This window comes from Mixophyes fleayi, chromosome 9 (assembly GCF_038048845.1).
Source record: "Mixophyes fleayi isolate aMixFle1 chromosome 9, aMixFle1.hap1, whole genome shotgun sequence".
NCBI lineage: Eukaryota > Metazoa > Chordata > Amphibia > Anura > Limnodynastidae > Mixophyes > Mixophyes fleayi.
In genome coordinates, this window is record NC_134410.1 from 36,270,830 (window position 1) to 36,324,832 (window position 54,003).

At 40.1% G+C, this 54,003-nt stretch overlaps 2 protein-coding genes across 3 annotated transcripts; both read left to right on the forward strand.

Moving 5' to 3' along the window:
- The first annotated feature begins 688 nt into the window (after positions 1 to 688).
- BRS3 (bombesin receptor subtype 3) lies at positions 689 to 7,374 on the forward strand. The gene is made up of 3 exons (XM_075186003.1): positions 689 to 1,131; positions 2,593 to 2,944; positions 6,270 to 7,374. Exons 1-3 carry the CDS (start codon positions 701 to 703, stop codon positions 6,675 to 6,677), a joined length of 1,191 nt encoding a protein of 396 aa, XP_075042104.1. The 5' UTR covers positions 689 to 700; the 3' UTR covers positions 6,678 to 7,374.
- A 7,852-nt stretch (positions 7,375 to 15,226) lies between these two features.
- On the forward strand, positions 15,227 to 47,807 carry HTATSF1 (HIV-1 Tat specific factor 1). Of its 2 annotated transcripts, XM_075187286.1 has the most exons (9): positions 15,227 to 15,494; positions 19,764 to 19,965; positions 34,541 to 34,588; positions 34,691 to 34,845; positions 36,577 to 36,740; positions 38,491 to 38,590; positions 42,251 to 42,340; positions 44,111 to 44,248; positions 45,751 to 47,807. In XM_075187286.1, the coding sequence occupies exons 1-9, from the start codon at positions 15,345 to 15,347 to the stop codon at positions 46,039 to 46,041; spliced, it is 1,338 nt and encodes a 445-aa protein (XP_075043387.1). In that variant the 5' UTR covers positions 15,227 to 15,344; the 3' UTR covers positions 46,042 to 47,807. The 2 variants fall into 2 exon arrangements, with proteins under 2 accessions (XP_075043387.1, XP_075043388.1); XM_075187287.1 differs by lacking the exon at positions 34,541 to 34,588.
- The last annotated feature ends 6,196 nt before the right edge of the window (positions 47,808 to 54,003 follow it).

A 54,003-nucleotide genomic window follows, 5' to 3' on the forward strand; every position in this document is an offset into this window, starting at 1 on the left:
CATGTAGTTGTAGGTGGTGGGAACCAGGCCTTGACCTATGCTTTTTAAAATATTGCCCGCACCTACATTTTTTGGACTTTTAGAGACAGTAATCATTTGTGTACATCTGTCTAATTTCAACCCAAGTGAAGATGCAAGTGCTAGAATCCATGCTCGGTAAATCTCCTTAAAATTATTTTAAAAATAAATCCATTTCTAGAATATTGTCCCTTTGTCCTGCTGTCATGGTTAACCCTCATACTGCATAAAGCAATCGAGCATATGCTTATATCAATCACACAACGTCAAACCACATTATATTTTTCAAGCTAGCAGTTACAATTTCTAATATAACCTGATGAGGTATCAAGTTAAATGCAGTTAGTATCTTTGCCATCATCAATAGGAAATGCTGATTTAACTGGCAATAATAAGAACAGTACCCGTTTCCCAGGATTCCTGAGTGGAAATTCTGTACTAATTTACAGCAACTCCCACACTTCTCACAGCTGAATTGTGAGCACTATTACAACCACTCCTTAAAACTGATGGGTGCTGAAGACATTTCTTGGTTCAGAGGGAGAATGTGCATATTTTAATGCATCAAGTGAAAGAGAGATACTAAATGTGTGCATTAGTGTCTATAGTTATGCAGCTCATCCAGTCCACATTGCACAGGAGGAAAATTTAAAAAAAAGATTCAGTGTAATCGGGGAAAAATATGCCTGCAAATTTTCCGTCACTTAACCAGACATTGTCATCTGCCACAAATGGCACGGCTCGTCTGATATATTGGAATGGAAGTGGCACTTTTTACCGAGAAGATAGTGATGATTTATCCCCTGGCTTAGAAGTACTGGCAATAATTTCTGTCACATATGCTCTTATCATTTCAATTGGTCTCCTTGGGAACACAATACTTATCAAAGTATTTTTCAAGATCAAGTCGATGCAGACAGTTCCTAATATTTTCATCACCAGCCTTGCTTTCGGAGACTTGCTTCTCCTCTTGACATGTGTGCCAGTGGATGCCTCTCGGTATATGGTGGACACGTGGATTTTCGGAAGGATTGGCTGCAAGGTCATATCTTTCATACAGCTCACTTCTGTCGGAGTATCAGTATTTACTTTGACTGTCCTTAGCGCTGACAGGTAAGAAATTGTTACCTTTTCTTATTGTCATTATTATTTATTTTAAATAATCCCAGATTCTGAACACTGTGTAATAATCAATTGATTTTAATTATGTATCTGAAACCTTGAATCATTGTCATTGAGATATTTTATATTAATGCTGGACAGTAAACATTCTGTAGGTGTTTGGCCATGTGATCACCTAGTAAAATGTAGGATATATAAATGCATTAATATAAGGTTATAATATATTTGATAGTGTATTTTTGCACTACACGACATATAATGGTGGTGTTCTAAGAATCATGGTTACTACAGTATGCCCTACAGTAGGTCTATTCTTTGTGACTACTAGTGGGCAGTGACATTATGTAATAAGCTGATGATGTCACAAGGGTTACAAGAGTTCCAAAAACAGTTCAGTAATTAGAGAGTAGCACATTAAACTTGAATTATACAAAGGGCAAATAGACTATAGAGTTATGTTGAAGCCAGATGACAATAATAATAATAAAATAATAATAATAATAATCTATACAGGTAGACATTCCTGGACAAAATACATTATAAGAAAATATTATTAAAGCTTGTTTTATTATGTGAAGAGAACACACAAAACAAAAAACCTGTGAAAGACAGGGTTAATTTACATAATATGTTTATAGAAAACCAGAAACTTGGGTTTAATTCAACGGGGATCCTTAATGTAAAATGCATTAAAAATGAAAAATAATGTGTAACATTAACTGCATGTTGATAAAAAAAATTCACAGATTAATATAATTAAAAATACAGTAAATTTAATGACATCTGTTTATCTATGTTGCCATCTGGTTGTCTAGATATTTATAAAATGTGACTATTTTATGACAAAAAAAAATGATATAAAATATTTGTCTATGTATTATATTACATTTTTTTTATATAGCTAGATGAAATGCAAATAGTAGTTTAAATTAATGTCAACTAGTAAATTTAATTTAAAAATAAATATTACTATTTTAAACACATTTTTTATTATTGATTTAAATGCAAAGGTTAAAAATCTATAATAAAAATCAAAGTAGAAATTAAAATAAATGTTTAAACAGACATTACAATGTATGACATGCATTTTTCTCACTGAAATTGTATGACAGTTTAATAATTACAGTAATCAGGATGCTTCTAAAGTGTGAAAAATAAAGTATAAGATTAAGTATAAGCTATAAATATAATTGTGCATGTTTTAATTGTCTTCAAGTTCAGCAATAAACGTCATAAAGAAATGCAATTCATCTGTATACTTTTCAGATACTGTCATTCATATTAAATAAAGTTTTGTAAAAGGATTCTTCATGGAAAAAAAAAGGCTTTACAGCATACATGGCTATTCATATACTTAGAATGATAAAAATAATGACTGTGCTACTACAGAGAACTGCTGAATGGAAACAGCATTTATCATATCACATTTTCTTTTCTTTAATATTTGTGCAGATATAGAGCTATTGTGAAGCCCTTGGAACTGCAGACCTCAGATGCAGTTTTGAAGACCTGCGGAAAAGCAGTTTGTGTCTGGATAATTTCCATGTTGCTGGCAGCTCCAGAAGCCGTGTTCTCAGATTTGTATGAATTCAGCAGCCCTGACAAAAATACATCTTTTAAAGCCTGCGCCCCTTACGCAGTCTCTGAAAAAATACTACAGGAGGCTCATTCTCTCATGTGTTTCCTGGTGTTCTACATCGTACCTCTGTCCATTATTTCTGCATATTATTTCCTTATTGCGAAAACACTGTACAAAAGCACATTTAACATGCCGGCTGAAGAACACACTCATGCCCGGAAACAGGTTAGTTACCTGAATAATCCAAATAGAAATATGCGTAAATTTTGATCCCACCCCAAAAAACAAAAAAACACTTCTGATTATGTTTTGATAACAGCCTCATAGGCTTAATTGAGCCCATCCTACACCTTGAAATGTATGCTTGGAGGTGGAACCAGAATGTTAAGCTGGCATGTTCTGGGATGTGTCATTTATTTCCCATAAACAACAACTGTGGCTCGTTTAATTGGTTTATTCACAACTTGTGACCACTGTGTCTATGCCTACAGACATCAGATATTAGTCTGACAAGTGTTTTTTAATTAAAAATAATTACAGCCACTGTATTCCTATTGCATCTTTGAATCCTTTAGTCGATGGTTTCCTACTTAGGGGCATATTCAATTAGGTCCGGAGAACGCTGTTACGCAGTGGCTGCGCATTACATAAACTAATACAGTAACGCAACAATGCGGATTTCCCTTCGCAACCCTATGGGGACCGTTCCGGAGCTTAACTGCGATCTCCAGACCTAATTGAATATGCCCCTTAAAATGCACTAAATAATTATATTTCAAATAATCCACCCAGTTTTTACCAGAACATCAAAGCCTTTATATCATTTATTTTTATTATTCTTGATTTGTAAGGTGCCACAGTTTTCCACAGTGGCAGACAGTGGGGAAAACAGAAACTACAGAAAACACTTTTGCTCGTGAGAGCTTGTAATCTAGTGGAAAAAAGGGCAGAGCTGATACAAGAGGAGAGAGTGGATTCAGAGAGGTGATTGAGACACCAGCTTGAGTAGTATAAGTGGGAATAGGGTCGTATATAGGTGGGTTTTCAGAGAGTGTTTAAACACATGAAGGCTGGGTAGAGTCCGATCTAGCGTAGTAGGAAATTCCATAGGTAGGTAGTGGCACAGTAGAAGTTTTTATAGGCAGAAGTGAGAGGCGGTTATCAGAGAGGGTGTAAGGTGCAGGCAGAGGTATACCTGCAAGGGTGTGAGGAAGAATATTTTGAGAGCTTTGCAAGTGAGGTTGAATAATTTGAATTGGATTCTGGGGGATAAGAAGAGCCAGTGTAGGGATTTGCAAACTAGTGAAGAGGAAGTGGAGCAGTGAGAAAGGTAAGCCTTGCCATGGCATTTAAGAGCGATTGAAGTAAAGGAAAATAGGTGAAAGGAACACCAAGTAGAAGGTTGCAGTAGTTGAGGTTGTATCTTGGGTAAGAAAAGGGAATAAGAGCTTTAGTAGCATCTTGGGCAAGAAAACGGACTATTATAGTAATATTGTTCAAAGGTGGAGATGACAGGACTATAAGAGAGACTGGGTGTGAGAAGTAAAACAGAGGGCAGAGTAAAGAGTGACTCCAGGGTAGTGTTGAGGTGGTACCGGAGTTTGAATGAGAATGGGTGAACAATGACAAAAGCAGTGACCAAGAGCAAAGCTTTGTGGGATATCAACAGGTAATGAAAGAGAGGATGTGTCAGCGTTTGTAACACTGAAGGAGCAGTTAGATAGGTAGTGGAGTGAATGGAGTGAAGGGCGAGTATAGAGAGGTGACCTTTAGGCTTTGCTATAAGTAGATTGTTGATCACTTTTTGGAGTGTAGTCTCAGTGAAAGAGTTGAGAAGGGAGTGACAGGAGAGAAAGTGAGTTAGGTGGTAGACTGCTGAAGTTCTTTGGAGGCCTAGAGTAGATTACAAATAGGGCAGTAGTTGGAGAGGCTGGATCACAAGATTTCTTGGATTGGTTTCTTTGGCATTGGTGAGATAACCGCATGTTTAAAGAAAGATGGGAATGTGCCAGAGGAAATGAGACAAAGACGTAAGCTAGAGTCATCATGCAGTGTGGGAGAGGGAGTAGAAAAGGAACAGGATTGAGGGGGCAGGTCGTGGGGCGAGACGATGATTGCAGATACATTGTGGGTGATTGAAATGAGGGTTTATTAAGAGTGAAGGGAAAGTTGGGTGGGGCGTGTACGGTCTGGCATGAGGAGGTATTCTGTCAAATTATGTTTGTTTTGTCTTGGGCTACTAGGGAGAGAGAAGGAATGTGGGACAGGTATACACAGAGTTGTTGGGGGTACAATGACTGGCTGGATATTAGATAAGTGACGTAGGTTTGCTTGGCAAGTGAAAAGCCAGTCTTGTAAGGTGTAAAGGATAAGTTTCTAATGAAGGAACTCTGCATTGGAATGAGATTTATTCCTCATTTATACATTTTATTCTCATGCTTATGTCATTTCTGTATTGAGGATTCATCATTTATTTTAATTGGTATTGGTTTTAATAAATTTGTTTTTTGCTATATTAAGCCAGCAGCCTTTTTGTAAGTTAATTCTGTCATATTCATGTAATTACCTGATTTTAATTTAATTTTATGTTTGCTACTTGCTGCTTTTTTTGTTTGATGCAGTGTGGTTGTCAACTGTGAGGTGTGACACCCTCTTGATATAGTGAGTAGACGTGTAACAATTGAGGATACAGATATAATTTAAGTTATAGAAGCACCTAGGAAAAATGTCATACACACAGACGTGCTCACCAAGCACCTCCTTATATTGCCATTGTGAGGATTGTCCCCTCCCTTTAGATTGTTCGCTCCTTTGAGCAGGGCTCTCCTCCCTTCTGTTTCCATCACTTTTAACTGCGCTCTCCAGCTACTCAGTTCACCTCCTCTCGGTCCCTCTGCCCTCTGTCTCCTCTCGCTTCTCTCCGCTCCCCTCAGTGACTCTCAACCTGTCATCCGTGCCCACCCTCTTGGGCCATAGTTACCTGCCTATACTCACTTTTCCCCTCCCTCCCTCTCTTTCATGCTGTGCCTGAGCCCCCAGAGTTATAGTGCTTACTGTTACTTGTACTGTGCTGTTTCACCTTGTACTGTGCCATTGTTTGTCCTTGTACGGCGCTACGGATACTTTGTGGCGCCCTATAAATAAAAATTAATAATAATAATAATAATAAAAATAATTAATTGAATAAGGAGATGAAAAACATGGGCAGAAGGGGTCTGGTCTTGTTGGAAAGCAGAGTGGTTGCGTAAATCAGGAGCATGGTCTAACTTGTCCCAAAACTTACATCTAGAAATATTGGAAAGTATGCTAATGTAATTTAGTATATTGGTGCTCCAAATTATTGAAATATCCCTTATCCAGACACACACACACACACACACACACAGACAAACACTAACACACCGTTTGACTTAGGTTTTCCATGATTCCATTAAGTCAAATTGAAGAGGGCCCTTTGTAGGGAAACTGTACAGCTGTGTGAATGCTTTATAAATATTTTATGTCTTACAACATTAAACAGTAAAATCACTTTTATTTTTATCTTTTCTAGATTGAGTCCCGCAAAAGAGTTGCAAAAACAGTCTTGGTGCTCGTTGCTCTCTTTGCCTTCTGTTGGCTGCCTAATCACATCCTCTACCTGTATCGATCCTTCACATACCACTCAGCCGTGAACTCCTCTGTTCTCCATCTTTCTGCCACCATTTTTGCCCGCATACTGGCTTTTGCCAATTCTTGTGTCAACCCGTTTGCTCTGTGCTGGCTCAGCAGAAGTTTTAGGCAGCATTTTAAAAAGCAGGTGTACTGCTGCAAGACCCATCCACCACCAACCCAACCAAGCCCAACTCACAGCAGTACTACAACTGGAATTACGGCTATAAAAGGAAATATCCAGATGTCGGAAATTAGCGTTGGCTTGTTAGGTGCCTATGATATGAAGAGAGAAAGTGACAGTGTTTAAATAAAGATTACAATGTTAAAGTACTTTTAAAGAAGAACTGCATGATATTTGTTTTGTCCCTAACCAGTTTCTCTCCAAGTAGTAGAACCACAGACAATTCAGCTGCCATGATTGTCCAGTCTGAAGAAGTTCAAAGGGAAACAACTCTGTGCAGGGCTGGTGGCTAGAGGCAGATATGGCGAACTGTGGCCCAAACCAGGAGGATCTTTGGACCGGAATGCAGAGAAGATATCACCCATTTCAAGCTACTAGGGGGGAGTTAGAAACAATTTGCCATGGAGTTCTCCTTTAAATAAAAGTGCACAAATTACTATATTAAAAACAAAAAACATTGCCCCTTATTTGGATAAAAACACAAGTATGTGATCTCTAATCCAGAAACTCATTATCCAGAACCTTCTCAAATCCAAAAAGGCAAAATTAGAAAAACATTGCTCTGTGGTTTTTCACACACATCGATTTTTGTGCCGTGAATATATGTGTTTCTGTACTGCGCGTGCTCATCGCTTCCCTATCTGTAATTGTGCGTATTGTAGAATTGCATCCCCTTATGCCAAGGGAGGCGGAATAGGGGCGGTCAGTTGTAAGTTGAGTACAGTGAAGGAGTGCTCACATAAGTGTTGCATGCACCCTGGATATGTAACATAATTAGATGCCCTAGATAAACCTCTTAGGTGGCATATCTCCTGCAGGTACTGGTGGTGACCATCAGCAACAGTATCTAACCGTTTCTGATTAGCTGATTGCATATTGATATCCAGCTGATACCACTTAATTCAACAGTATAACAGCTATATCGAGTTACAGCTGTCTATACGCATTACTTATTTGTCATTTCCATTTTGACTACTGCAGGAAAGAACATTTTTAAAAGAGAAAACAATGGATGTGGAAGTGTTTATTTAATTATGTTTGATATGGAGAATGCAACATTATTATTATTATTATTATTATTATTATTATTATTATTATTATTTATTATTAAAGCAACAATCCCATGAATAAACCAGGTGTGTTTGTAATATAAATCACTGTAGCAAACTACAAGAGTAATCTTTATATATACCATTTTATCTTGGTTTGTTTCTTCAGAGTACTATTAATGAATTCTGCACAGTGTCATTTAATACCATGGCAACCACAGTCATATGGCGCATGATGCAATGTGCATAGAAGCTTTAGAATGCCCCTCTAAGCTATTACTATTTAAACCAGTGGCAGACTGGCCAGGGTGTCAACTTGTCCGATGGCAAATGGGCCCTGTGGTCCCCTGATGAAGTGGACCCCCTTAAACATTACACAATATGTAAAAAAATGTTAATGACCTTTTAGCAGCTTAAAATTATAATAGAGGTTCCAATATTATTACTGTATGCAACTAAAATTTACGCTGTATTGCTATTTTAATACTATCAATTTTCAAGGATACTTTATATTTAAGAATATAATAAATAACTCGTCTTTGAAAAAATAATCCTGATTCGGGTTATGTGAGGCATTTTCTGTTATGTGATACATACGTTATATAGGTTCGCATCTTTACTATTGCGACTGCACAATGAAGCTTAACTCTGAATCCCACCCAGCCTGGGATTGTGACGTACAGTCAGAGTCAACTTTGTTTAGAGCTATTGCATACATTCCAAAGACAGCAAATATTTATATTCGGTATGTGCTTAAAGGTGTTACCTGTGAGCGACTATTTTCAGTTATGCCAAGTAATGATGGTATAGGCCTATTGACTGAAACATTACACCATCTTAACATTGAACCCAGAAAATATTTATTTGATAGTACAGATGGAGCTGCAAGCTACCACGACGAGTATAATGGTTTACAAAGTAAAATTACCAACGTGGCTGATCAACATGTTCATATATGGTGCTATGCCCATGTCTTGAATTTGTTGATAACTGAAACAACAAAATGTTGCGTGCCTGCAGTCAGGCCCGGCGCTCCCATTAGGAAAGGTTAGGCACTTGCCTAGGGCGCCGGGCTCTGGAGGGCGCCTGGAGAACTGGAAATTAATTTTAAAACTGTGCGGCGACTGCTGACCATACCTGTCACGGCCGCCGCACAGCATGCAGATGCACGGAGGAGAGGCTATTGCTCACCACCGCCGCCTCTCTACTCCGTCTCCTCCCCTCCACTCACTAGTGTCAGTGAGTGGAGGGGAGGAGATGGAGCAGAGAGGCGGCGGTGGTGAGACAAGGTAAGAAAAGACAGGGTGAGGGGGGAGGAGGGAGGAGGGCGACGATTTTTGCGGGGGGGGACGGACGGACGGAGAGGGCGCCGATTTTGCCTAGGGCACCATGGACCCTAGCACCGGCCCTGCCTGCAGTTTCTTTTTCCAAGTTGCTCCAGAATTTAGCAATTTTTTGAAAACATCATACAAGAGAATTGCTGTGTGTATAGAAGGACAAGAAAAAATTAAACAATTAAAGCTAATTGGTGAGACAAGATGGTCAGAAAAATCCAATGCAGCAACAACTGTATTTGGACGTCTCAATGATGCCGCTGTCAGTACTTTTGTAAATGTATTAACATGCTTATCAATGATACAAGATTCAGAAAAGTTTGACTCAAAAACAAAACAAGAAGCAAATGTTTTACTTCAAAGTCGTCTAAAGTTTGAAACAATATTTACAGCATTTAGTTACTTGTATATATTTGAAACTACAGCCCTATTATCAGGATGTTTACAGAGAAGTGGTTTAGATATGTTTACTGCATGGAGTTTAGTAGATTCAGCTACAATAAAGTTGAAGGAACAGACAAGAACATTTGATAATGTTCACAGCAAGCCATTGGAATTTATAAATAAATGTAACGACAAGATTTCAAAGTTGAATATGGATCAAAATCAAACATTGGACAATGACACTTTGGAAACAACATTGCCAGTTAAGAGGCAGAGGAAGAACAACACTTCAAGCAGATGAGCTTCTAGATGATAAAGGAAATTCTCTAGCTGATTTTCGAGTACATGTGTAATAATGGATCGCATTTTCCAGGAACGCCAGTCTGAACAGCAGATAGCGGTAACCAAGGGAAACCAAAGCACACAGTGAACCACACGGGGCAAAACTGGTGAGATGCGCGATACAGGACCTGTAAGACGTCTGTTTCTCAGACTGAAGACTCTGATGTACTTCTTGTGCAGATGTGCATTTGCGCTGTTTTTTTTTTGAGAAAGCTATTTTATTCTGTCCATTTTTGAACCCAGAATTAGGACACTGGAGTAATGGCTGCTGAAAATGGGGCTTTGCAGTCATATGTGAATAATAAATAATAAGTCAGTCATTTCAACCAGTAATAGTCATTTGCAACATTAGCAATAGCTTAAATATTTTTTAATCAATTTAATGGTACCTTAATAAAAAAAAAGTAGTAATTCCTTCACAAACCAAGACATTTCTTAGTGATTCAAAACTTTTGCCTGTTAGTGTATATTTTTTGGTTTAATAAATTAGATTATGTTGTTCAATACTATTCCATCACCCTCTGTACCTCTTGGCCTGCTTCCCTAGCCCTATTTTCTCAAGCTTTGGCCTAATTCTTGCTGATTTTTACCATCACTTTCACTCATTGTCCCAGTAATACTTTGATTTGCACTACCATGTTACCTGTGTCTGTGTATATATATTTTTGTTCATTTTTTGTTCTTTCTGTATCATGTTGTGTCATGGCTCAATGTTTTCTGTATGTCATGTACAGCGCTGCGGACCCTTTGTGACGTCTTATAAATTAAAGATAATAAAAAATAATAATAATTGTTCCTGGCAGAAATTCAATAAAACAATTTTCTAATTGAAAAAAAAACAGTCTCAAACCATCTTATTCTTCATCCATATTAGTTGGAAAGGGATTGTACAGTGTATATTAATGCCAAAATACAGTGGTTCTTTGAAAACAATATTTTCCTATATTTATTCCAGACAATTCTATATACATGAAACAAATTTTCAGTATAGTTATAAACAGCATCACTTGCTTATCAATTTTTTACTTAAGCAGTTACATCAAACTAAAACGCAGATAAGACTGGGCTTGGTATACATAGTTACTTATCATAGTCAGCCAGTAGAAAAACAACTTGTAAACAAGAACTTGGATCAGAAAAACTCAATGTATATAGATTGTACAAAGGCTCTTAGCTTAGTGTATTTTCTAAAAACCAGTACACTAGCTATTCTAGACCACTACGTTTTCAAGATCTTTTCAGGGGAGTCAAACAGCTCACATATGTGACTCAGTGAGTAAAACATTCCTCTAAATTCACTAACCAAAATAAATACTGCAAACTTATTCATACGTGAAAAAAGAAATACCAATTTTAGGAACATTTGAAAAACCATTGCTTTAGTCTAGTGTTACAAATAAAGGTGCCAAACTTTACATTGGCAGAAAAAGGAACGAGAAGGTCCCACTGAAAACACTGGTTTATGATAAAGAAAAAGTCAGAAAGTTACAACAGATGTAACCAGAACTAACTTGTCATTCATTCATAAATGCAATTCCTATTAAATTAAAAAAAAACGGAGAACAGATCCTGGCTGGATGCCATTAACTAAGGGGTACAAAGAGGATGGGATCCACCTGGAAAAGGAGTAACCACCACCAGACTATGCCAGGCTGGGCTGGTCACACTATAACAAGGAAACCTGCAATGTGGTATCATAACATGTGCTACCCCCAAACAGGGCAGTACCTGTGGTTGATGGGTGGCTGGCTAATGAGTTACATGGGGTAAAAGATTAAGTACTTTTGTGGAACTACCAGACTCAGCAAGCTCTAGCAGCCAGGGCATATTAGATCATGTAGATCCACAAACAAATCTAATAGAAAATAAAACTTGACTTTAAAAGCATTTAAAGTAAAATAAAAGTGCCCTCAAGTCCTCATTTATTATTTTATTAAACAAATCCAAAGAGGATCTTCTTTCTGAAGTAGTCCATAGGGAATCTTCATCCATGATGGAATCCAAAGGAAGATAAATTAAAAAACCATGAGACCAACACAACTGGTCTTTAAGGAACTCTGCCACTAGATTACATAGAATGAATGGATCTACGTGTAGTAAATGCAGCATTATGTTTTGTGTATGATGTATCTTTGATTCTGATACATTTATATGACAGCATCTACGATAGTGTAGTAGAATATTATAGTGTGTTCTCTACCTGAGTGTACTGTAATGTCATGTGTATGATGCATTTTCCATACCTACTTGACCTGAAAGCTAAATGAAATTGAACATAACGGAGTCAGAGAAGCCTTATGCATCTACTGCTGCCGTGTTATTTACTGCATAGGATGCATCCATATGCCAGCATCTACAACACAGTATAATACAATATAATATGTTGTCTACCTGAAATAATTTTTAAGCATGCAATGCATTTTCCATATCTACTGTATCTAACAGTGTATAGTTATATCTACAAAATATATAACTGGGTATTAAAAATATTTTAATGTGAAATGAAAAAAACTTAATGATGAATCTAATATGAGATTAGGGTTGTAAAGTTTTCATTGGTTAATTTAATAAAAGTTTTAGAAAAAAAAAAAGCATAAAGCATTCTATGGGATTTAGATCTAGAATCATTGCTGGACATTTCTGAACAGTCGAGCACCTTGTCTTACCATTCCTGTGTGCATTTTGAAGTGTGTTGGGGGTCACTGTTCTGCTGGAACAGCCATGACCTTCATGGCTGTTCCATGACAGAGATCAAACTTTCGGACACTGGGTTCAACCTTGTGCTTCAAAATGGCCTAGTAGTCTGAGATTTCATGATGCAATGCACACGTTCATGGCACTCAGTGGCAGATGCAGCACAGTAACCCTAAAACATCGGTAAACCTCTTCCATGTTTGACTGCAGGGAAGGAGTACTTTTATTGTTTTCTGTAAACATAGGGATGATGTACTTTACCGAAAAGCTAATTTAGTCTCATCTGTCGACAAAAAAAGGAGAAGGAATTTCGCTTGTTTGGGTCTGTTATGGCAAACTTCAGTCTTATGTATTTCTTTCAGCAGTGAGACATTCCTGGGCCTCCTACCATCATCAGCTATTTATTTATATAGCACCACTAATCCCGCAACGCTGTACAGAGACCTCACTCACATCAGTCCCTACCCCATTGGAGCTTAAAGTGTGAATTCCCTAACATACACACACACAGACCGAGAGAGACTAAGGTCAATTTTTAAGAGCAGCCAATTAACCTACTAGTATTGTTTTGGAGTATGGGAAGAAACCGGAGCACACAGAGGAAACCCACACAAACACGGGAAGAACATACAAACTTCACACAGATAAGGCCCTGGGTGGTAATCGAACTCAAGACCCCAGTGCTGTGAGGCAGAAGTGCTAACCACTAAACCATTATGCTGACCATATCATCAATCTTCATTGAGTTGGTTACAGTTGGTGCAGCTTGACACTTCATACCTGGTGTTTGAAGGTCAGTTTGAATCTGTTTGGCACTTGATTGAGGTGCTATTAACATCTCTGCACTACAATCTTTAATCCAAGTTTTCTCTTGCAGAAACGTCCAGGAGTTTGGCTACAGTACAGTGGGCCTTAAACTTCCTAATAACGTAATGTACTGTGGAAGCAAAACATTAAGGTCTCTGGAGAGTGATTTGTAACCTTGAGATTATGCATGTTTGGTTACAATCTTCTCTCTGATGACCTCAGACAATTTCCTGGCTTTCTTTCTTTTCTCCATGCTCATTACGGTACACACAGTGGCACAAAACAGAAGAATGATTATTTTTCTTTATTCAAGCTTGTTCAGGTCCAAAGCGAATCACCTGTTCAAAATCAAAGTATTTAGAAATTCTCCCAATAAATTTGTCCGTCCGGCCCATTTAAGGATTTCTGGGTGGTATAAGCTAGGACTTAGTAATTCTTTCTGCTTTTCGTGCAAACAAATACATATATAAATAGCAAAATATTTTTTAATTGACAATATTCTTGGCAAGCACTGTTGATTGTGCAACATTTAGGCATGAATTGCAAATCTGGGTGATACTTAGAATTACTGTTGGAACCCTTTCCCAATGTCTTGGGCCAACAATTGGCAGGTAATTCAGTCATTAGTTTATTCAAATACTAATGCAATGGTGGCTTTTGTGTTGTCAAATTAAATGAAATGGAGGAAGATTTCCTACATTAATTTGGATAGTTAGAAACCTTTTAATGCATACTGGGTCTGCTTTTTGCGACTGTGCTTTTGTTACGTGTATGATGCACTTTCCCTATACAGTATGACTGACAATGTACCACAGTATTATATTACTCCCTTTTTAAGCATTAATATATTAAAAATAATAGATTTTGCATTAAACTATAATATTTCATAATAGATACCAAAAACAATAAACTAACAAATGTAAAAAAAAAATGAAAAACGGTAAGCCAGATGGTCGCAAGTACTCTCTGAATCAAGCAGGTTATTATCTTACTCCTTTTTAAGAACAGTACTGTCCCAATTCTTTCAGTAGAGAATGACCTGTGAAATAAACTGTCATCTCACCGGCTCCTTATATATATAAAACGTGAAATGGTAATAGCATAATTGTGTTTAAAATAGTAGCAACCAGAGTAAAGCAAATATGCAAACTCAAAGCTCCATAGATTGCACTAGGACAGGGAATGGAAGAAGGCAGTGATTGGAATACTGCTAGTTAGTAACAACAATGTAACTAGTTCATTCAGTGGAGAATCTGCTATGGAAAGACAATATGCTCACCCATTGGCATGGGAAGAATGAAGAATCACATTGCTCACATAGACAGACTGTATAGGTGAGTGTCCTGACACCCTTCCAGCCTTGGAATGAAAATCTAAGTTGGATTTAGCTGTTTTATAAAATGGTAAATGAGGGCTAGGGTAGTTTTTATTTTGATTAAAATGCTTTCGATCTTGGAATTTGTGTTTTATCTTCTATTGGGTACATTTATTGAACTACATGTTCAAGCAGAAGACAGGCTGCCAGATCATGATGGTGCTTGCAGTTCCACAGGTTTCCACATTCTCTTGCAGGCATAGGCATACTGGCACTTGTAGTTCTACAAATGCCCCCTTGCACAAGAAATCAATGGCTGCCAGGGCTTGCTGGAATTTGTAATTGATTTATTAAGCAGCAGCTTTGTGTGTGGTTTGCAAACCGCCTCATATCCGGTGCACCTTACATGACCAAACTGCTCCTATTGCTTTCTACAGCTTGTTTCCCGAAGTGCAGGTGGCAACTTCACTTGAAACTAGTGTCTTCGTTCCTGCACACAGAATTGTTCCCCTCCGTTATCAAGCGTCTGTCAATGATGGTCTTCAACAAAATGGCCGCTTCGAAAGACGTCAATGTAGCAGACACCATTTGTAGGAAAACATCAACATAAGGAGCGCGTTTCTGTATCTGCGCAAGCGCGAAGCCCCCAAGCCGGCACCCATACAAATGCAAGTTCTACGGGTCCTAGGATGGCACATGCGCACTCGGATGGAATGACTCTGCGCTTGCTCCGGAATAACGCGTGCGCTTCAGCGACGTTGTAGTGCGCATGTGCAGGGGCAATCTGGAAAGTACGGTGGCTGCACTCTGAAGTATCCCCGTTCAGGATTGTGTCAGTTCCGCGGATCCCTCGGGGACCAGCCGGGACATGGATAGTAACGAAGCCTTTTATGAGCAGCTGCGACTCCAACAACTGTATGGGAACCCGGAGCACGGGCAGGCCCCCCCCACCTTTAAGGACCCCTCTGATGGCACCGAATATGAATGGGACCTGGAGAAGAAGGCCTGGTTCCCCAAGGTGATGTTCTAGCAGTATAGTAACATCGGGCCTCATACATGCACAGCTTAGACAATGGGAAAAATAGAAATAATCTATAATGTAGTGACTGCATTGTATCATGCTTCCTAGTAGTCTTCTGCATAGGCTATTGCTTATGCATTCCCATTTTTGTGATTTTTTTTGCCTTGAGATTTGCCTGGCACTTGTATAGGAAATTATACCTTCTCCTCCACATGGTGCAGGGTGGCAGAGGTGATCCCTGCTTGTACCCTTCTGAACTACAGTTCCAGGAATGATTTGGCCCTCGGTAACTGCCTGTCTTTATCTCCTGTATTCGGTTACATTGCAGTTTAGCCATACACAACCGGCCAGAGTTGGATTAGCTTTGAGATCTATTGCAGCCCTTGTGACAGCTGTATGCCTTAGCCATTTGCCTGATCATAATTATATATACCACCTGCCTGTTATATTTCCCAGTTTATCCTTGCTTGCTTAAAATTATATTTTTGACAACAGTACACTTATTTTCTATGCTTGTCTCCAAAAACCCTCCTAAACATTGATGGGAGGTACCTACAATTTAGACTTAATGGTGGAAATGTTTTACAGTAAAACGCTGTGTAACATAAAAAAAAGTAATCTTACTGTTAGCATAAAATACCTTTGTATGCAAGGCAAAAAAGACATTTCTAGTAGAAATTGATAGATATGTTATATATTTCATGATAAGCTGTAAAACATTTGTCTGACAATTTACCACTTGCAGTAAAAACTTGATGGTAAAAAGTTGTCTATCATGGTGGTTGTTTTGTAGGTTGCTTCAGAATATTGATTGCAATTCTTTTTACTATGGAGTGGTAGCACAAGCTCTTCAAGCAGACAGAGGCAAATTAGTGGGTGAACTATGAATGGGGTGCCTGCAAGGTCGCTCAAAAATTGTAGAATTGGTTTCCATAATCATTGCAGGACAGCATGAAGAGGAATGACTGACCATGTCTGCCTGAAAGTAATAGAGCTTTAGGAAGAAGGAATGCATCCTCCCACTCATTATCTAGTTCCCCCACATCCTGCTCCCATTTACCTGTACACTCGTAGGGCTATGTATAAGAGCATAACAAACAGGCATTTGTAAAGGGCAACATTTGCTTCTTTTGACTCTAAGCAAGTTAAATGCATGTTTTTAAACAACAATCTGTGTGAAACATTCCCCCCTCCCCCCACATCAATTGCTAAAAAGTAAGGATAATTTATTGTAGGCAAATGCCAAAAAGTGGTTTTTATCCCATGTCTGCTCCGCTATTCTACAACTGTTACAACGGGATTATCCCATAGGGGCGTGACAGTGGAGTAGAAAGGAGTAGATATTCCAATTGTATGTGCCCTAGCCCCTCGGACTGTCAGCCCTCCTAACACTGCCAGGGGGAGGGAAGAACTCCATTAGGAACTGTAGCTGCTCCTATAGCAGTAAGCCTACAATGACCGTGCTGTAGTTGCAATTCTAGAAAGTATACCTAATTAAGGAAAACCAAAGGGTGCATAACAGCTAAGTTTACAGAAGGAGGTGCACTACCTAACCCATGCACACCAGCACCACACAAACAGTGACGGGGGGGGGGGGGGTAATATAGGTTAGCTAGTAACCTGCTCACCTTATTTTGATGCTCAAAGATATTTTGTTGAAAGGTTAACATATGCTTTTCTGTTTGTTTTTTGAAACAGTAGAATATAGTCCACTTCAATGTTCTGCCAAATTGGCGTAGTCTTATTTGTATTGAAATATCTCTTAAAAATGTTAAGAGCTGTCATTTTACTCTACAGAAAAAAATTTAGTGCGTCCGTCCACTGGCTAAGTGCAATGTACGGTATGTCATCATACACTTGTGAGCAGCTGTAAATTAGCTCCATGGTTATATGTATGGAGAAAAGTTTGGAAAGGGGAACACTGGTAGAAAGAACAAGTAACATTTCCCTAATTAAACCCACCCTGTATCACCCACTACAACGTGAAATATCTTGCTGCTGTAAACAAACCAGTTACTATAACAGTGAAGTCTAACACAGTAGAGTATTTGAGTTATTACATTTCCATAGCAAAGATTTGAGGTATTCAGTTCCAGCATAATGAATACATTTGGGCATAATCCAGTATAATGAGTTTCTGCAGAAAAAGACATCCAAATGGGTAGATAGTCGCTAGCATCTTCTGGGGCTGAGAAAAATCTAGCCTTTCACACCAATACGTACGTAGGTTAGCAACATATAGGGATGAATAATCTATATCCATACCATGGAGCTGCCGTCCCACCTCTGCACAGAGTCTATTCTGATTGAAAGTCTGGCAAATGGTCTCATAGTTAATTTGATCTTTACCTCTAGCCAGTCACAGGATAGTAATTCATCAGCATTTATTAATTTAGCGCCAGCAAAGTCCGTAGCACACTCTATCCGTTTATTTAATGAACTTTGCAGGTAATGGCTGGAGTTGGGAGGGGGGGGGGGCACGAGCCGTTGGGGCCATTGTAGTGATGCAGTGGTTACGTTAAATGACAGAAGAGAAGAAGGTCATTCTGTGTAAGTGCCCATTTTTCAAGAAATAGTTCCACCACTGCTCCCTCTACTAGCACAGGAAAGCCCACAGAATGGAGGTTGTTGCTGCACAATCTGTTTTGTAGATCCTCGGCTCTACTCAGCCAGATTTTAGATTTTTGCTGAATACATAAGACAGAGCCTAAGTAGTACTAGTGCCCATTTCTGGGATGCACTTCTCCACATCAGCAGTGTAGTCTTGTAGCCTGTAGAGGTCGTGCTCTGTTTTACTAGCCAGTGCAATTTGCCAAGTAACTACTGCCTTTATCACATCTGCTAACTGCAACTGCTGCAGCAAGTACAGCATCCACTACAGGATCAAGTGGGAAAACCTGTTTCTCCAAACCCACAATGTCAGGACCTAGCTTTATTGGCAACTTCTTCTCTCTAGCAAGTGTCTCATCTGCTCATTTTTGCGGTGTCATGCCAGTCCACAGAGCTATCCCAAACATGTACAGGATATTAAAAGATCACATAACGGGCAGTGCACAGGGTTAGTTGTAAACATGTGGAGCAGTGGTCAGGAGTGACTCTGCATAATGCGTTTTACTACATAGTGCACACTACATTATGTGGTTCTCTTGTGACCAAAAAATTAAGTTGCTGTTAGTCAATAACAAAGTGGCTCTCAGTTTAAGCACTGTTTATATTTGTAGCAAAGTTACATTGCATTCTCTGTTAAACCAATTATGAATTCACTGCTTGAGAAGGCATCCAGCAAAGAAATCTAGTAACGTGATGTTATTACTGAGTACTGAGTTTGCTCGATAGTCCACGGCTATAGTTCTCCTGAACAAGTTACTTGGCAGTGTCATGAATGTACAGAATACTCTCTTATCTATATATTTTAGAGTTTTGTGTTTCTAAATGTGACGTTTTCTAAATGTACTTAATGCCTGTTATTCGTGACATATGCCTGTTTTTGTCCTCTAAATAATGTTAATTAACTATTGAAATACAGCTGTAAAGCAAAAAAACAAGACTAGTTCAAAACCCTCTGCTGCATTAAGGATTGTTTTGCAGAGTACTGCAACATGGTTGTACCAAAACCAAAGAAAACTAACATTAGAGAAAGCATGTATTCAAATTGTACTGTTAACGTGGAGTGAGGCCAAGTGAGTGCCTGGACTTCAGCACAAGTAGGTAGGTTAGATGCAACTTTTCTATGTATGATTGACAAATAGATTAATTTAAGGTGTGTGCTATAAATTGCTTACTTTTAATATTTAGCCTATGCAATTGAAATTGAATAGGAAGGTGACATTGAAGGGACTCCCAATGTAACTACTTTCTAAATCTATTCTATAAAACATTTCTACCATGTATCTAAGATGAAAGTACCTGTGGGATCTTGAGTCCGAGTCTGGATGTAGTGATGCTTGGTACACTTATTGTGATTACAGCCATGCACTTTATTTATAAAAATGTCCCACTATGTATCTCCTATTAGTTAAGGGGCACTGACCTATAGGTAAATAACTCTGTTGTGTAAACCTTGCAAAGAAATCTGAGCATTGATGCAGTAGGAACAAGTGCATAATTTGTGTATGGGTCCAGCCTAGTAAGCTTCATGTTTGGCAAATACAAATCTAGATGTTTTGCATCCACTAACATACTTAACTTGTATGTTACATAAAGTTTTTGTATTTCTTTAAAAAAAAAAAACAGATTCTTAATTATTTTTTTTTTCCTTTGTAATAGATAACTGATGATTTCCTGGCGATGTATCATGCAAACTATGGGTTTGATCAGGATAATAAAGATGGTTCTACTCCTGAGCCTTCTAAGGCAACCCCAGCCCCTAAGGAAACCAGAGATGCAGAAAAACCTAAGGAAGGCTCCAAGTCTCAACCAGATCAAGGAGAAGTGAAAGCAAAGGGGGATAAAAGGAAAGCAGACCCGGGTAAGAATACATTGCGATATCTGACTCTTGATGCTGTCATTTTCTTGTATTAACAATATTTCTTTATATATTATTAGTCCAAAATTACTGATTGGCAAGTTTGTTTAATTTGGACTTGTACTCATAGCTGAACTTTTCTGGATCAATAACGCTGCAAAACAGCTAGAAATGATATCTGTAACCTACTAGTTACAGCACTGTTGTGCAGTGGCTAGCTTTGCTACCTCAGTGCTGGGGTCATGGATTCGATCCCCACCATGGTGCTATCTGTGTGGAGTTTGTATGTTCTCCCCGTGTTTACATGGGTTTTTTCCACTTTTAATGCCATTCATAGGAACACTCTAACGGACCACAATTCACTTGCTGTAGTTTTACACTCCGGCTTTGACTATGAATGCTTTGGATATGTCTCAAATGTTAATGCTGCGTTCACCATGCAACTGAGCACAACTGAAGCTGGATGAACCATGGGTGTATCACAAGCATCATTTGTATGCAGCCTGAGAGTGTTTGTTGAGGTTGTAACTAGTTAGTCTGGGGTACACACTACAAAAAATTTTCGACCAGTGTGTTACCTATAACGATTTCAAAAAAAAAAAAAAAGAGTCCCGATCAGCATGTCGATTCACGTGTACACACTCAACACGTTTTACAAGAGTTACTATCAGATCTGTGCTCTTCATCTGTCCTAACCAATGGCTGAAAAGATCATCACTGTAAACTCTATGGAGATCCTGAACATGAGTGCATACACACTGCAAAATTGCAGATTTCTACTTCAGTTTACAAATCTCGTTTAATGATGTGATGGGTTTTGGAACCATAATCGTTCCTCGTTGCAGAGTACATACTACTATATCGGGCCAATTAGTCGTTTATCGTCTGATTGGCCTCATAATCTGCTGAACACACTGTAGTGTGTACCCAGCATTAGTTACTTGCCAAATAAAGCCATTTCAGTGTCTTTATGTTTTGATCCTCCTTTTACTACTTACATTCCAATTTAAATAACATAAGTGTACTCCAGACAGATCTTTCTCTCAGTTCCATCTTATACCTGCAGCTCAAGTTAATGCAGTAAAACAATGATTCATTCCAGGCTGTTGTTTAGGAGAAGTAAATCAAATATTGACAGTATTATGTTTCAGGGAAACGTAGTGTTCCAATGTTGCAAGCCAAGCAATCAAATGTTATTGCATAGAAAATCTACACAAGTGCTCTACCACTTTTATCATTCATTCAATAATGACAAGCTAATGAATGTATTACATAGCCCAAATGATCAATATGTTATACATGATCTGTGTCCAACACATTATACACCACGTTACACCAGCCTGTGCCCAAACATAACATGTGTCTGCCTCCAGACACCAGCCTGTGCCCTGCAAAAATAATTATTCATCAGCCTGTAACCCCCACATTAGGATGTGACCCATTTACAAAAGACAAAAAAAAATAAAAAACTCCATTGCTGAACCCTCCCCTCCAAAAAATGCAAACAAGTCTGTGTCCTCCTAAATACTACCTCACTTCAGCTTCATCCCAATGCACCTGTTCTTCTCTCCTATAGGAAATCCCAGGCATCATGTCACTGGTGTTGCAGAAGAGAGCTTTTTTAACTGTGTGGTATTAATCATGTTTAATAATGCTGAATGTGTAAAAGCTAAAATTCAATTCTAATAGTTCTCGGCAAGTTCACTGTATATGGAAGGGGTGCAGTGAATGATAAGAGGTGAGCACTCAGAAATGGGAGCAACTTGGTCCCCACGACAGTCAGTATCTGTCTTTCATTAATCTATACCAGTGTTTCCCAACCCTAGTCCTCAAGTATCCCTAACGGTGCAGGTTTTCCAGATGACCAGTGATATAATTATACCACCTGTGGATCTTTCAAAATGTGTCAATAATGGTTACACCTGAGCTCCAGCAAAGAGATATGGAAAACATGCACTGTTAGGGGTAATTGAGGACTAGGGTTGAAAAACACTGATCTTTAGAAATCTATAGAAAATATAAGATTTTATGCAAATAATGATGCCATATTTTCAATTGATAATTCCTTAAATAAAAATGAACAACTCTTATGTTTAGGTTATTTCTCTATCATCCTATCTGGGGGCACTGCTACCATGGGGTGTGGAGGGGAGCCTGGGGAGTTGGCACTTAGCTAGTTAACTTGTTAAATGTATCAATGCTGACAGACCCCTCCCCTCTACAATCCCCCGTAGCCTCAGTTTAAGACTAAGTGCCCAAGGAGTTGGGCTTATCTTTTAGATGCTAGTAGCTTTTTACTTTTTATTTATCTTTATTTTCCTTTGTTTTTTTTAAAGATAGGTATTATTTTTCTTGTGGATCAGTGGAGTGTGTTCTATATATAGAGAACACACTCCTATGTGACTGCAGCGGCACTGCTCTGTTGGGGGAGAGAGCCGAACGGCTCCCACTGACAGAGCGGACAATGTCTTTTTTAACAGAGTGACAGGCGGTTTATTCAAACCGCTGTCACTCTGACAGCCTCCCGACAACCGGCGCTGCCTTCACAGGCATCAAGTGCCAGTTCTCGGAGCGATGGCGGCCGCCATCTTCCCGGGGCATACCAAGTTCCCTCCTCAGAGATAGGAGGGGGGAATCTTGATCTGGCTGCACGATCCCTTTTTTGTGAGCAGGGCAGGAACCTGGAAACATCGGAGGTCACATATGCGGCGTCTGCACAAAATACAGCACCGATTCGGGGCAACAGCAGGACAGAGTCGGGGGGAGGAGCTGACAAATATAGAGCTCCCCCAACCCTGACATATACATGGGTGAGCTCGATCTGCGCGCCAAAGGAAGCCCGGGAACACAGACTTCTTCAACCTGAATCGACACTGCTGACTGACTCCTCTCCTGCATAGCGTGCTTAGCTAAAAAGCTAAGTACCTTTATTCTTTTTACCTTTCTATTCATATTCGATAAAGGGTTATATGGTGCAAGTGGTATAAACAATTTTGTATTCTACTTAGCCAACTTACATTTTTGTTGCTGTTACAAGTTACAACTTTTACTGTTATAGACTAGTTGCTATACTTGTATTAGTTAAACTATATCTTGTGTGACTGGTTCTATTGCTTACTGTGTTTTCTCCCTTGTCAAATATGTCGGATAAGGGAAAAGCACCTCTTACTAAATATTTCACATGCTCAAAATGCAAGGTTAAATTGCCTTATGGACATACGGACCCGGGGGCACTTTGTACAGATTGTGACGCAGGGTCACTTACTACGCAGGCCCAGTCAAATGTAATTCCGATACCGGAGGAACCGGCATGGCTAACTTCCTTGGCGCAGTCGGTTTCTTCTCTGGCCCAGATTATTACCAAATCTACAGGGTTAACTGGCGGGTTCTGCTATTATCCCCGCTGTTTCAGAACAAACGGCCCTTCAACTAAGTCTGGGAATGCCTGTTACCGCTGGTACATTGAAAGTGCCGGTGGCAGGTCCATCATCCCGGTCACAACCCAGGCTCTGCCTCGGGGGAACCAGCCTGGTCCCTATCATTGCTCAGAGGCCTGGATAGGTTAAACAGGTTGCTTGAATCTCCAAGATCTGGACTCTCCAGACATAAGAGGCTTTGGTCTACAAATCCTCTTTTATCCCCCTCTGATATGGCAGGGTATTCAGAAGAAGAGGTCGAACCCACTTTTGACTCAGATTCTGCACAGGTCACAGACCCGGAGGAATCCTTTATAAATCAGGGTATTGACGATCTGGTTTTAACAGTAAGGCAAGCCTTGGACCTTACGGACTTGGATGAACCTAGATCTTCGGATCAAGGTCTTTTCAAAAAAAATTAGAAAACGGTGGAATTAAAAGATATAGCAGAGGGAGCCTGGAAACAACCGGACCGGAAGTTTACGATTCCTAGGAGGTTCCTCTCCCTGTACCCACTTCAGGAAGAGGATCTTGCTCGGTGGGAACAGATCCCTAAGGTGGTTACTCCGGTGGCTCGTTTAGCCCACCACACTAAGCTTCCAGTTCCAGGTACTGCAGCCCTGCAGGACCCCACAGAACGCAAAGTCGAGACTCAATTAAAATCTATCTTTCTTGCAGCAGGTTCCTCTTTCAGACCCATGTTTTCCTCTGCATGGGTTGCCAGAGGAATGGAAGCATGGGCAGAACAATTGGCTGATGTTTTACAAGGTTCTGAATTGCTTTCCCTTGCCTTGCATCTAAAGGAAGCTTCTGGGTATTTATATGAGGCGGCCCAAAATGCAGCCTCCATTTCCTCTTCTATACAGGCTTCCACGGTGTCGGCGAGAAGGAATCCCTGGAGTCGTTGCCTTATTCAGGCACTAGTTTGTTTTGCCCAGAGTTAGACAATATGATTTCCCAAGCTACGGGCGGAAAAGCACTTTTCTGCCAGTGAGTGTTTCTAAGTCTAGGCCTCCCCGATTTGGCTCCTTTCGACAGTCCTTTCGGCGGGGTTCCTTTGCCAGAGGTCAGACGGCTAGGGGCGATTAGTACCAGGGGACAATCATACAGAGGTAGGTCCTCATTCTCTTCGAGATGCCTGTCCGCTAAAGTCCAGGAAAAACCGGCATCCTGACTGCCATCCACCCCTTCTTGCGGTGGCAGCAGGAGTGGGGGTACAATTGTTTTTGTTCCGGGAGCAATGACTTGAGTCCTCCCAGGACCTTGTGGGATTATGATGAGAGTGAACATGATGGACCTCTTAGGTCCAGCCCCACGTCGCTTCTTCGCAACCCTGTTAACCTGCGATCCAGAAAGGAGACAGGCGATGCAAATCTGTGTCGCTTCTCTTCCTTCTGCAGGAGTGATTTGCAAAGTGCCAGAAAAGACAAGGGTTTTATTCAAACCTGTTTTTGGTCTCAAAGCCAGATGGATCTTTCCGATCCATTTTAAATTTAAAAATGCTAAATGTGCACCTAAGGGTGCACAAATTTCGCATGGAGTCCCTTAGATTAGTAATCAATGGTCTAGAGGAGAACGAGTTTTTAGCGTCAATAGATATAAAAGATGCTTACCTATTTGGAAGGGACATCAATTTCCTTTAAGGTTTACGGTGGGGTTAACCCACTATCAATTTCGAGCTCTCCCCTTTGGGCTTTCCGCAACCCCAAGAGTTTTCACAAAGATAATGTCTGTAATAGGGATGAGCGCACTCGGATTTATGAAATCCGAGCCCACCCGAACGTTGCGGATCCGAGTCGGATCCGAGACAGATCCGGGTATTGGCGCCAAATTCAAAAGTGAAACTGAGGCTCTGACTCATAATCCCGTTGTCGGATCTCGCGATACTCGGATCCTATAAATTCCCCGCTAGTCGCCGCCATCTTCACTCGGGCATTGATCAGGGTAGAGGGAGGGTGTGTTAGGTGGTCCTCTGTGCTGTTTAGTTCTGTGCTGTTTAGTTCTGTGCTGTTTAGTTCTGTGCTGTTTAGTTCTGTGCTGTTTAGTTCTGTGCTGTTTAGTTCTGTGCTGTTTAGTTCTGTGCTGTTTAGTTCTGTGCTGTTTAGTGCTGTGCTGTGCTGTGCTGTGCTGTGCTGTGCTGTGCTGTGCTGTGCTGTGCTGTGCTGTGCTGTGCTGTGTTCTGCAGTATCAGTCCAGTGGTGCTGTGTGCTGTGCTCTGTCCTTCTGAGGTCAGTGGTGCTGCTGGGTCCTGTGCTGTGTCCTGTTCAGTCCAGTGGTGCTGTGTCCTGTGCTCTGTGCTTCTAAGGGCATAGTTATTTCCCCAATATTCCCCTGTGTTTAAAAAAATAAAAAAAAGTTTTTTTAAAAAATACCAAAAACTACTTTAATATTTTTTAATTACCACAAAATTTGCACAACCAATCCTGCAGTATAAGCCCATTGGTACTGCAATATTACCAAGTTCACACATTCAGCAGTAAAAGTCCAGTGGTACTGCAATATTACAAAGTTTACACATTCTGCAGTATCAGTCCAGTGGTGCTGTGTCCTGTGCTCTGTCCTGCTGAGTTCCGTAGTGCTGCTGGGTCCTGTGCCGTGTCCTGTTCAGTCCAGTGGTGCTGTGTCCTGTGCTCTGTGCTTCTAAGGGCATAGTTATTTCCCCATTATTCCCAAGTTTTTAAAAAATAAAAAAAAAGTAAAAAAAAATAAAAAATTTAAAAAAAAAAAAAAATATATAATAATTATAACCAAATTTGCAAAACCAATCCAGCATTATAAGTCCATTGGTACTGCAATATTACCAAGTTCACACATTCTGCAGTATCAGTCCAGTGGTGCTGTGTCCTGTGCTCTGTCCTGCTGAGTTCCGTAGTGCTGCTGGGTCCTGTGCCGTGTCCTGTTCAGTCCAGTGGTGCTGTGTCCTGTGCTCTGTGCTTCTAAGGGCATAGTTATTTCCCCACTATTCCCAAGTTTTTTAAAAATAAAAAAAAAGTAAAAAAAAATAAAAAATTTAAAAAAAAAAAAAAATATATAATAATTATAACCAAATTTGCAAAACCAATCCAGCAGTATAAGTCCATTGGTACTGCAATATTACCAAGTTCACACATTCTGCAGTATCTTGTGCTACATATAATGGAGACCAAAAATTTGGAGGATAAAGTAGGGAAAGATCAAGACCCACTTCCTCCTAATGCTGAAGCTGCTGCCACTAGTCATGACATAGACGATGAAATGCCATCAACGTCGTCTTCCAAGCCAGATGCCCAATCTCGTAGTACCGGGCATGTAAAATCCAAAAAGCCCAAGTTAAGAAAAAGTAGCAAAAAGAGAAACTTAAAATCATCTGAGGAGAAACGTAAAGTTGCCAATATGCCATTTACGACACTGAGTGGCAAGGAACGGCTTAGGCCCTGGCCCGTGTTCATGACTAGTGGTTCAGCTTCACCCACGGATCTTAGCCCTCCTCCTCCTCCCCCCCCTACAAAAAATTGAAGAGAGTTATGCTGTCAGCAACAAAACAGCAAACAACTCTGCCTTCTAAAGAGAAATTATCACAAATCCCCAAGGCGAGTCCAAGGGTGTTGGTGGTTGTCAAGCCTGACCTTCCCATCACTGTACGGGAAGAGGTGGCTCGGGAGGAGGCTATTGATGATGTAGCTGGCGCTGTGGAGGAACTTGATGATGAGGATGGTGATGTGGTTATTGTAAATGATGCACCAGGGGGGGAAACAGCTGATGTCCATGGGATGAAAAAGCCCATCGTCATGCCTGGTCAGAAGACCAAAAAATGCACCTCTTCGGTCTGGAGTTATTTTTATCCAAATCCAGACAACCAATGTATGGCCATATGTAGCTTATGTAAAGCTCAAATAAGCAGGGGTAAGGATCTTGCCCACCTAGGAACATCCTCCCTTATACGTCGCCTGAATAACCTTCATAGTTCAGTGGTTAGTTCAGGAACTGGGGCTAGGACCCTCATCGGTACAGGGACACCTAAATCCCGTGGTCCAGTTGGATACACACCAGCAACACCCTCCTCGTCAACTTCCTCCACAATCTCCATCAGATTCAGTCCTGCAGCCCAAGTCAGCAGCCAGACTGAGTCCTCAATACGGGATTCATCCGAGGAATCCTGCAGCGGTACGCCTACTACTGCCACTGCTGCTGTTGCTGCTGTTAGTCGGTCATCTTCCCAGAGGGGAAGTCGTAAGACCGCTAAGTCTTTCACAAAACAATTGACCGTCCAACAGTCGTTTGCCATGACCACCAAATACGATAGTAGTCACCCTATTGCAAAGCGTATAACTGCGGCTGTAACTGCAATGTTGGTGTTAGACGTGCGCCCGGTGTCCGCCATCAGTGGAGTGGGATTTAGAGGGTTGATGGAGGTATTGTGTCCCCGGTACCAAATCCCCTCGAGATTCCACTTCACTAGGCAGGCGATACCAAAAATGTACAGAGAAGTACGATCAAGTGTCCTCAGTGCTCTTAAAAATGCGGTTGTACCCACTGTCCACTTAACCACGGACATGTGGACAAGTGGTTCTGGGCAAACGAAGGACTATATGACTGTGACAGCCCACTGGGTAGATGCATCCCCTTCCGCAGCAACAGCAACAGCTGCATCAGTAGCAGCATCTACAAAATGGCTGCTCATGCAAAGGCAGGCAACATTGTGCATTACAGGCTTTAATAAGAGGCACAACGCTGACAACATATTAGAGAAAATGAGGGAAATTATCTCCCAGTGGCTTACCCCACTTAGACTCTCATGGGGATTTGTGGTGTCAGACAATGCCAGTAACATTGTGCGGGCATTAAATATGGGCAATTTCCAGCACGTCCCATGTTTTGCCCACACCATTAATTTGGTGGTGCAGCATTACCTCAAGAGTGACAGGGGTGTGCAGGAGATGCTTGCGGTGGCGCGCAAAATTGCTGGACACTTTCGGCATTCAGCCAGTGCCTACCGCAGACTAGAGGCACATCAAAAAAGCATGAACCTGCCCTGCCATCACCTCAAACAAGAGGTTGTGACGCGCTGGAACTCCACCCTCTATATGCTGCAGAGGATGGAGGAGCAGCAAAAGGCCATTCAGGCCTACACAGCCACCTACGACATAGGCAAAGGAGTGGGGATGCGCCTGAGTCAAGCGCAGTGGAGACTGATTTCCGTGTTGTGCAAGGTTCTGCAGCCATTTGAACCTGCCACACGAGAAGTCAGTTCCGACACTGCCAGCTTGAGTCAGGTCATTCCCCTGATCAGGCTGTTGCAGAAGCAGCTGGAGAAAGTGAGGGAGGAGCTGGTAAGCCATTGCGATTACACCAAGCATGTAGCTCTTGTGGATGTAGCCCTTCGTACGCTTTGCCAGGATCCGAGGGTGGTCACTCTTTTAAAGTCAGAGGAATACATTCTGGCCACCGTGCTCGATCCTCGGTTTAAAGCGTATGTTGTGTCTCTGTTTCCGGCGGACACAAGTCTACAGCGGTGCAAAGACCTGCTGGTCAGGAGATTGTCCTCTGAAGAGGACCGTGACATGCCAACAGCTCCACCCTCATTTTCTTCCACATCTATGGCTGCGAGGAAAAAGCTCAGTTTTCCCAAAAGAGGCACTGGCGGGGATGCTGATAACATCTGGTCCGGACTGAAGGACCTGCCAACCATTGCAGACATGTCTACTCTCGCTGCATTGGATGCTGTCACAATAGAAAAAATTGTGGATGATTACTTTGCTGACACCATCCAAGTAGACATGTCAGACAGTCCATATTGTTACTGGCAGGAAAAAAAGGCAGTTTGGAAGCCCCTGTACAAACTGGCTCTATTTTACCTGAGTTGTCCCCCCTCCAGTGTGTACTCGGAAAGAGTTTTTAGTGCAGCGGGGAACCTGGTCAGTGAGCGGCGAAGGAGGTTGCTTCCTCACAACGTTGAAAAAATGATGTTTATAAAAATGAATAATCAATTCCTCAATGAAGTACAGCACTGCCCTCCAGATACTACAGAGGGACCTGTGGTTGTGGAGTCCAGCGGGGACGAATTGATAATGTGTGATGAGGAGGAAGTACACACTGTAGGGGGAGAGGAATCAGAGGTTGAGGATGAGGACGACATCTTGCCTCAGTAGAGCCTGTTTAGTCTGTACAGGGAGAGATGAATAGCTTTTTTGGTGTGGGGGCCCAAACAAACCAATCATTTCAGCCAAAGTTGTTTGGTAGGCCCTGTCGCTGAAATGATTGGTTTGTTAAAGTGTGCATGTCCTATTTCAACAACATAAGGGTGGGTGTGAGGGCCCAAGGACAATTCCATCTTGGAACTTTTTTTTTTGCATTATATGACCAAGCAACAGTCGTTTGCCATGTTCAAAAAGTAAAACCAAATGTAAAGAAATTAAACCAAAAGTAAAATGCCGTGTCATAATTTAAAACAAGAGGTATTGACGTGCTCTAAAACTACTGTATTGTTGTTTATATTTTATAAACACTACACTTGAAAGCTTGAGTCTTTCAATAAAAAAGTAACTGTCCATTGCACGAATATTTGCAACAGGGACAATTTTAGGGTTAAGAAAGTCAACTAATAACACTTCGACGCTGTCTGTCTTTATAAACACTACACTTGGAAGTTGGAGGAGGTATTGTGGCCCCGGCACCAAATTTACTACCGGGGCCACTCCACTGTGCAGTCCATATTTAGGTGTATCACATATTAAACAACGGTGACAGTTGATGCCCAATTTTTTAATTATATTGTGGCCTCGGTACCAAATTGTGTACCGGGGCCACCCCACTACGCAGTCCAGATACTTGTTTGGTGGAATTCAGACACGTGGAGGGTTTTTTAATTATATTGTGGCCTCGGTACCAAATTGTGTACCGGGGCCACCACACTACGCAGTCAAGATAGATAGATGCGTATTGCGTATCATAGATAAAGTACATTCAGTGGTGTGGGGCAAATTGAAAAATATTCAAAATGCACTGACATTATCAAAAACAAGAGGTTGTTACACGCTAAAACTCCAACATGTATATGATGGAGAGGATGGAGGAGCAGCCGTATGTGTAGTGTAATGCAGATCTGTTGAAGGTTTTTTATATATTTTATTGTGGTGCCCAGTGCCCACTCCTCTACGCAGTCCAGGTACAATTATTGGTGCGAATCATAAAAGTTCAGGGTTTTTAAGATATTGTGGTGACCCACTCCTCTACGCAGTCCAGGTACAATTATTGGTGCGAATCATAAAAGTTCAGGGTTTTTAAGATATTGTGGTGACCCACTCCTCTACGCAGTCCAGGTACAATTATTGGTGCGAATCATAAAAGTTCAGGGTTTTTAAGATATTGTGGTGACCCACTCCTCTACGCAGTCCAGGTACAATTATTGGTGCGAATCATAAAAGTTCAGGGTTTTTAAGATATTGTGGTGACCCACTCCTCTACGCAGTCCAGGTACAATTATTAGTGCGAATCATAAAAGTTCAGGGTTTTTAAGATATTGTGGTGACCCACTCCTCTACGCAGTCCAGGTACAATTATTGGTGCGAATCATAAAAGTTCAGGGTTTTTAAGATATTGTGGTGACCCACTCCTCTACGCAGTCCAGGTACAATTATTAGTGCGAATCATAAAAGTTCAGGGTTTTTAAGATATTGTGGTGACCCACTCCTCTACGCAGTCCAGGTACAATTATTGGTGCGAATCATAAAAGTTCAGGGTTTTTAAGATATTGTGGTGACCCACTCCTCTACGCAGTCCAGGTACAATTATTGGTGCGAATCATAAAAGTTCAGGGTTTTTAAGATATTGTGGTGACCCACTCCTCTACGCAGTCCAGGTACAATTATTGGTGCGAATCATAAAAGTTCAGGGTTTATAATATATTGTGGTGACCCACTCCTCTACGCAGTCCAGAAAGATACCTTGTTGCAACGTTTTGGACTAATAACTATATTGTGAGGTGTTCAGAATACACTGTAAATTAGTGGAAATGCTTGTTATTGAATGTTATTGAGGTTAATAATAGCCTAGGAGTGAAAATAAGCCCAAAAACTTGATTTTTAAACTTTTTATGTTTTTTTCAAAAAAAATCCGAATCCAATACCTTAAATCCGAACCGAGACCTTTCCTCAAGTGTTTTGCGAGACAAATCCGAACCTCAAAAATAACGAAAATCCGGATCCAAAACACAAAACACGAGACCTCAAAAGTCGCCGGTGCACATCCCTAGTCTGTAATGGCGGCATGTCTTCGTCCCAGAGGAGTCAAACTAGTAATACATAATACAACAGCACCTGACTCTGACCATCAGTTTTCTCGAGACTCACGGATGGTTAATAAACCTAAAGAAATCTCAACTGATCCCCCTGCCAGCAGATGACCTTCCTAGGGCTCATTATGGACACCAGGGAACAAAAGGTGTTCCTATCGGAGAAGGCCAGGTTGTTACCAGAAGTAACTTCACAGTTCTTGGCCACTCCCAGTCCAACTATTCATTTATGCATGCGTCTCTTAGGGAAAACGGTGGCAACCTTCGAGACTATTTCCTTCGGTCATGTTCACTCCCGCTGTTTCCAGTGGGATCTTTTAACAAAATGGTCAGGCTCCCACCTACAGTTGGATCACCAGAAGATCCGTTTGTCTCCCAATGTGAGGATGTGTCTTCAGTGGTGGCTGGTTCAGAATCACCTGGCAGTGGGCAGATCCTTTGCTCCGTGGTCCTTGATCATAGTGACCACAGATGCCAGTTTTGAAGGGATGGGGGGCAGTGGTTCTTCATCTTCGGCTTCAGGGTCAGTGGTCAACTCAGGAGTCTTCCCTGTCCATCAACTTACTAGAATTGAAGGCCATTCTATTAGCTCTTCAAGGTACCCAGAGCTTACTTCAGGGCTTTCCGGTCAGGATTCAATCCGACAATGCCACGGCCGTGGCTTGTGTCAACAAACAGGGAGGAACCAGAAGTGCAGGAGATATGGCACTGGCAGCAGAGATCTTCGCCTGGGCGGAACAAAATGTTCCCACAGTCTCAGCGGTGTTCATCCCAGCTATCCAGAACTGGGAAGCGGATTATGTTGGGGGAGTGGTCACTCCATCCGGAGGTCTTACAGTCTCTGATCCGCAGATGGGGTCTTCCGGACCTGGACCTCATGGCATCCAGGCACAACAGGAAGGTCCCAAGATTTTGCGCAAGGGCAAGAGACCCCCTGGCAGTAGCCCTCGCCGTCATGACGATGCCATGGGACTTCCGGTTGGGATATCTGTTTCCCACATTACCCATGATTCCCCCCGTTCTCAGACGAGAGAGACAAGGGGGACTACCAATAATACCGGTGGCCCCTGCCGGGCCGCGTCGAGTGTGGTACGTAGACATAATCTCGATGGCGGTAGGTCAAGAAGTGCTTCTACCACTACGAGATGACCTTGGCCCATTCCGACATCAGGACTTTCCTAGGCTGACTTTAAAAACATGGCTGTTGAAGCCAGTTTTTGGCGGTCTAGAGGTTTATCTCCTAGAGTCGTGAACACACTGTTGAGAGCTCGTAAGCCAGTTTCGGCTCGTATCTATCACCGCATCTGGCACACTTATGTCAAATGGTGTGAGAATCTCCTTTGTCATACTTCATCTTTTCGGATTTCAAGGTTTCTGGCATTCCTTCAGAAGGGCCTCGATGCGGGTCTCCGATTGGGTTCCTTAAAAGTGCAGATTTCAGCTCTGTTGGTTTTCTTTCATCTCCGATTGGCGGATATGCCAGATATTAAGACTTTTTTACAAGGAGTCTTGCATATCCAGCCTCCTTGCGTTCCGCCCACGGCACCATGGGATCTCAACCTGGTGCTTGATATGCTAAAAGGTCCTCCTTTTGAACCATTACATTCAGCTGATTTAAGGTTCTTGAAGTGGAAAGTAGTATTTCTTTTGGCGATTGCATCGGCTCGCAGTGTCAGAATTTGGAGCTATTTCTTGTCGAGAGCCATATTTGTTTTTTCACGAGGACATAGCGGTTCTACGGACTATTTCTTCGTTCGTACCGAAGGTGGTTTCGGCCTTTTACATGAACCAAGAGATTGTGGTTCCAGTGTTTCAGGGGGGAGCATCATTCTCCGACCAGTATTCGATGGAGAGTTTAGATGTTGTCAGGGCGCTTTGAATTTATGTTAAGAGGACCTCACAAATTCGTAATACAGATTCTTTATTTATCCGTTTTGATTCTCATAAAAGAGGTTGGCCAGCCTCGAAGCAATCCATTGCAAGATGGATTACTGCAACCATTAGGCAGGCTTATTTCAGGAATAACTGGCCTGTGCCAGGAAGACTTGCTGCCCATTCCAACCGGTCGGTGGGAGCATCTTGGGCAGCTAGAAATGGGGCCTCAGTGTACCAACTTTGCAGAGCAGCCACCTGGTCCTCGGTCCATACTTTTACAAAATTTTACCAATTCAATGTCTTTGCGTCTTCGGACGCCACTTTTGACCGTAGTGCTCTATGTGCCGGGCTGTCAGAGCGGTCCCAACCTTAAGGGGGCTGCTTTAGAGCGTGGCCATGGTAGCAGTGTCCCCCAGATAGGATGATAGAGAAAAGAGGATTTTTATACTTACGATAAATCCGTTCCTCTGATTCCATCTGGGGGACACTGCGATCCCTCCCTTCTGATCTTCTGCTGTATGTTCTTGGTTGATTGACCTATTTTCCTTGGGGCTTTATAATTAAACTGAGGCTACGGGGGATTGTAGAGGGGAGGGGTCTGTCAGCATTGATACATTTAACAAGTTAACTAGCTATGTGCCAACTCCCCAAGCTCCCCTCCACAACCGTTGGTAGCCGTGTCCCCATGTGGAATCAGAGAAACGGATTTATCGTAAGTATAAAAATCCTCTCTTTTCCCCTTTTGGTATGAAAATTTTTAAACATACAGTGAGAAGCGACTGCTTTTTGAGCAAAAATACATTCAGACTAATAGAGGTTGATGAAAGCATCTCTAAACATAGGATAAACTTTCTTTATACCATTGAAGAACTTTTGATTTTAAATAAGGTGATTCTCATTTTATTTTTCCTTAAACACATCTGGACTTTTTGTTATCTTTTTTTTTTTTTCTTCCCTCTTGAATTCTAAAATGAGAGCAGATAAATTGTATCGGATTTAAATGCTGGTTTCATTACAGGTTGGTTCAATGTGGAAGATCAGAGAAACACAAACGTGTATGTTACAGGTTAGTTACAATAACATGTATTTTTGTAATCTGTCATTTAGTGCTTTTAAGTATTTTAAATATAAATAATTTTGTGTCTGTTTCTTTTTCCGTGTATTTCAGGACTCCCTCCTGATGTCACAAATGATGAGTTTGTCCAGATTATGTCTAGATGTGGCATTATCATGCGAGATCCACAGTCTGATGATTTTAAAATAAAGCTATATAAAGACAACGCTGGGAACTTGAAGGGAGATGGCCTGTGCTGTTATCTTAAGGTCCGTGATCATCATTCTTCATTTAACCCTTGTCACCAATGTAGGTTTTACGCCGTGGTCTGGCCTACACTTAGGTGCCAGTGACATAAATTCTATGTTTCGTGGCACTCTTTTTTGCTAATGCTGTCAGCTGCAGCTTAGAACTTCAGTGAGCCAATAGGCCCCTGACTTGCATGTAAATTACAATTCAACACCCAATCGCTAATTACGCTCATATAAAAAGTGATCTTTACCCCAAGTATCGGCTAGAAAACAATGATTATGTGCTCACCACGAATGAGATGATCTAGTACAGGGATGGCCAACCAGTCAGAGACCAAGAGCCAAAAAATATCTATAGATATCGCAAAGAGACAACTTTACCTTTTATATATGTGTGCATATACATATACACAGTATAAGCAGACGCATACATTGAAAATAAAACTATTTACAATACCTTGCTAAGCGAAAAAGATAATATCTAACACTTCCAAAAATAATCATCAAATCAGCACAGCTCTTATCTTGCTGCTGTGTCCAGAGGAGTAGTGTTCAAAGGGTACTTACAGTCTCCTCACAGTAGGTCCTACTGCTTCTGTGTCCACAATCATTGTGGAGGGAATTGTTGAAGGGGGGATAAAAAAAAAAAGTCAGAAATGCCCAACATGCCCTTCAGACCTTTTATATGCCCATCAGATCCCCCCCAGATGCCTTTACATACACATCATCAGACCTATCCACATGCCATCAAATCTACCCACATACCCCAGAAATGCCCATCAGACATTCCCACATGGCAATCAGACCCACCACATGCCAAACAGCCTCACTACATGCCAATCATAATTTTTCACATGCAATCAGATCACACACACCCCTTACTTACCTCTCACACCTCCAACACTTAGCCGCTGGATCCCGCACAGTAGAACGGAGGGAGAGCCCACTACATGCTCTCCTCCTCCTTCCATGATTGGCTGTGACACTCCGGCCCTCCCTACGTTGTGCAGAGGAGGTCACGCGATGCGGCTGTCAGTTGAACCGCTGAATCTTCTCTGATCTGCCGGCAGATGACGGAGCCACATTTCAGAGATCAAAGAGCTGCATGCGGCTCGAGAACCTCGGGTTGGCCACCCCTGATCTAGTACTTGTAAAACACTGATCACCTCTCCCACAGTGCCCCTAGTGGTAGAGCATGTGTTTACACACTGATACGAGCTGGGATGTCTGACATCACACTTATAGTATCGCATGTTAACTATAATAATTAATTAAACAAGCATTCTAATAAGAATTAAAAAAATATATATTAAAGTTAAAAAGAAAAGTACAATAGACAGACACACAAACATTTTTACATTTACATTTTGTTATTGCTCAAAACATAATCCAGACCTCAAATAAACTTCATCTGCAAATGTTAGAAGGCACAGAATAAAATAAGGTGGATATTATGGTTGTTGAATTCATTTAAAGGTGTATAATGCAAATACATTAAAATTGATTCACCCAATTATGATACAAAAGAAACTGTATGTACCAAAAAACTACATAAAATTAGCTTGGGTTAAGTAAAAATAAAATCTGAAAAAGGGTGGGCTCTCCTGGGATAAAGTTTTTGCCATTGCCCCCTGGCGACTGAAGAGTTACCTGTAGCATTCTCACTAGTATAAGCCAAGGCTTTAATGCTGTTTAATTTTTTTTAAACTGTTGCAGATAGGTTATTTGTTTTTGTTTTTTTCCATGTAGAGAGAATCTGTTGAGTTGGCTTTGAAACTTCTTGATGAATATGAAATCAGAGGATACAAACTTCATGTCGAAAGTGCAAAGTTCCAACTCAAGGGAGAATATGATGCCACAAAGAAAAGGAAGAAAAGCAAGGACTACAGGAAGAAGCTATCTCTCCAGCAGAAGTAGGTAGCCGCTTGTTGGTGGATACAAAGCATACATATTTACACTAATAGCATTAAAAACTTTATCTATGCTGTAGGAAATAATCCCTACAAGTCTTTGTCTGTGGTAACTGCAAACAGTTTAGGTGTCTTGTAATAGTGCTGTTATACTTGTTTGATCGTAAGCCATTCTAAATTTTAATCCTTTTTTTTTTTTTTCTTTTTTTTTATAGATATTATAAATACACTACATAATACATGTAATTGTCTCTGTTCTCAGTACAGAAATACATCACACTGTCTGATTGTAATACATACACAATTGGTTCCGAAAGATCAAATGAGAATGTGGCAAACGGACAGTCACGTAAAAATAGGAACAGTTTAGCTGTGTGGACTGTCCAATGTATCAATAGTTCACTTACACTTCGGCGTTCCTAATATGGAGGCGAGTAGTCCTTACCTTCGGATTGGAGATGGTACCTTTATCTATGACTAGAATGGGGACTGACAACACAGATGTGTGTATTTTGCAATCAGACTGTGTGATGTATTTGTGCATATATTACAACCAGACATTCGTATTACACCGTCAGCGCAGAAAGTGACTTATTTTCTTCTATACCACTTTAGTTATACATCTGATCCATAGAGAGGTCCCCTAAACCTAAAATCTATGTTACTGTAGATAGAGAAAACTAATTAGTATTATTTACCTGTCTATACATGAAAAATATTAGTAACTTACCAGGGCTGAAATATTGAAATGTGGCTAATAATGCCCACCAGACGTCCTGTTACTGGGTCTACTAGAAGGCATAGTAGGTAACCATTCCAATGTTAAAATGTCTGGCAGAGGACAGTTACTTGCAAAGTGGGGTCGAGGAGGGAAGACCAGTCACAAATATTACGGATTGTGATTGGTCCTCCTGGTCACACCCCACACTGCTGCCATTTTAAAGTGGTGGCCAAAACCAGTTTGCCGGTTCTGTATTGAAGTTCCGGAGGAGTCCCCCCAAAAAACAACCCCTGCCTCACGCCGGGCTCCGTTCAGAGGAAAAAGCAGCTTAATTATGTATTGACTAGCGTTAAACTGTTGTAAGATGCCTTTTTATATTGGATCAGCTTACATTTAAGGTCAATAGGGGTGGTGAAAAGCAGCACACAAAAATATGCATGGGGTTTCTTCTGATCCCATTTAAAAAAATGCTTATGTGCTGATGAATAGTTTCATGTACATGGCTGCTAAACCAAACACAGGTGAATCAGAAATGAAAAGGCATGGCGGCTTGGGAAAGGGTTTGATAAGTAGCACACCCAATATAGTAATCCTTCAGTGGCAGAGCTCTTTGACTCCTGCTGGTCCTCCTGACCAAGTGGTGATGTAGAGGAGGGGGGACAAGGGTCCTGAGGCCAAGGTCTGCCCAGAACCACATCTGTAGTGTTTTAGGTTTTGTGGTTAAGTACTACTATTAGTAATAAAAAAATAAATATATATATATATATATATATGTATATATATGTATATATATGTATGTATGTATGTTGCCATTGACGGAACTTGACTTCTGCAAGGTGGCTAACAGTAGCAGGCTGCTGTTACCTTCAATGGAACTGTTGGATTACAGAAAGCTGGCATATATATGTATAATGTCTATGTGAATGTTATTAGTAATTTTATTTATATAAGCTAATTTGTATTTTTGGTTCAGTGGTCTTTTAATTCTGCAGAGTCTGTGACAGTGTTCCAATATCTTTTCTTCCCACCCAGACAGCTGGACTGGAGGCCGGAGAAGAAAGCCAGCGAACTGAGAAAGCGATTCGAGAGGGTTGTAATCATCAAAAACATGTTCCACCCCTCAGACTTTGAGGTGAGAAATAAATCCTTCACAAGACAATGAAACCAAAACTTAGCCACAAATACATATGTAAAAGCATCAGAACTGAACATATCTGGGATGATTTTGACATCTTGGGGAAGATCTTTCACATGCACAGCAGACTTCCTGTCTGTTAAAGGACACAGAAGCACACTCCCTCTTTGATAACAGAACACAATAGCTTGCAGTCATCTGCATAGTAGATGCGAACACCTTGTTGGGGCTTATCTACACTACACATGGAAGTATTCATCTATATGCCGTACCGCCTGCCCTTATATGCGCCTCTGTTGCTACAAGTAATTGTTATAGGGCACACTAGGATCTTTGTCTGGGTACAATGACATTTACATAAATATTTGTAAATATTATTAGCAGTTCTTTAAAATAAGGCAACTTGTATTATAGGTTTAGTGGTCCTATTATATTTTCTTATGTTTTTAAGTGGGGTTGTTAAGTATTGTAGTTGTCAAAAAAAGCAAATCTGTAACTTTACTATACAGTCATGTGTTTAATAATATACTAGTCTAAGGAAGGAGCAACTCACACATGATACAATCCTAAGAACTGAAATCCCATAGCACAAAAATAGACCATATTCATATATTCTGCTTATATGTACCATATACTTCTATATGCACATTTGTAAATTGATTGTACCCTGCTGGTGTCACCATTGCATTTGTTTAGTTGACCACTTGTACTATTTGTATGGCAACAGTGACACTTTTTGCCTCTAGTAAGGTACTAGTCAGTATACTGACGATGGGGAAAACATCATGCCAAAACAAAATAATAAACTTGTTTTTTTCCTAATTAAATAGGGAGCAATACTCTCTCTTCTACATTTTTAATGGTTTTGTGTTGATGCTTCTACTGATAGTGGTAAAATGAACCTGTCCCTCTGGTATTGATAATAGCAATTGATCCATCTTTAGCTATGCCGCAACCCCCATGTAGTCCTTCAGTGGAGAGGCGGGGGCCTGCCACGTCTGACGGCATGGAGAGGAGAGAGCTGTCAGTGATGGCAGACTAGCCACTCATGCTGGGAGGGCCACTCGAAGGGATAGACTACTACAGAGCTGGGGTTGTTCAAATGTTTGCAACTTATATAATGTGTACCTGTTGGCTGCGGATAGCAGGCTCTACAGTCTCTGACAGGTCTATTTTAATAAATCCGTTCCTTCTTTTTTATTTATTTATTTTCATTTTGTATACAATTTATTTATTGCAGCCTGCAGAGGTCACTGTTGCTTTAGCTATTTATGTAGATGAGAAATTTCATAACATAAGAAAAATCATATCTAACCCACATTTAGATGGCGCTGTAGACTTTGCGGACAGCCACATTTTATTTACTGATAGAATTATATTTAATTATAAATTGCATATTAAAACGATATTCAGATCATACTCTTCCTTTTAAAGGAGATGTACACCAAAACACACTACTTTTTTTTCCCCCCTATTGAAGCAAACCTGTGACATTTCTATTTATTATTGGCTTGCTAATCTGAGTATCTGTACACTTACATGGTGCACTAAAGCCACCAATAAACCGTTTATCTTTAACCCACGTCAAGTGTCAGATTGGCATTTTCCAAAGTTCCCTTCTGTTCTGGGGGTACATACTTATCACATATAACTTGTCATGTGTCTGCTCTTGACACATGACAAGTTCATATGTGTCAGAAACATTTAATTTTAAAATTGTGCTGCCATTGCGAACAGGAGAACTTGCTGTGGGGGTGGGGGGTGGGGAGGGGGATCATGGAGAGTAACTCCTATAGCAGTGAGAAGATTCTGACTTCTTCCCTTCTGATACTTGGTCATGGGGCTATAAAAGAAAATTGTGGTTGTACATCTGTACTAGACAGAACATGGGCACACATTCTTGTTGACAACGGTTTGTTTTTTAATCCAGTTTGTTGTATTTGTAGATTATTGTTTTTGTTCAAAACTATGTTCTATAATCTGAGGGAAATCTCCAGGTCCATTTGAAGCTGTACTGTTGGTACATAATCCTCATTTAGAAGTGTTCGCCTATAAATTCACATAGCCCCAAATACATTATTTGATAAGAAAATAAGTACAGCTTCTTTCTGGTGAGCACCAGGGCACCTACAATGTTTGTTGTACTGTAACACCAATGCAATGTGCCCCATTTTTATTGGAAAATTTGTACTAACTCAGACCACACATGCCTTTCATTAAGAAGAAATGCGTTGCTTGATTACAAATAAACTGAGTTTCTGGATATGCACATACCAGTCAGACCAGATTGCTGTATATTTTTACGACTGTGTGGAATGTGGGTAGGGCAACGTCTTCTGTTTCCAGTGCTCAAGTCTGTTGCTACTGTTGGTCAAATGATCAGTTACAAACAGTCGGTGTTTAGATTATTTAGGGCTTCTCTCTTTTGTGACAATCGCTAATTATATAGTATATTACAGTCTGTCATCAGTCATTTATTACATTGTTGGTTTTAGATAACTGGAAGTATCTAGGGTTTGTGTGACAAATTAGGAATATTCTTGTGAAAACTATTGCTTGTGTGTGTGTTATCTTTTAAAATAAATCTTGTTAAGGGATTAAACTGAAGCCACGTTTATAAACGGTACTTGTGTCTTGACAAAACACTACAAGATATTGTTAGTTGTTACCACTTCATCCCAGTCTGTGTTCTCATTCAGCTTTACAAGTGTGGATGGATGAATATATTCCAGGTAGACACATTTGTACATATCCTCTATGCTGTTAGGATCATTTCTTTTTTTTTTTTTCTTCTGAATTGTGAGTACAATGGTAACAAGAAAGCAGTTCTAGAGTTAACAGATCAAAATGCTATTCCAGTGTACACGGCTGGTATGGTATAATATCGTACAATACCAATAAATTAAATCTCTTTTGAGCAAGCTTATTTCTCCCAACATGGCAACCTGCGGCACAGGGGTGAAAGTAGGCCTTTCGGAAATATCAAATGAAAAACAGACACCAATGTGTCATGCAGCTTGCTCAGATCATAAAACTTTGACGTACCCAAAATGTTTATTTTCAAGCCAAAGGAGGAAACATGGGAAAGAAAGTATAATGAACGCACTTGGTTTATTCAGTTTTATATGTATGTGTGATATATATAAACCTTTTTTTTTTTTGTGTGTGTGTTTACTCATCCATAATGATTAATTGCATCCAAAAAGTAATTTTAAAATTAAATTTTTGAAATAAAACAATTAACCTCTTTATTCTGGTGTAGTTTTTAGGATTTTAGATGTAACTCTGCTGTATGCTAATTCTATAGACGTGACTATAAATCCACTTTAAAAAAAAATTATTTTTTTTGGAACAAACTTTCCATCCCTAACCTGAATCCACTGTGCTGTTGGGGCCTCTGGTAAAATCAAGCAGAGGACCCACAGCAGACACACTTGCCTCATTGGCACATTGATTCTGGCTACTAACGTTCAAAGACCTAGCAGTCTTGTACATATTAGAGACTTACATCACACTACTGTTTGGTAAGCACCTGGCATGATACATTTTATACAGAGCTCTAAAATTACATATGAGATAACATTGTAGTTTTTCATTCTAGTTATAATAAATTTGTTGCATTATGAATTGACACAACTCTACACCTTGCTTTTACAGGAGGATCCACTTGTACTGAATGAAATTCGAGAAGATCTTCGGTCAGAATGTGAAAAATTTGGACAAGTGAAGAAAGTCCTTATATTTGATGTAGGTAACTGCTGATTTAAGTGGACACCTGTTTTTTGCATTGTGTATAAACAGAATACTTTTCACCTTTTAAACTGCAATTAAACCCACTTCATACACCAACATTAGGAAACGTTTACATTGCACTCAGGGGGGGAGGGCATGACCATATAGCTGTCAGGTTGATCCTAATGTAACTTAATCCACCATATGTGGTCTATTGGATAAATGACTTGGATTCTAAGGGGGCAGGTTCAATTAGCCACGAGGTGCAATCGGACATGTGCAGATTACTGGCCAATACGGTAACAAATCTCTGCATACCTTTTCACCTTGCAGTGAAATTTGTGTCTTTACGGGCTGTTCTGGAAGCGCATTGTGGCACCTTGGATCTACCCCTAAGTATTTTAGGCATATAAGTTAATTCTACATTAAATTGTCATTGATGCATAATTCATTATTTAGTTGATCTAACAATTTTTTATCAATTTATTTTTTTTACATATGATTTTTTATTTAACATCAATTAGGTACAATCATTATAAACAAACGGTTATAACCAAAACCTGAATGAAGGTGTTTTTGATCTAACAATTTTAATATTGTTTTTTGTTGCTTTTATTTAAAATCGCAGTTGATAATGTTGGAAACTCTTCACTTTTTTCAAAATGCTTTTGGGATGGGGCACAAGTATGAACTCCTGTCTATTTTTTTTATTTTGGGAGACCCTAACAAGGTTTGTTTTAACAGAAAGCCTTGTCTGTTGGAGGATATGAATTGAAACCAAAAAAATAATAAGGCTTGGTTATTTGAACCAACCCTTTCCTCTGTCATTGAAAGCTATCAATGTCATTATTGGTGACACCTCTGGTACTGAAGGAAAAGTATGTAACAGGGAGGGGGGGTTACCAAAATGATTAGTAACACCACAAATATGGCAACTACTGATCAGGAAAGGGATCTATTTACACTGACTTATAGGTAGGCCTACATGTGGAAGGCCAGTCGGATGCTAGGTTGCAAGGGAAGATTAATTAGTTGCAGAAAGGACATCAATTATATAATATGTAAAGAAGGGCTAATAAAATTTGTATATTTTCTACTTCCTAAAACTTACCAGGAGAGGGTAAAGGTCCTCTATATGTATAGCTTCCAGCAAAGAGGGGAAGGTTTAAAATATATGAAGAGTTATACCAAGGTCCAGGAGGAAAGCATTCTACAAAGGGAGAGTAGTATTCACACATGAGAACCTGCATTTAATCTGGAGAGCAAATTGGAGGAAGAATCTATTTTCTGAAGGGATAAGAATAGGTGGAATAGCATCTATATAGAGTTGGGTGAGGGTAATATGGTCGAGGGATTGTAAGTATTTTTGTATATACGTAATATCATTCTAAATCTACAGGGGAGGGAGCTAAGTATCAAATAGGGTGTGATATTTTAGGATTAAGAATGGGCAGACTGGATGGACCAAGTGGTTCTTATCTTTTGTCAAATTCCCTTCTTTTGCGTCTGGGTCCTAGATAAGGCAGCTTACAAGCTCCAGCAACTGTAGTGTATGGTCACAAATAAAGTGTAACGCACCGTGCCACTATCACAGGGGGAATGTAACTAGGTGTTTTATAGATGTCATGCATGCCCTTATCACTCTGTATATAGCTCCTTATCCTTTACTGCTAATATCTGTACTGTTTATTGATGTGTAATTGGGTGTATTGCTGCTTGTCTCTCTGTTTGGATACTGTTTGGTATTTATTAATCATCCAGCTTTCTTTGTACATTTTGTATTAGCGGCACCCAGATGGAGTGGCATCCATATCATTTAAGGAGACGGATGAAAGTGATGCCTGCATCCTGGCTCTAAATGGGAGGTGGTTCGGTGGTCGCCAGCTGAGTGTGGAAGCATGGGATGGTGTAACAGATTACCAGGTATTGTATTGGCTCAAGCATCACAGCCATGCACTACTTTCCAGTGTGTGTGTATATTAATATATTGTACATAAGTATATTTGCATTGTGTGCGATATAGATATATATATATATATATATATATATATATATATATATATATATATATATATATATATATATATATATATATATTTGAAGTGTGTTGATCGGCTGCGTTTTCATGAATACCCATTCAGTCCACAAAATTACTGCATATAGGCGATAGTTATACTTTCATTTTTATATTGTATAGAACACCGTGCTGTGTCTATATCTGTAACAAAGCTTTGGTAAACTAGAAGATAGATATTATACACACACACACTATATTGTTATATGCAAACTTAACATCTCTATAAATTTTGTAATTTAGTACTGTCTGCGCTATTGGTAACTAGCTGTATGGAAGACACTTTTTCATCGCACTGCTGACTCTCTACTTGTTGTACTTCCTATTTACAGAACAGTAGGTCACAAGTGCATAGGAATGTAGCTTTCCACCACAAACCAAAAACAAAATAGCCCAGTTCAGCATTGCCACTATGTTAATGACTTGTTGTCACTTAACTCTCCTGACTTACAACTCTGCATGGTAACTCAGTGCAGCTGTTCTTTCTGTTGTGCCTCGTCATCATGAATTGTTCTCACACTCACTCATAATCTACTAATTATCACCCAGTTTGTCCTCCATGTTATACAAAACATTCATTTGGCCACGATGTGAAAACTAAATGAGGGCTATATAGGATATTGAAATAAGACTAATGTTGACTCGATCTGATAGGAATGCCTTAGTTAAACCATTACTTTTGTAACAAAAAGTTGTCTTCGTATTCAGATACCAAAATGACCACTGTTTATTTTGTAGAATAACACTGATATTTGCATTTCTAAATACAAATCCGGAGTTCCGTTTGCTTGAGTTTTGGTTTGTGGCTGTGAACGTGCACTTTGTCTCTTTGCGTTTTATGCTTTAAAACTAAATAGCTGCCCAAATAGATTATTTGGACTGATCTAGCCATCTTCTCTGCTTTTTTAATAGAGGTTTCTTTTGGTCCTATAAATTGACAAAGATACATTTTAAGTGAACACTGTAGTTTTTGATCTCTTTTTTTAAAATAATTATGTGTGAGACCTGCACATAGAATACTTTTTGGGAACTCGATTAAGCAGTCCATACATGGTTCTTTGTTTGCTTGCCCTGAGTGCCATGTGGGTGACCAAATTGGATGGGATCAGTTGCTCAATATACTTGGATCAACATCTATCCCAAGTAGCCATTGAACAGAGTTACTTGTCACTTTAGGACCATCCATACACAGCAATTAAAAGGCAAAACTGTTCCTTCAAGATGCTGCTTGCATGGGCTTTGTGATGGATCCTCTGCTAACCTTCATGATCGATCTAAGTTGGATTACACTATATACATGAGTATTATAAGCCTTGTTATTACTGGTCCTAATGAACACTTCTTATAACAGATTGAAGAAACGTCTCGAGAAAGAGAAGAGCGTCTCAAAGGGTGGGATAACTTCCTGCAGACTGAGGAGCAGAAAAAGGCCGATCATGTGAGTGATGATAGCTCGACACCCCCTGTAAATAATGGACAATCTGAAACCAAAGCGGACAATAACGCAGAGCCTGCACCTAGCACTGACAACCAAGGCCTGCAAGCAGGAAGTAAGGAGCCTGAACTTGCCGGTGATGATGCCGCATCCACAGACAGCAACATTGGCAGCAGCGACGATGAAGAGGAGAAAGGACCTTTGTAGTGTTGCACTTGCTTTTTATCTAGCGTTCTGTGCTTCTTTCAGTCATTTTTAGGATGATCGAAGTGTGGTGCATGCTTACATTTGATATAAGTCTTCAGAACTAAACAAAAAATAAGTCTATCAAATTCCAAGGTTTTTTTTTCTAATTTCTAGCATTGGTTAAGACGACCTGTCTCCAGGATCAGGGTTTGCTTTAATAAACTAGATACTTGTGGAAATTGAATGCGGGAGAATAAATAAACTTTAAAAAAAAATTAAAAAAAAATAATCTCTCCCCTTCGTTCACCTATAACAGAGTCTCAGCCAGTAGAGGAACTGACATACTAATCAGCCCCTCTATTATGTTACTTGCTCACTAAGCCGTGCTCTGTCTTTCCAACGCGACCCCACCCCAGGTATAGGTCATTGTAGACCAGAGAAAAGTGTGGTTGTGGGGGTTGGGGTCTTTAGAGGTGGAAAGCATAAAGGGTGGAATTCAATTCCCCGTGTTGTTCTAAAGAACAATGCGGACCGCGCATTACGGTTGCTACGGTAATTTCAACGCTGACTTTTGCTCACAGCTCTGGGAGCCGCGAGCAGAAATCTGCGCTAACATTACCGTAGTAACGGTAATGGAGTGGAGCGTGGCCCGCGATGTTCTAAACAGCAATGCGGGGAATTTAATTCTCCCCTAAGTGTGCTTAAGTAAGAAAGCAACATAGGGGCAGATTCTTCTTTTTTTCTATCTTGCGCTCGGAAGTTAGTGAAACAAAAATAAACCTAAAACCTTGCAGCAAATTTAGGGAACTTCTTGTGAAAAGTTTGAGAATGCGCCAGCAGCCCCAGAACTGGATGAACTTGTTTCTGTAAATTTGTTTTGTTTTTTTTTGTTTTTTTCCTTTTAAATGGTACTAACAACATTGAGTTCTATGGTTGTGGGCAAGGGCAGGAGTTAGAACCTGACTTATTAAAGCTGAGTAAGCGAGTGTGTGTGTGTAACAAAGTGTCACTGTTTAGTTGTATAAATTGTGTAATTTTTATTCCAACCCATTTATAAACCTTCATAAAAAAAAAAAAAAGTAATTTCTTAAATATATTTTTTTTGTTTATTTACTGTTCTTTTGTTTGTAAACATAAAATAATTCATTGTGTTTACTCTGTGGATGATTTATTTAATTAAGCCATTACTATTATTGTTGCAGCAGAAAAAGCACATTTTACAGTAAATGAAATGTATTTGTGTGTTTGTCTCAATGTATGTCTGTTGTCTACACACAGTAGAGGCAGCCGGTATGTTTGCTCAACTTACATTCATTAAAACAGCCTATTAATTTACTAAGAACCAGTGACCTCTCTGAGGCATGGTGGAGAAAGTGAATTATTCTGTCTTCAATATTGATTCAGCCCCCAAAGTGTCTGCATCCACTGTATGTGGGCAATAGATTTACTTTTATTAGGAAGAGCAAATATTTTTATACTCTATAGAACATAGTCGTAAATAGTATCTTGTCTGGAAGAAAGCTTTGGAAAACTATAAGATATATGTAAATCTAGTACCTTGTTTAATTTTTTTCATAAACTGGCATAATTTAATATTCAGAGCACTATTGTTAATTAGATGTATGCAAGACATTTTCCATTATACTGCTGACTTTTTCAGTTGCTTCTTGCTGAGTCCTTTAGTATATTTTTACAATTGTAAAGCTTTTCATTTGGTTTTGGTAAGAAAGGATATGCTTCTATCATGTGGGTTGCTGAGAAAAGTTAAAAATAAAATCCTGACTTTATATCAGCTGCCTATCAGCCTTTCACTAAACACATAATTAGCTAGTTATTTAAGGTGCACACAGGGATCTATGTCAGAAGGGTGTTAAGTCTTCAGTGCCATGTTTTTACGCACATCTGAATAGTGGACGTGCTCTATGTGAGAGAGAGACAATCAATAACCAGATTGAATGGTGTTCAGTACAATACACATCCTTCCGCCTGTTGTATCTGTCCGGTAATTACATAATAACTGGTGCCTCCACGCAGGCATGAAAGTTGCTGGGTTTTAGATGACAGGCATTAACTTTTATAGTCATTTAAACAAATAAAAAAAAAGTGGTATTTTGGCTCAAAAAAATTGCTTGCAAAATTGAAATCTATAAATTTATTGTACTGAACCCTAAGGTCTGATCTCTCCTATTTGGGGACATTCTAGTAAGAAAAAAAAAAATGGGATAATTAGGGGACCATATTTTAAGAACTTATTTCTATGGGCACAATAATTGGTTGAACGTAACCATGAGTAAAATCCTACAAATATTTTCTACTATGTTATCTTTTTATTCTTTTTTTTTTTTTAAAAAAAGTGCCCCTAACAGAATATGTGGTCTGTAATGACAGAAAAACAAAAAATCACTTTGATACCAAAAGCCAAATAAAATAAAAAGTCTTTGGGCCTGTAACCAGTACGTAGCAGAGCGGCTAAAAAGTTTCTGATGAGTAAGCTACAATGTACCCCAGTCATTAAGGGGTTAAAGAAAAAATGTGAACACTTATGCCAAAGGGCAAAAACACTGCACTGCATCATGGCTAAGCCTCTCCCTGTAATTCACTTAGCGTGTCTCTCTGATGGTACTTTAATATTCATACAAAGTTTATCATGAAGATCATGTTTGTTATAATTGATATCTTAAATTAATTTCCGTTTTACGGTTATTACAAATCTTTCATATGTTGATGATTTATTTTTTTTCAGGTTAATAACATAATCGGTGCATATAGACTATGGTCGCTCTCTCCCTAGCATTATGTTGAATTGCGGCTAGCTTTGTAATTGTTTAAATAAAATAGAGGATGTTTTTGGAAGGAGCTACTATTCGAAATAAAAAAAATAAAAAAAGTTTTGCAGGGTGTATTTCCAATATTTCGTGGCAGCTTAAAACCACCCATTTTTATGCATGTTATTATAGCGGTAAATCTGTGTGCATCATGCCCGCTATTATTATTTATTTATAGAGTAGTGACTCTAGAGTGCCCACATAACTTATGCCAAGCAAAGTTGAACTTAATGGTCAGTATGCAATGCTGAGGCCTGCTAATGACTGGTATACAGTGTGTACCCTCCTCTTTGTAATAGCAATAACTATGGCTGCGATGAGCCTGTGCTGATAACAGTTGACTTTCTGTCCTGCAGACCCTTCTAGCACTCAAGATAAGTTCACTGCCACAAAGAAAAGGGAGTAAGGCTGGGTGGGTACACGCTACAATGTTTTCAGCCGATTATCGGGCCAATCAAATGATAAACGACCGCTCTGTGCGATATAGCATTAGTGTGTACGTTGCAGCGATAAATGATTATTTTTCCAAAGCACATTGTATTGTGTCGTCTGATTTTTAAACCAGACTTAGGGGGGTATTCAATTGTTGCTTTTAACGCGCTAAAACAAAAAAAACCGAGCGCTCTAAAAATATTAGCGTTAATACGGTAATATGCGCGTAAATACCGTTAATACAGTAGTTTACTCGCTGAATTTCGTCTCGCAGCTCAGGGAGCTGCGAGATGAAATTTAGCGAGTAATTACCGTATTAACGCTAATATTTTTAGAGTGCTCGTTTTTTTTGTTTTAGCGCGTTAAAAGCAACAATTGAATACCCCCCCTAAAAATCTTGTTGAACGATGTCATTCCAATTCTGCAGTGTATATACACTCAAGACCGACAGTGTCCATAGATCTCTATGGAGTGTGCAGAGTCCCAATCTTTTCAGTTTATGGTTATGACAGATGAAGAACACGGAGCCAAAGGGAAATCATGTAGAATGTGTTAGAGTGTACACATGCATTGTTATGCTGATCGGAACTTTTTTTTTTTCTTTAATCGTTAAGGATATTGCATCAAGAGAAATTTTGTATAGTGTGTACCCAGGCTGATGGCAGCGCTGGGACCCAGTGGGAGTGATGATTACTTCCTACTGTCTGCTGCTAGCCAGTATTACACTTATGGTTCAGTAAAGTTGCGAATATTTCCATGTTCGCTACTGCAAGAATAAGTTAGGAAAACTAAGAGGTGAGCGTGAGCCATATAGCCTGAAAAATACATCCATCTATCTCCACTAATCTACATTTTCATCTGTTTCTCTCTCTCTCCCCCCCCCCTTTTTAATAGACATAAGAAAAATAATATTCTTATTGTACTTTTAGTAGCATGGAGAAAGGGAAGTCTAAACTGCTACCTGCATTGTGTATTAAATCCATTAATTGGTTATGTCAGCTGTTGCCCAATATGTTGTGAATCATAATATCATGAATTACATTGGTAAGTTCTTTTGCTGGGTTGTTTCATATAATATTTTTTTTTTTTTTTTAAAAGCCATGTGACATTGTTTGGGAATTGTATGCTTATCATATGATTTAAATAAAATCCACAACCATGATCTTCTAGGCTGGGAAAAATCACAAGACAGGACATAGTGCAAAGTAAACAGTACTTATCCAATGTAGGGAGGGTAAAGCGACTCATATTTAAAGCATTGTATATTTTACATTAAGGAAAGGCTCAAACTTTATACTCATCTAATGTAAATATTAAGGGTATAGCTATAATAGTTTTTACACCTTTTTAACTAGCTAAGCTGTGCTCTACAAGTAGAGAGCCATTGGTTTTGTCTCTGATAGGATTAGGATGGTAAAACAGATTATTGAACCATCTTATTCACCTGTTGTTATCCTCGCACAACAATATAGGTGAGGGCTAGGAGCTTGTTTAATATCCATGTCGGAGAATGAGCAAAGAGTACATTTGTATGTCGTCTGCACAGAAGAATAGCAGACAATGGTGTCTAGTATACAGTTCTTGCTGAACGAGGTACAATTGAGAAGTTGTTTCTTTAGGAGCACTGTCATACCATTTGGAGTAAAGGTTTGGGATTTAAAACTATCGAACATTATACTCTCAGGTCTAGAGGAGTCCTCTTCAGATGTTGATCTCTGCCATAGGGGATTTTAATAAATACAAGTTGCTCATTTATGGGGGGAAAAAGAACAATGGTGTCGCTGCTGATGGATTTTACAGCCCTAATCTATTCCATTTTGGTCAGTATGAAATATCTCATGAGCTACATGTTGAGAAGTATTCAATTGGCAATAAACCATATTACTGGAAATGCATTTCCTTTAAAAATGGCATCATTTTAATTAATTCTGCTTGTTTTCAGTATATTAAGTTGTTAAGAATACATCATGTGGATTCACTGATATTGATATTACTGGCCCATAGTGAATTGTTGAGTGTGCAGTCTTATGCCCAAAAGTGTGTAAGCACTGAGTGCACTCAACTATTTTGTTGTTAAAACACGTATGCGTGAACAACTGGCTCAGTTTACTTATTAATAAGGTGTTGTGTTCCAAATGTGGCCTGGTAGCTCCTCAGGTTTCAGTCCACTGATCTTGTGTCATGCTCAAGCATGGAGGTTTTATACCCTGTGGTGTAACAGACAATGTAATCAGTAAGAGCTGACGCTGCAATGTTTTAAACAGCAATATATACATGTGAATGGCATCTATTTAAGTTGATGTGTTAAAAAGACTAGTATTATACATTAAAGAGATGGGAACAACGGACGTGTGTACTACATATAAACAAGGTGATAATGCTCAAATAGAATTATGGAGGACTGTAATAATTGTGCAATAAAAGTATGGTAAGTAAATGGGTATATATAGGTGAACATCTTCGCATTGGCAGTGGAGCCCTTAGCGTAACAGATGCCGGCTATCACCGAATCTAGAATTGGACATATGCATCATAACATCTGCTTGTTCGCAGACAATGTCCTTCTATTCCTGACCGAGCCTGAGACACTTTGCCTGCCTTGAAGGAAGTTCTCCGAGCATACTCTGAGGCTTCCTATTACAAAATCAACTCTACCAAATCGGAAGCTATGGGGTTGGGACTTTCGCAAGGTAGGCTTTTCTACCTCCAGGCCACTTACAAATTTCGCTGGTGCCCCTTGTCACTTACTTGGGAATCTATATCCCCGCTCATCCTAAGGATCTCATAGAATGTTCTACACCACTTTACAGCCCTTACTACTTCATGGGCAGATTTTAAGGTCTCGTGGCTCGGTAGGATAGCTACGCTCAAAATGATGCTTTTACCAAAAATCCTGTACTTGTTCAGATCCACACTCACTTTGTTTCCCCACCAAATAATAACTTTCACGCAAGTGTCTTGTGATTTGTTTGGCGAGGCAGGCGTCCTAGGATGGCCTGGTCACGTTTCACCCTAAGTTATGAGACGGCCTTGCTGCCACTGACCTAAAACTATATCAACAAGCCGCGAGGCTTGATCAGCTTAAGGACTGGACAGCTCCCCATCTGCGCAAACCATGGGGTTTCTATTGAAGCCCACACAGTTTCCCCACTCCTGATAGAATATCTGCTCTGGTAGGAAGCAAGGTCTAGACCGGCCAAAGTAGACATTTTGCCTAGCGTCAAAGACTCATAGTCGCTAGTTGGGATAAGTTGGTGAGGGCAGTTCAGGAATTTTCTCTTCCCTTCTCCCATCTCTCTGTTTTTGTGGTGGCATCTCTAATACGGGACCTGTGCCTGGATCTTTGGATCTCCCGGGGAGTCACTATGGTCTTAGATCTTTTTTAACGGGATGTCCTGGTAACATTCTCCTCTCTTCAGGAGTGCTTCCGGATCCCGGCCTCTGACTTCTACAAATACCTCCAGGTACACCACTGGATCCAATCGCAAAAGTCCTGTCCATCCATACTATGCCCATCTAGTGAAGCTCCTGATCTATGTTCCTATGCTGGGGGCATATCAGCCTGGCACCAGTGTCTCCTGACAGTACCAGAGCACAGTAAGCTGCAAGCCCAAGTACAATGGGAATCTGATCTTGTTCACCCCCTGACAGAGGTAGATTGGGAACATATTTTCCATATATACACAATGTTAAAATCTATTAACCACTTAGAGATGCTCATTAAAATGATCCATAGGTTATATTACACCCCAGTTAAATTACATAAAATTTGGCCCACGGTATCCCAGTCCTGTTGCAGGGAGTGGAGGGGAAGCCAGTTCTCTATTTCAAATTTTCTGGACCTGTCCCAAAAATAAACCTTTATGGGACGATGTGTTTGGACTAATCTGACAAATAACTTCATTAGTTATCGCACTACAACCAACTCTGGCTCTTCTCCAACTATTCCCGCCTGATTTCCCGGCTCACCATCGATATGTCACGGATCATATCTTAATCGCTTATCTATTAACATACAATGCCATCAACAAAACTGCACCAACATGCATCTTCAATTATCTAAAAATACCTCCCAACTCAACCTTGGGCAAGATATGCGTCTCTCATCCATACTCTTTACTTGCTCCCATTCACGGTTACAGGGCTTTTTTCGAGACTGCACCCAATGTGTGGAATTCTTTCCCTTGCACAATAAGACTTTCCTCTTGCCTCCAATCCTTCAAGCGTTCTCTGAAAACCCACCTCTTGAGACAAGCCTATTAAATTCCTCAACCACCCTCTTAACCTCCCTAGGCTATTTTACTCCATTACAACCCTTCTACACAACTCACACAAGAGTTCAATGTGTTTTTTATATACTCACACAACCCTCTGTTCCCTGACCAACATTGCTGTGTTACTGGATCATATAGCCCACTAAGCACTTTTTACCTTTGCACGCCTCTTTTCCTATAGTTTGTAAGCTTCAAGCCCTCTTACTGCTCTGTCTCTCTATTATACAAACTCTTGTTTTATTACTGTGCTTGTTGCTAATTGTAAAGCTTTCTGGCATATGCTGGCACTATATAATACCACTTTCACATTGCTGCCCCTGCAATTTCCCTGGTTATTCAAACAGGGTTTTTGCCGTGTAACAAAGCATCACAGCTTCACACTGAACACGGGTCTGCCTGGGTCTCCCTGGCAACATCACAAGAGGAACTCTGATTGGCTCCTCTTGTGATGA

Excerpts from the sequence above, each read along its gene's own strand:
- HTATSF1 (XM_075187286.1), top strand. The coding sequence starts at position 15,345 with ATGGATAGTAACGAAGCCTTTTATGAGCAGCTGCGACTCCAACAACTG. Across the intron at positions 34,846-36,576 it reads GCCTGTGCTGTTATCTTAAG|AGAGAATCTGTTGAGTTGGC; the intron begins GTCCGTGATCAT and ends TTTTCCATGTAG. Across the intron at positions 42,341-44,110 it reads AGAAAGTCCTTATATTTGAT|CGGCACCCAGATGGAGTGGC; the intron begins GTAGGTAACTGC and ends ATTTTGTATTAG.
- BRS3 (XM_075186003.1), top strand. The coding sequence starts at position 701 with ATGCCTGCAAATTTTCCGTCACTTAACCAGACATTGTCATCTGCCACA. Across the intron at positions 1,132-2,592 it reads ACTGTCCTTAGCGCTGACAG|ATATAGAGCTATTGTGAAGC; the intron begins GTAAGAAATTGT and ends ATATTTGTGCAG. Across the intron at positions 2,945-6,269 it reads ACACTCATGCCCGGAAACAG|ATTGAGTCCCGCAAAAGAGT; the intron begins GTTAGTTACCTG and ends TATCTTTTCTAG.